Below are 72089 nucleotides of genomic sequence, written 5' to 3' on the forward strand. Positions count from 1 at the left end.
GCTTAACTTGTCGATCCGGTTTGAATCACCGGTCTCGCGCTTCGGAAAAATATGTCTGCTGAACTGTTTTTCTTACGGGTTTTCTAGATGTATACATACCTATACATATACGAAACGGCACGGTGGCGCCGACAGCGACGGCAAAAGTTCCATGTAGTGTCCATATAATTGCTACCGCAGTAAAAAACAGGACGGATTAGTTTGACGTTATCCAGCTCCTGTTCAGCGGTAGCCTCCTCCGGACGGCTAGACTGCAGGACGGGAAGGCATCGCATAGGCAACTCGCACCGACGAGAACCTCTTATGCGTACTTATGCGTAGTGGTGGGGAACGGAGGACAATGCTCACTGCGGAAGCGGGCGATATATTATAAAAGTCCATTATGTACTGATGTGACAGCGGGCTGAAATATTAATGAGAAAGAAAGTTTGCCTTAGTTCTTGGTATGCCGGTGTGCTGCCGACAGTGACGGGGCTCAGAAGCGGAAATTGTTAACCTCCCCCCCCCCCGTCAAATTTTGACAGTCAGGATGGTGGGGGAGCAAGCACCTTAATGCGCCCTCCCCCCTCCTCTTATATACGCCTATGCCCTCTCCCCTAGGAGAACACCATGTGCTGCGCCAGCAAATGTTCCTTTCCTCGCTCTGTTTCGTGGAAAGCGCGCACGTAACGTGGCCTCGCGGCCAATGAGAACAGAGGCGCCATTTTGCGGTAGAAAACGCCATCTTTCTCGCTATATGAGCCATTGGAAGCTTTCGCTTCAAAAAATTGCCAGGCCTGCGCGGACCATGCAGCACAGTGAAAACGAAAGCTGGAAGAGCGGCTTTCATAGAGCCCGCTGTAGACTCTCTTGGGGCAACTTATACACGTGCACATGAACGGTCCCCACTACGCCATGAATCATGGTAATTTTATGAAGTAGGGAAGCACCCACTACGCCACTATTCGTCATTTTGCGGAGAAGCGAGGTACCCGCTACACGTCCGTAAGGCATTATGTCCACTTCGTTTATGCGGCGGCTGATGATTAAGAATGATGGCTGAGCCCTTTGTAAGGTGTTGCAAGCATTCGACGACCCACTAGTTGCGAAATTCGCATTGTGTGACGCCTGGTTGTTACTTTACTTTCTACCACGCTATATTACATATGTTAACGGGATTCTTTGCCCCAACATAACGCCTGTAGAGGGTCTTTTTGCGATGAAGTTCCAAGCACCGGTGTGACTCTTGGGGCAACCAATAAAAGTACACATGCAAGGTACGCCATAAATACTATATTAATGAGAATAACAGACAATAATGCCCGGAAAGTATAGGGGATGCTATTGTAGTAATTAGGATATAAATGTGAAGAAATTAAAGTGGACGAAAAGATAAATTGCCGCCGGCAGGGACCGAACCTGCGACCTTCGAATAACGCGTCCGGTGCTCTACCACTGAGCTACGGCGGCGGTCATCTTGCCGTCCACCTTATGGGGTATATATGTGAATTTAAACCTAGGAGTGGTAGTCAGCGACGATCGCAGCCATGGCAGCGAGTGTGGAACACTCTTTATCTGCCTGTTGGCGTCACGTAGCACGTGGTCTTTTTACGAGCTGGCGGCTGACCAATAATCCCTCGCATGCTACGTAAAGGCATGAAGTCTGCCAGAACGAGACCCTTGTTATGAATGAAAGAAAAAAGATGACTTTTAAGGGCTCGTTTTTATTTGTTAGACACAATATTAATGAGAACTAACAGATATTATTGCCTCCGGGGGATTGCGTGCAGTCTCCTGAAGTGTGCGGGAACGTACCGTGCTTGAGTTGTGGTGAAGCATACTTCACTATCTGCGCAATCTGCGTGCCAGAGCACCGAGTTGCCGTTGGTCGCTACGTGCGCCAAATTGCTCTTGTACCCGTCTGGCGGCTAAAATTCCAGGTTGGCGCCATGGCGACTTTGAGCTTCTATTTTGGAGCATTTATTAGCCATTATTCTTATTATTTGCGATAAAATTCCGAACTAGATTAACCACTACCTTTGTTTCCAAGCTTTTTTGACGTGTAAGCAGACGCATGCTCGGATAGGTGAGGCCATCTTGCGGCGCGAAGAAGAACCTGGCAACAACAGACACTGCCGGGATAGACGAGTTATATACCGGGTGTCCCAGCTATCTTAAGCCAAGGGTTAAAAAATACAATATTAGAGGCAGGCGAGTGAAATCAGTTACAAATTGCTGACAGCCACCTTGCGCACTACAGACAATTTTTGTTTTGTAATTAATTAATTTGATAATTAGGATTATTTAACTAAATTGCTAAATAAGACTTACACAAGAAGTGCGACTTGCAAAGTTCGAGAGCGTCTTCAGAACCCCCATTGCATTATTTGGAATAAGGAAAGTCTCACGTATATCACGTTTTCCAAGCTGCAAAGAAAGCCCTCGAAATACAAAAAAGAACCACGTGACTAGCGCATTCGCGGCAGCGAACGTGCTGCTCTCAGCCGTGGTTGGAGCGAAGGAAATTAGCTGCGGCCGCGACTCGCCGGCTCCGTTGCAGCGGCAGGCCGATAAGTTAACGGTGGTTTCTTGGCCCACATTCGCTACAACATGCACCGTCACGCGCGCCAACTGGCTGACACTGCCCAAGTGTCAGCCAGTTTTTTTACCCTTGGCTAAAGATAGTTGGGACACCCGGCAATGCTACCTTTAGGTAGCAGAGTTGCACATCTGTCTTCCAAACGCCGCTAGCAACCATGCGTTGCGGAGATGCTGACGCTCGGGCCAACTTTTGTATTTCTCGATGCGGACGCTGCAGCGAATAGGATTGACACTAGTGATTCACAGTAAAGTTAATCGCCGGTCTTCGACACGCTAAAGATGTCGATCCGTGACCGGCTCGGCATGTCGCCTGCAAAAACGGAGTGCGTCTTCGCCGCATCGCAATTCTGCTACAGTAACTCTAGGGTAGCGCGAGCGCGCCATCTAGCCCGTCCGTACCACAGAATTGTTATTGTAAAAAGCTAACGTATTCTACCTCTCTGCCGGTGTACATGCGCGGCAGCGGCTCAATTCCGAATGCGTTGCCTTGTTAAACTTTTTTTCGTCACGGACACTCGGCAAAAACAAAGAAACGTACGTATCTATCAGTGTTGGCGGCAACGCGTTACAAGTGACGTCGTTACCGGTAATGCGTTACTTTTTTTTGGTAATTCAGTAACGTACGCGTTACCATTTCGTCACTACAACGGGGCGCCCCGCCACGGTGGTCTCGTGGTTATGGCGCCCGACTGCTAACCCGAAGGTCGCGGGATCGAATCCCGGCCGCGGCGGCTGAATTTTCGATGGAGTCGGAAATGTTTGAGGCCCGTGTACTTAGATTTAGGTGCACGCTAAAGAACCCCAGGTGGTCAAAATTTCCGGAGCCCTCCACTACGGCGTCCCTCATAATCATATCGTGGTTTTGGGACGTTAAACCCCAGATATTATTATTAATAGTTACTGTGACGGGTAACGTACTTACGTTAACATTTTTCGGTAGCTTGACATGTCCCGTTTCTTTTTATTCCAATTATCTCGGAAGTCTTACACAACTCCTTCGTCTCGTAGGTGCCACATTACCAGAGCTATCCTTATGTCGCAGCGGCGCATTGCTATCGCTTGCCAGGCGTTGATAAAATAGCAATAGAACTAATCCGTCCATCGAGTGCCTATTGCCGTAGCTGCAGACGTAATCACTAAAAAGTGAAACATGCTGTCCCACGAGGAAAGCCATCACATGCAACTCTACAGTAAACATTAGGCCACCATAATATTGCTAAAGTCCGGCACACTTGCGCATAGCTTTCTAGTTATAACAGTAATTCACCTAAAATCGTTGTTTTGGTTAAAGGTTTTATGCGAAATATATATATGAGGTTTATTAAACTGTTATTCTGGTTGCTGCAGCCAGGGCGCACTGGTTCAAATTTCTGATCCTGCATGGAGTTACGACAGAAGTAACGTGCGTTACTTTTCGTCGGTAACGGTAAGGCGTTACCTTTTTTTTGGGGGGTAACGTAGGGCGGTAACGCGTTACTTTTTTGTTAGCGTAACGAGTAACGTAGTTAGTTACTTTTTTTTTGGTAATGTATACTACACTGGTATCTTTTTTTTTTATAAAAATTACCAGTGATTCTTACTGTCATAAGATTTTTAATAAAAATCCTATGACAGTAAGACTCCTGTAGTTTTCGCACACGAACTCCACGTCTGGGCGGAAATACTTTGCTGCAGTTAAATTGACACTGTTGCGACTAATTAACAAAAACTCATGAATTAACTTTTTAATTAGGGACTTCAGGGCAGGTGTTTATATTACAAAGTTGTAGTGCGTGCCAATTTATGGCATACCTACTTTTTGGAAATCGCAAATGTTGCACGTAGTTCGAGATATTCGTCATCGAATTTCAAGGGCGAAATCGAAACTGATCGCGCAAGAAGCGCGACCATTTTTCTCCGTCAGACCGGAACTATACGCGTCACAAGGCAGTGACGACATTTGGATGAAGACGCGCCGCGGCCGTATGTCTTCGTGAAAAGCCGCAAGTCATCTCACTGTGCCTGCGCATCGCCTTACTTTTGCGCGTAGTGCTTGGTGCTTATCCGTTTCTTTCGAACTGTGCACGAGAAAACCGCAATATCAACCTTTTCTTTGTCTGGCAAGCTTAAAACTCAGGGGCAGCCACTGCGGTGCTTTTTCTTGCAGACAGGCTAAATATTTTTTCTCGCCCCTTTATAGTTTAAGAAAGAAGCAGATAAGCACCACCCATCGCACGCAAACATTAAGCTGTCTACTCGTGTATTTCAGAATGCTAGCTTGCCAATTTTTCTGCCCATATTCTGCTTCGGCGCGCTTTTCATTCACAATTCGTCACTTCTCTGTCACGTGTCGTTCCGGTGTTCTGCCGCGCTTTGCGCGTGCCGTCAGTTTCGATTTCGCCCTTGAAATTCGATGCTGAATATCTCGAACTACGTGCAACTTTGTGATTTCCGAAAAATGGGTATGCCATGAATTATCGTGCACTACGAATTTCTAATATAAACAACTGCCTTCAAGCCAATAACTAAAAAGTTAATTAAGGAGTTTTTGCTAATTAGTCGCGTCAACGTCTTTTAGCTGCGGGAAAGTATTTCCGCCTCGACATAGAGTTCTTGTGCGAAAACGACAGGAGCCTGACTGTCATAGACGTTTATAAAACGTCTGTATTGTCTAAAACAGAAACACCCTGTATATCATTGTGGTCCTCCAAAGCGTCACAAAAATGTCGATGTCATCGTCCGGTAACTAACTTTACCGGTAAACCGATATTCCGTAAGCCCCTTTGCGTATACCGGAATGCCGTGCACGTCGAAAATCTCTAATATAGCTAATTGAGTCATACCCACGCGCGCCTCCCGAGGCACATTCGCGTCGCCGTTTGTAACAGCGTCCATTTCTGATTCGCTGTGTTGCGAAGGGTTGGAGGGGAAATTTTCGCGACGTCATGAATTCCCAGTGCCAGAATGTTGTCTTCATCATTTGTCGACACTGTTGACGGCGATGCTGACGACAACGACATGACTGCACGCGTGCGCCTAGCAGACGAAATATCAGCTGAACATCACGTTACTTCTTTCTGTGGCCACGTGATGAGCTGGGACGCGGCCTGGAGGTGACCGCGAGGTAGCGCTGAAATCGCTGGGATCTAAAGCCCCTCTACCTTTGGAGTAGAGGGGCTTCATGGGATCCGTCGGCCGCACTCCCAGCAGCGAGAGCGAAGCCTCACGAGAGAGAGAGAGCATGGACAAAGCTAAGTGGGTGAGAGGGAAGCCTAGTGTAGAGAGTTGTGTCCTCGCTCGTCCTGTGTATTTGTTACGTCTTTTAGCCGTGCTTCAAGGATGTGTTGAGCCTGGTGGTGAAAGGTAGCGACGTGGAGAGGGCGAAGCTGGGTAGAGAGGGTGGAGAGCAAAGCCGAAGCAATGGACGGAGCGGAGCAGTGGTGTGTGGAGAGGAGGTGACAGCAGGAACGCGATTCGCTGTGCCGATGAAAGGAGTCGACCAATGGTAGCGAGAGTTGGAGCACAGGTTGTGCAGGTGAGAGAGGAAAGGGCGCGCCGAGGGTTGGTTAAAGCGGAGTAAAGGCGCGCTGATGTCACCAGCTGCACTGTTTAATCACCCTTGAAGCTGGTAAAATATGTTGTCCATTTATTTTAAGTGCCTCGCGCATATCGTAGAGATTTATTCACAGCTAATAGGCCTGCGCACGTACAGTCGTTGTTATGAGACTCGGGTTTCCGGTGCCGGCAAATTCCCTGGTACGATTCGTGGCACTGTCACACTGCTCGATTTTTAAAAGTAGGAACTATTTCCATTTTCCGACAGGTCATGTTAACAACGATTTTTTATGCAGGTATATGAAATGTTTGGAAACAAACTTGGATAGAAAGTATAAGTGTTGGGATTTTACGTCCAAAAACCACGACATGATCATATCGTGGTTTCGGCACGTAAAACCCCAGTAGATATGATTACTCTACTTGTCTTTTTATATCTGCTTTCGCACAGAAATTGCCAGCAGGCATGATCTGCTCACTCGTGCTAGGAGGAATACATATGGCGCCGATACCATGCGTGATCATTTTTCAGGCGAAGCATTTTCCTGTTTTTTGTTTTTGTTTTTTTTTTTCGGATAACGGCATAAAAAGCGTGCTCGTGGGACGTCATATATAGCCCCATTGTCATGCAGAGTAGTTCGCATTCCATCCACATCTTGATAAGAAAGCACATCGCTCAGTAGAGTCAGGTGATTTCCACCGTGTCTTACGCGTGCATTTTAGCGAAGGCAAAGGTCGACCGTCCGACGTGCGTCGAAGCTCTACTCTTTAAAAACCTTCGTCTGCGAATGAATTATTTGGCTGGATCAGCAGGGTCGGCCCGGCTGTTTCTATGTCCACGACACACCTGCGCGGACGGGGTATCAGACGCCGGAGCGGCGGCAGCGATCAACGGAGCCGCGACCAAGATATTATACCCTTGTCGCCAATGGGAGTCATGCCAGGGCCAGATTCACCGCCACCTTCATACAGGGAGTCAGTGCTCCGCCAACCTCCAGGTTTCCTTCACTGCCAACAACGCGGCGCCTGCTGCGAGAAACGTTGGTGACATCTGCCACATGGAGCAGACCTGTCCCCCGAACGTCAAGACAGGCAGGTGGAGGATAGCGACGAACAGGATTCCTGTGAGCACATCGACTTGGACAAATGGTCTCGGTGGCCCTTCGAACGGTGGGGCCAATGGTACATGTACGGCTTATGGTATCATCGGTGTGTGTATTGGCATCATTCTGTATGGGACGCTGGTGCACTTTTTTCCCAGCTTGGCGCGCACTGAATATTGGAAGATTTTGGGCTGGGCCATCTGTGGTGCTTCCTAAAGTGTGTACACATGCTGGAATGCATGACGCGGTGTACTTTCTAATGCACAAGAGACAGACGGTTCTCGCCATAAGCGATGTAGTTTTCCGTGGCAAAATGAGACGTGAACCAAAACGATCATGGCACCCAGTATGCAAGTTCTTGTTGCTATATTGCTGCGTCATATGCGTGTGTGAATGCTAGTAATTCTCTATAAATGGGGCACCTCATGCGAGGCCCCTAGCTTTAAGTTGCATTTCACGTGTTCGCGCTTCATTGAGGCGCAGAGCCACTGTCCGAGACTATGACCTTTCTCTCACTTTAACAAGTACTAAAGCTGTGATGCCTTTAACTCACGTTCTCTCCAGAGCACCATCCTTTTTTTTTCCGGAGTTTCATTGCACTCCGTCTATGCCTTTGCGTCGCATTAACGTGTTTTTCACAGCTGCGGTTTGCCTACCGCGCATGCTTTCCTGATTTTTTAACGTGAATTTATATCGTCACAGTCGTTTGAGACGGGTCTCTGAACGTCGCACAAAACGCAAATAAACTGTGCTAAAGTTTTTATCATGTCTCATGCCATTGCTTCACTGGCCCAGCCACACCCACCATACCTAGGCTGGAGCTCTAGGTATGGCAGCAAGCGTCACCATCACCACTTTTAAAATATCCGACCCTATATCGACGGTTGCTGGAACTGCTTGCTTATCACGCTCCGCTTCGGCTTAACTGCAAAGCCTGGAATGGTCAATAGTCTTCAGCGGCTTCACTTTCTTGACTTATGGGGCACGCAAACCATATTCCATAGCTCCCGGAACTGGATGGCTGCTAGAATTTCGGGTTTTCACTATTTTCAGGAAGACATCAGCTCATCGAACCACAGAGAACGGAAATTACCAAGAGGGGACACAACAGAGCAATGAGCAGCACGAACCCTACCCTCGACTCTCCGTTCATTATGCCGACAAGTGCGCGAGCATGCAATTCCAGACCAAATGCACCTGATTACACCATGGTGTTGTAGACGTCGGAAGCAACAACAAAAGAAAAAAAGGTGGACAATGTAAAAGTGAAGTATCTTTGGTGTTAATTCTGTTTCGTTAGATGCAAAGGCAATTTCTTACAAGATAAGTGTAAAATTCGTGCAATTGCACAAGAAGACAATACGACTAAATTTGTTCAGTCGTCTTGTCTTTTTGTGTCCCGCCTTTTTGCGCTCAAATCTATTCCAGTAATGGAAGGAAGGCTGTTCGCAAGCGTGTGTCGGAGGGCATCTCTTGTTCATTCCTAGACAGTGGTGTGGTTTTGAGCAATTTTTTTAGTGTCACAGTGGCACTCTCAAACACTGCACCGTGGTGCCGCCTGCTGAAGCGGACGACGGCCCCTACCTTTGTGCCTCTTGGCGAGTTGCGTATTAAGGTTGTTTCCCGCGCTGCTGTGTAGTAGGCTTAGGACACGATGACTACTATATAGCTTCGCCATAGCCAGCAATTAGGCGCGTCTACAAAAACTTATGAAACGTTCTTGACGCTTTAAACGGCCCCCAGCAACGTACTTGTTTTGACATCCCGCGTACCAGTTGGCAGTAGTACGGCGAGAACAAATGGACAAGCATGTCGAAAACGCAACGAGCGTTTCATGCGACCGAGTGGCAATTCGATCGTTTTAAAAGCGCACGTCGCTCGCGTTTTCAAACCGCCTGGCGAAGCATAACTTGCGGAAATGCGAAAACAAGTACCCTGTCCTTTGAAAATCCCACTCTTGCACGCGGAGCATTTTTTTTTTTTTTCTAGCCGTGCATTTATTTAGTGCACTCGCAGAAAGTTTTCATCTGCCATAGGTTGCCACATGTGGCAGCAGAGTTCGATCGCGGATGCCGGAGCTAATTGTCCATGATTGTGGGTTTCAAGGGGCAGAGAATAAGCTATACCTTATATCATGACAGTATAGATGGTACCATATGCTCACAGCGCGTCGTTCGCAAATGACAATTGCGCTTGTTTGTAATCCGGCCCGTTAAACGATTATGCCCCTGCATATTTCCTCGTAGCCTTGCTATACGATTCAAATGTCACTGTGACACATGCTTACAGTTCTCAGCTGACGCCGACTGGTGGAGCTTCGCACGGCAACAACAACCTTGGCGCACTACAATACAAGAGGCCAGCTTGCATTCGTAAAATATTGACTGTGTGGCTTTGTTCTTGCTTCTTTCACCGTGAAAAATAATAGTTCTTCAGTTCACAAGGTGTCTTCCATCTATTTTCCGGATCACTACGTTGCTCAGAAAGCAGCTGCTATCAGAGCTTGATCACGTTCACGCATTCAGTTACGCCGTCTCCAGTTTTCTTTTTTTGTCTATTTATGGGCATGCGGTGGTTAAATGAGGACGCGAGTCGGCCCACTTTTCCCCATGAGAACGCATGGGTTACGGGTAAACAGCTGCTACATCGAACTTTTTGACGTCGTGGTACACCTGACGTACGTAGGGGACTATAGTTCGGCCTTAAATCTGTTTTTTGGGCTATGGTGTGGCTGTTAGTCCGGAGTCCTTTACCTTTTTCAGGAGAGTCTTCGAGGAAGCTTCCAAGATCGAGCACAGATATGCTGATGCAATCAGGTTTGACAATTGTTTATGAAAAGTGACCTGCATCACCTGGATTTCGCGAGCGCGGATTCCAGGCATATGGTGGCTATTCCTCTCTACACCGGCTCTGAATGCGCCGAATTTTATGGATTCATGCGGGAATAAGACCATCAAGCGTGGCATTTATGAAAATATATTAAAGTGTCTTAAACTGTATTGAACCATGGTATGGCACTTTATGTGCAAAGAGCCTGTCCTTCCCATGTTTCCGGAAGGCGAGTAATATGTGTTCTGTAGAACGTTTAAAACAAAATACACAGTTCTTCTTTAAAGTAATTAAAATATCATAAACATATCTGGAACCTTTCAGAAAAGTTATTTCGTCATACAGAGAGAATTAATCGTCAGCAGAAGATGGAAATTGTCACAGGGCACGAGGGCAACGCATGACCCGACACAAATACTTTTGCTTTGCAAATAAAGCAATTGCGAAAATGGAGTGAGAGAGGGAAGGACTAACTACAGGGAGGTTAACCACACGAAGTGCCCAGTCTACTACCCTGTACTTTGGAAAGGGAAAGGGGGTGTGAAAGAATGAAATATATGACAGTAGCACTGTGCAAAATCAACATAGTGGACTGTCACAGCGTGTCGTTTAAGTCCATTCTAGTACGCATCATCTGCTCATGCGCGTTAGGAATCGCAGATGTCGTAGATATCTTACGTGAATACCTTAACGCAAATCTGCATTTGTCCTTTTCGGATAACGGAATAGAAAGCATTCGCCCAGGAAGATATAATAAATCACCGTTTCCGTCGGTTATGATTCGCATTATTTCGAGGCTTGATAACAGCAATCATTACACAGTACTTTCAGGTGCCTCATTTTCCGCCGCGTCAACTTCGTTGGCATCTGCTTGCGTTATTTTATTCGAAAGTATAATGTTGGCCTAGCGGCGTAATGAGGACCTTCTACTCTTTTAAAAACGACTTCCGGGCTGAGCTCAGCCAGGCAGTTCGTAGGTTATCGACAAGCTTCCTGCTCGGACGCAGTGCGAGACGCTCGAGTGCCGGCACCGATCAACAGAGCCTTGACCGAGATACCGGAGGCGTCAGGGGTAACCCCGTGGCAACAATGAACTTCTTTCGGCGGCGACCTTCTCCGCTGCCACAGTTCGCACCAATGAACACCATTCCACGGCCACGTTCTGCACCGCCGCCATACCAGGAGTCACAGGTCGACGTCAACACCGAGCCATCTTTCAGCGACGACGATGTGGAACGTGCTGCGAGACAGCTCCGTCACATGCGCCGGTCACATCTGAACCAGATCCCCGAGCTTCAAGGCAGACAAACTGAGGACACAGAGGAGCCGACGTCACGTCCGACCAACACATCGGAGAGTCGGAACAGGTGTTTCAGGAAGTTAAAGCGCAGGCGCCTCTACTTGTGGCTGTTTCTCTTTGGTTTTGCCGCTACTGCGATTGTGTATCCCTTCGTGTTGAAAGTTTATCCCAGATGGTGCCCGTAGTGCGTCTGACTTGCCTTGACAAGACGCAATCCTTAACATTCAAGACTTTCTGCAAGCCATGTATGTGTCCGTATTAACGTGCATACTAGCAGAGAATATCATAGCGTGCTGTACATTATAGTGTACGACAGGGGGTCGTTCTGCCGTATATGACGAGATGCTATCGATCTGGAATGAAACCAAGAACAGGAAGGAGCGAAGTATGACACCTAATACGCAAGTTTCTCTGAACTGTCACTGCGTAACGGTTGCTACAAATTGCCAATAAGTCTCCACAAACGTACAACACAGCCCTGGGTTTCTCACACAGAAGGTGATGGCTTCGAGTGCTTTGCACACGTTTGCGCTTTAGTTAGGCGCAACGGTACGTTATGAGACCATTACCTTCGTGTCCTTATTTATCTTGGTAAATAATTGGTGATAACGTGCAATTCGTAACTATTCAGGTGGTCAACATGCCGCGTATAAAAAAATAAAAAGCAGCTTTTTCGCATCATCTAACGCGTTGCACTTCAGTTAACACAATTCGGCCAGAATGCGACATAAAAGCATTTTTTTTAATTATAAGACCGCCTCTTCAGATCCAATCTCCAGAATGCAGCCTGTACTATTTACATTTTCAGCGTTTTTGGCTGCCTGTATGCCATTTTTTTCTTAACAGCCCACGTTTTATGTACCATATAGTTTATTGATTCGTTAACAGGAATTCATTATTCTCAAGCTGATTTTATACGGGTCTGTCAGCGCCGCACAGAAGAATAAACTGTACCAAGCATTTTTGTCGCGCCTGTTTTCCATGGTATTGCATTATTCCCTTTTCGAAGTGCTTGTTTTTTGTTTTTTTTTTTAACCTACCAGCTGTTCCTAAACTAACCACTAAGTCAGCCACATGCAGTGGCTAGCAGCAAGCCTCACCATCGCCATTTTCGAGATACCCGAACCGACATCGACGGCTACTGGAATTACCGCTCGTTACGCTCCAGTTCAGCCCAACGCCTCAAGCACTCGCTACAGTTGTCCATAATTGCAGCCGTTTTATCTTCGCGACGTAGCTGGCACGCAAGCCATAGTATACCGTAGCTTCTGGAATTAATAATAATAATTGTTGGGGTTTAACGTCCCGAAACCACGACATGATTATGAGAGACGACGCGTGGTGGAGTGCTCCGGTAATTTTGACAATCTGGTGTCCTTTAACGTGAACCTAAATCTAAGTACACGGGCCTCAACAGCTTCTGGAACTTGAAGGTGACTTCAATTTGAGCTTTCACCATTTCTGTCGAAAGCTTGGTACTCCAGGTAGAAGTGACACCTCAACCTTTACAGACTTACCGCCGTATTCTGGAACGTTCCTTCACTCAACGCTCCACCTCGATTTGAGAAAGTCGATGGGAGTGCCGTGTCTAGGCAGAATAAGTAACTACATATCAGCGATTATGGCCTCCGAGATTACATGCCGGCGAACCCGCTGGCTCGCAATCTCGGAGGCCATGCAGCGATAATTTAATAATTCTTGAGAAGCGCGACGTTATTTTCAGTCGAGTAGCGGCGCTGTTACGAACTCGATCAAGTGAAGGTCGAACTTCGAGTCAAAGTTTGTTTGAGAATACGGGGTTTAGTGACGACGTGCGACGGCCCGCCGTACTGCCTTGTCGGCTGTGGCATTGTACTGCTATGCGCGAGTTTGATTCCAAGGCTACAGCGGCTCCGTTCTTGATGGGGGCAAAATGCATAAACGCCTGTGCACTTATATTTAGGTTTGCAGTAAAGAGCATCGGGCAGTAAAAATGAAGCCGTAGTCTCCCACTGCACTGTGCCGATTATCCTATTGTGGTTTTCACACGTCTTCAATGGTGCAACCACGAGGAAAGTTCCCCATAGAACCAGTTGTGTTGCCTTTATTGGATTTCTTTCGTCGTCAGCCAAAGAGAGCGTAGACACTCTTTTCGTTTTTTTGTGTTTTTTTATTAGTATTCACTCGTCCCATTATCATGGATGCAGATAAGCAATAGACACGGAGAAATTAAGTGTTAAAATTTGATGGCTGTGGTAAAGATCAAACAACACAACATGATCGAGTGTTTGAGTATACCCTGTACTGCAGCACTTTCTGAAACGGAAGCGCATATCGGAATAATGAAATTCAGTCGAAACGAAGTTGCCGACAAACTTCGTTGTGGAAGCTTATACCCTACTACAGTCGAACGGGAAGCTATAAAGTGTTTTAATGTATAGCGTCGTTGGGTGAGTCGGTCGTAAATTTCGTGCATCAGGGGCCAAAACAATGGCAATCAATCCAAGAGATCGTGGAATATCAGATCGGAATCCACGGTGGAGGTAATGCAAGCTTTCTACGTAAAGTGGGCTTGACGACGGAGACAGTGTAATACAGCGCACGCCCACGGCTCGGTGTTCACTTTTTTTTTTTTGCAATACACGTGTAGAATGCACAGATGAAGCCCACTTTGGGCGAGCTTGACAGCGCCCGTAAAGTGTGGCGAGATAACAAAGGATAATCACACCATACTTTAGCACCCATAAGCCATGGAGTACTCAAGTGTATTTGCTACGTATGTACAGTGCCGCTCACTGCTGTTTTTAGTGCGCGAGCTGCACACGCTTCGCTCCACGGTGCGATGTTACGGTGATTGCCGAGTACGAGATACTGCGCGTACACGTCCTAACGAACGTGCGAAACCGCGCAAATTGCTTTAATGTGGTCATGCTGGTAACCAGCTTTCTTCGGGCAGCTATGAGCGTGATCTGACTGCGCTGCTTTACCGCGCGATAGGCGAACCTACGAACCCTCCCTCCGCAGCGCGCTGCCTTAGAAAATCACACCATGCGTCATTCGTTCTCCAGGATACTAACGACAGAATACAAACGCACGGGACGCCACACGTGGTGAAATTCAAATTATGCGAGCCGCGGGCCATCATGCATCGATGCATCATCGATGCATCGATGCATCATGCAGCGCTGCGTTTCCTTCGTACCACTGGCGACCCACGCTAGTTTTCCATTCTGGGGTTGTAGCGCGGCGCCACTCGTGGCCAGTCAGCCAGGGAAAAAGAACAGCGTCCCGTGGTGGTGCCTGCTAGTGGGAACGCTTTGGCTCTTGTAGGCTAATGCCACAGGAGGGAAGGAAAGGGACGGCTGAACCAGAATATCTTACCCTGTGACCGGAATCCTGAGGCTAAAATTACAGCGCAGACGCCCAAGACACCCACGAAAAAAAGAACCGCACGACACAAGCGCTCACAACAACTGCTTTATTCTTTCATACCCCACTGCATACACAAGCCCAAGGCGACCTTACCGCACACAACAATAGCTCAACAAGCATGATAATGTATTAGATACGTGAAGGCATGAAATCATATTCAGATTGGTGCAGGGACAAAGAAGTAGGAAGGACGAAAAAGTGCGTCTGCGCTGTAAGTTTAGCCTCAGGAATATGTACCAACTAGACCCAAATGAAGTTTTATTTTAGTGACCAATTTCTTGCTATCGCATTCATTGCTTTGCTTTTGAGGTGAAACTGTGACGTTTTCTGTGATCAATGACACCTAAGGAGTCATTTTATTCCTGAGACAAATTATTGTAGCAGATGCAGAATTTAGCATTTGTACATCGCGCGTGCTGCATTAGCATATCCGCAGTCGTCGAACCCGACAACCTGATGCCAGGAGCGTTTCAACAGGTAAACTTAAGGGAACTCGATTTGTTTCACCGTCTTAACGGCAAGTTGCGCGGCCTATATTGTCGGCACCGTATTCGCCATCCCGGTGTGATCTCACTTTTCCCTTATCATTCAATAGCTTCCGACCACTGCCTACAAGTTTGCCGTCCTTGCACCAGCGGCGCTTGAGACATTATGGAAACCTAGTTGCGTAATTTGAGTTCTCGACGCGGAGACCAAGTACATCGAACCGCTGACGCTACGCAAATCCACGAGATAGCGTTATGAGACGCTGAGTGAGTGGAACTGTATTTATGAGACTCGACTCGGGGCATTGCCACACTGGTAGACTTTTCAAAAGTATGAGCTGCCCCATTTGAGGAAAGGTCGTGTCAAAAACGGCTTTTCTGATGCGGGTACATAAGGAAATGCTTGGAATAGCGAGTTTGGAAGAACAAAGTTACATAAAACTAATATATGCTTTTTTAGTAATTCGTTAGTTATTTTCGCATATAGTAAACCACTTCATTTAGAATGAACCTACTGTGAGTGTTTACTTTTTTCTGCTCTTTATGTCTGCTCTCAGCAGAGAAATTGCTAGCAGGCATGATTTGCTCACGCGTAGTAGGCAGCACAGATTGCATGTGTATCATACGTGATCATTTTCACGCGCATCCGGCTTTTCTGCTCTTTAGTACGCATGACGACATAAAAATCGCGCGAACTGGACGTCACATATAGCGCCATTGTTGTCTATGATAGTTCGCATTACACCCAAGTCTTCATAACAGAGCAAATCACGATGTACAGTCAGGTGACTTCCACTGTGTCTACGGCACTGACATACGCGCGTATTTTTTTCGAAGGCGTCGGGTCGACCAGCCGACGTGCGTCCAAGCTCCGCTGTTTGAAAGTTTCGCCTGCTAATGGATTCTATGGCCTGGTCGACAGGGTTCGCCGGGGCAGCCTCTATGGCCACGACACACCTGCACGGACGTGGTAGGCGCTGGAGCGGCAGCAGCGATCAGCGGAGCCGCGACCAAGAGATACCCATGTTTACCACTCGCGCCATACCAGTACCCCAATCACCGCCACCCTCATACCGGGAGGCAATGCGCACCGCCAACCTCCAGGTTCTCGTCACTGATAACGACCTGACGCCTTGTGCGAGAAACGTTGGTGACTTCCACCAGTTGGAGCGGGACCTGTCCCCCGAGCGTCAAGACGGACAGGTGGAGAATAGCGACGAACAGGATGTCCGTGAGCGCACTGACTTGGACAAATTGTGCTCGTGGCACTTCAAAGGGTGCAGGCGGTGGTGTGTATACGTGATGATGTTTGTTCTTGGCGTGTGTGTTGGTATTACTCTGTATGCGACTCTGGTGCACAATGTTCCCGGCTTTTAATCGCCGCGGAAGGGCTTGCGCAGTGAGGCGCGCACCTGAAAGTATTCGAAATATTAGGTTGGGCCATGTGCGTATCATAGCGTATGCACACAAGCCAGAATTGCATGAGGCGGTGTACTTTCTAATGCCCAATAGAGACGGGCTATAGCCCTACATCGCCATATACGATGTAGTGCTATCGTGCCGAAGTAAAGCGCGAACAGGAAGGAACGAAGTACGGTACCGAGTGCATAAGTTGCTGCGCGCTACATTGCTGCATAATAACGGTTGCATGAGTACTAATAATGATCCATGTGTGTGTGTGTAGTATTGCGGTAGCTCGCACGGCGACCGTTGGCTTCGAGTTGCTTTGCACATGTCTGCGCTCTATTGAGGAGTAAAGGCGCCTTACAGGAGACGATGAGCTTAGTTCTGTTTTAGCAGGTACGGAAGTGTCGATAGCTTTCACACGCGTGTCTCCAGAAGCGTTTTCCACTTTGCAGCGCTTTATTGCATTCCGTCTATGCCCTTCCGTCGCATTGACATGTTTTGAAAACTAAGGTTTTACCCGCCACGCATGTTTTCCTGATTTTTTAACGTGAATTTTATATCGTCAAGGTCGCTTTACACGAATCTGTGAACGTCGCACAGAACGCAAATAAACTGCGCGAAGTGTTTTAGTATGTGTGATACCATGGTCTGTTTTGCACTGGTAGCTGTTCATACAGTCACCGATAGCCAAGCCACACCCAGTGGTTCGGCCGGAGCTGTAGTTATCGCAGCAAGCGTCACCACATACAGTTTTACAATATCCGACATCGACAGCAGCCAGAATGGCAGCTCATCACGCTCCATTGTGGCTCAACACAAGAGGCCAGAATGGTCCATAGTCTGCAGCGGCTTCACTTGCGTGACGTAAGAGGCATGCCAGCCATTTTGTCTAGTTACCGGAAGTGAATGTCACTTAGAATTTCGTGTTTTCATTATTTTGAACGACATTTCAGCTCTTCTAACAGCAGGCGGATCACTTTTTACCGTTTGAGTGACGGTGTTCATTGACAAGACGTGTTGGCTTCGCGGCTATGCATGTTACGCTGCGATGCACGAGAGTGTGCATGGGCTCTATTCTCGGCCATGTCGGTCGCGTACTGATGAGGGGCAACACGCATAAACGGCCATGCACTTAGATCTGGGCTCATATGAAGGTGCCTCTGGTTGACAGGATTCACTCGGAATCCCCCTACGGGGTGCTCATTATTATATCGTAGTTTTGACACGTCTCCAAAATGGCAACCGCGAGGAAGGTGTACTAATCATCAGAAGAGTGGCTTGTTGGACGAGTTGGTTCAGCATCTTAGTAGACTTTAGCGCAGAAAACGGGGATAAAAAAATTACCGCACGTGTGCGTGTGGCCCTTTCTTTGTCCCTGTGATGAACGATTTGAGATGTTTAAAATGCCGCCACGTTAGCTCTATCTCAGACACACCCCTAAAATATCTTTAGGTTATCCGTATTCGCGCCTTTCGCATGCGCAGATACATAGACAAGGAGTCCGCGTTTGTAGAATGAAGCGCTGATTAGAAGCTAACAAAAGGAACTCTGGGTGCCAAAATCGTCTGAAAAAATGCATATCTTTTGCATGCAAAGGCAAACATGGCGTGCTTACTCAGTGTCAGTATTCTTCGCAATAAAATAAGCTTCCACGGCTTCCCTTTGCAGGTCATGGCAGAAATTTTTTGCCTGCGCTAAAATCGCCTGTGCGTCACGCGACGTCTCACGTCCGCAAAGCTAACAGCATCGAAATGACGCATACGCACTAAGCAGTGCGTTGATTTGTGGAAAAATGCCTAATTTTTGGGCATACCTGACAGTCCTCGTTCTGAAAGCGATAGAAAATGGCTGCCCGCCGATCGCTTTGGTAGCGGCTAGTCGTAGCAGTGAGAGAGAATGGACTTATTTGTGTATAATAAATATTTCATTGGCATTATAGCACTCTCAAGCCGCTTGTGCGCGCATACGATATCGCCCTGCGAACTTTTCTTTACTGAGGAGCTTTCTTTTTTATGTCCCTTTTGCAAGCCGCCGTGTGATAGCAGCAAGGAGGAGCGAATTAATCTGAGACGCAGGCGAAGCTGCCCAGTTTTCAGGTTTTGGTCTGCGAGCTACGTACGACTTAGACACTGAACACTTCTGCTCGCTCATCGTCGCGCAGCAGCCGAGGAGATAGCGCGGGCGTATCCTCTATCGTTTTCCATGAAATACAAAATGATTTTAAGTAAACAGAACGAGCATTTGATTGGAATCATAATGTTGCTGGTTCCCCCGTAGTTGCGACGCTGATTATATAATTTGACTTCAGGCAGAACAGAAAAAAAGCCAGAGTTTCGCCGCAAGGACGAAGCAATGAATGCGATAGAAACAAATTGAAATGTCATACGAAGAAAGGCTAGCAGCTCGCTCCTTTAGCAAACACGGCCGCTGTAACGAGCAAAATCACCTTCGTGCGGGTTATGGCTTCCGCGAAAACTTTGCGATGAAAGCACAACACGTAGAATGCTATGAAGCATCTCTTGAACCCTCTTCAAGAAAAGCGCGCGAGAACAGGCGATCGCGCCCTGTAGATCAAAGTACAGAGCCGAAGGCGCACAAACCGACGCCGGCGAAGAAGCGTGCGGCGACGTCCTTTAAAGCCCACCCTTTGGCCCTTTGCGCCATCTCGCGGGTGATGGTGAACAAGCCTCTGAAGCACCACACGCTGAAGCACCTCAGATACCTGCGTACTCCCAACGATAAATGGCGTACATAAATAGTTCGTCGTTAATATGCTGGCGGATGTATGCGTGTGTGGCCGAGTGGCTCAAAGCATAGCGCCGTGGAGTGAGGGGTCGCAGGCTCGAATCGCTGATCACGTGCTCCGGAAAAATTTTTGGCTGAACTATTTTCTTTATTGGTTTTCTATATGTACAGGTGTTTCAAGAAATATGTCCGAAAATCCTCAAAAATAAGGAAGAAGAGATATTTTCACGCTACTTTCATAATTACCTTTTCTATGGCAGCAAGCATCTTGAGATGAGTACAAGGATCAATTACGGCAGTAATTGAAAGGTTAAGTTAGTTAACTTTTTAATCAGTGGAGACAGCGGTCGGGCGAAATGGGAAAATGGTAGCCCTTCCTGCGTAGCCCTTCCATCCTCACTGTCATGGGAGGGGGCACATCTTAATGCGTCTCTCCGCCCCCCCCCTCCTCTGTATATATGCCTATGCCCTTTACCCTCAGAGAACACCGTGTGCTGCGCCAGCAAATGTTCCCTTCCCCGCTCTTTTTCTTGGAAGCGTGCACGTAACGTGGCCTCGTAGCCGATGAGAACAGAGGCGCATTTTGCGGCGGAAAACGCCACCTTTCTCGCTATAGGCTCCCCAAGGATCGCTTAGTGGCGCTGCTGCTCTTCACGGGCAGCGCCATCTCTGGCATAAAGATAGAAACTGGGGCAAACGATGCGCGTTTTCCCTTCTCTCCAACGCGCTGCCGCTCACTTTCGTGCACGTTGTTGGCCAGGGCATCCACGATCAAGGAAAGGGTCAACACCTGCGTGGTGTTGTGCCAGGACTTCCCCGATCAAAGAAAGGTCAACACCTGCGCTTCGGTCAGCACCTGCCTGGAGAGGACACGTCACAATGGACTGATACCTGATTTAAGGCCGTGCCGGTCCGTTCTTAGGAAGTAGCCTCAGCCGACTTGATCGTGCTGGCAGGCTCTGTACTGCTAACCTGCTATAAACGTTGTTACTGTTTTGTAAACGTTTGCCTCCTTGATCTGATCCTAAGCTAAATTCCGATCTTCGGCTAAATCGGCTCGCCAGCCTCCCGGCTTTCAGCGATACGCAACCCCCATTCGTAAACATGCAGAGCTCTCGCGGTGCACTTGCGGCGCCTCACAATGTACCGCCTGCAGTGCGGCTTCAAAAGATCTTCAAGCTGGAGAGGCACTTCCGAAAACAAACTTGATAAAGAGGAAAGGCTCGTCAATCACGTTACGGTGAAGAGCAGACGATCGACGGCAACGACGCCCGACTCAAAGCGAAATGCATTTCCCAAGTCGCGATTACCCCGCGTAGGACCTATACCTCGAAGTAAGTCTCATTCTGTCATTAAAGACGCATATTTCCATATGCATTTCGAATGAAGCCGTGCACGCTATCGATGTCCTGCGTTGTGGACTATGATCATATGATTGTTATTTTGATATGGCGCTTGCAGTAGCAGCCGTGTACTTTCGTGTACAAACGTTTGCGGCGTGCGAAAAAAAGAAATACTGTCATGGTACTTTTTCCTGAGAAGTTAGAGTCAAGTCCTCACGTGCCGCTGGAGCATCACCCGCCGATTAAGATGTGAGCAGCTAGGGGGTGTCGGAGATCTGTTCGTTCCGCTTGTTCGTTCTCCGGGAGAACAAGCGCGCTGATTGGCTGAAGCGGGAGATGCCACTCAAGGCCGGGGGTGTTGCCATTTCTTTTTTTTGCGTGATCTTTTCTTTTTTGGTGACGTCATATCGTGGGGTGAACGGAGATCTCTGTTCTGCGCCGTTCGTTCTGTACCCATTCTGGCGGCGTACGCGATAGGCCGAAGCCGGAAAAAACCACGTCTCCGAGGGGCGTAGCCATGTTCTTTTTGTTTGAATTTTATTTTTTGGTGACGTCATACCGCGTCATAACGAGCATGTCGTCTGCTACAAACGAACGGAGCGCGAGACCGTTCGCACGCGTTCTCTCGAGCGAACAAACGGCTTCGCACGGCATGATGCGGCGGTTACGGCTGCCGCAACAGCTGATTTTGAGAAAATGGCGCTTGCGACGTGTGCTTCTCTTGCGGTTGGAGGTGCGAGATGCGTTTGAAGACATGAGCGAGCGCAGCGTCGCTTTCTGTTCTCGAAACGAACAGTGCGAACAAAATGAACGGGCCTGCCACTGGGCTGTGGTCTACGCGCAGGGGCTTCTTAGTTCAAAAGCGCTACCAGCTACTGCCACGTGTCGTCCCGGTCCTCACTCGTGAACGACGGCCCCAGTGGGCACGACGGCCCCAGTGTGCACGACGGCGTAGGTATCTGTGGGTGCTCTTTATAAAAGCCCGCAGAAGCTCCTTTTGACGATTCGACATCCGGGAGCCAAGCCAGACATTCCGGTGGGACGACATCTTGAAAAACTGCGCCAACCGCTACTTTTCTCTTTTTTTTTTGCGTGCGTGACTTCCATAGCGAGCACGTTAGAAAAACTAACACCAATAAATATCAGGGCTCAAACCTATTGCTGTTTCAGAAACTGTTTGAGCTTGAAAAGAAAACAATATCTTTTCGTATAACAACTGTATTTATTAGAAGGCGAGAAACACTTCGTTTGGAAATATACGGTCCCCTTGCCGAGGACAAACGATGCGCGTCTACTTCCGGAAAGCTCGCCGCTCACCGCTTCACGATTGGCTGTCCTCTCCTCTCGGCGGAAGAGGGCTGCGGACCGCCCACTTTTGTGACATACACCGCCAGAACGAACGCGGAAGGAAGAGAGACAGGGCGTAGCCAAGGGGGGGTTGAGGGGTTCAACCCCCCCCCCCCCCCCCAGAAATATGTTTCAGTTTTGCTTGCGTATATAGGCATGCACACATACAAACGCACGCACGAACATACATAAAGTATGGTTGAACCCCCCACGAAAAAATTTCTGTCTACGCCCCTGAAAAAGATCTTCGATTCCCCCCCCCCCCCCTAGCCACTGTGAAGCAAGATGGACTGCTCACCCCCGTTTTTTCGGATGTCGCATCATGCTTGCACTCTCTTTTTATGAGGATATCGATTTTACAGGCGTATAAGACCTGCTGCGCGAAGGCGGCTAGAAAATCGCACAAAGTCAGAAGGTGACTGCAAGGTGGCAATTGCAAAGCATGTATTAAGTGCCAGTTATTTAGCGGCATAAATATATATCACCCTAATAAAGCGACAAAGAACGCAAACCAGCAGAACGATATCAAAGTTTGCTCAAAATGCTGTTATGCCAGGGCTCCCCAACCAAAACTTCCTTGCTTCGACAAGGCATTCAAGCTGGTAAAACGTCTGACGCAACCAGCGTCAACACCCTCTGATGCAAACGAGCGGGAGTCTTACGCATCCCCGGTAACTCCGGCGATGCGTCTGACGCAACCAGCATCAACACCAGCTGATGCAACGAGGCGGGAGCCTTACGCAATCCCCGGCAACTCCGGCGCTGCGTTCTGACGCAACCGAAGGAAATCTCTCTCCCCGCAACGTGCGGCAAGCCCTCTCATCCGCGGATCCGGTTCGAGCCAGCGCCAACGGCGGTTCCTGATTGGAGGCTTCGCGCTCCTGGCTGATGCAAGCGATCGCCCAGGGCTATAAAAGACCAAGCTGCGCGAGAAGAAAGAGACAACGAGACAGCGAACGAAGAAATCCCGGGTAGTCGTCGACCGCTGTGCGAGCCCGATAAGCTGTCGCCCCAGTGGCCCCAGCGCCGAATGTAACGCCTCTGTATTATTATAAATTTGCCTTCCTCACCGTCGCCTTGATCGCTCCGCTATCAGCTCTGCTCGAAAGCAGTCGCAAGCTGAGACACCTGTTTACCCAACAGTGATGGCAGCGGCGTGACGGCCGGCGTCAGCTACCTCGATGAGGCGAGTGCCCTGATGTTTTCCCTTCAGTTCACCAGACTTCTCTATCACAGGTTCGTAGTTTAGAGAAGGTTTTGTGTGAAGCATTGGAGTGAGCTTTGATTGTTTTCGAGCCAGTCGGAGCGCTTTGAAACCAAAGTTAATGCGGAAGGTGTAAACACGGCATGTTGAGAATTGCTTGCGTGTCTTTCTAGTAGCCTTTAGGGGTACGCAATTAGATTCTAACGAGGGCACAATAGCAAGAGGCTAGTGTAACGATGGAGAACCTTAAGTGAGGAACTCTCCGAAATTTGTGAAGAACTCGGCCTTACTCTGGGCCGTGCGAAACGAAAGCAAGCGATCCTTGAATCATGCAGAGGGAGGAGTAACGGCTGAGGAAGTCGATAGGCCTGGGCGGATATCAAGACGCCGCGAGGAAGGCCGAAAGACTAGAACTTCGTGAGCGTGAAGAGGCGGAACGGCGAGAACGCCGCGAGCGTGAGGAACGCGAAGAGCGCCTCGGATGAAAAGAATGGATTGGCACTTCGTCAGCGTTTCGCAAGCCCTAGCGTAGCTTCTGCGCACGGTTCAGGCTAGTGGACATTGAATTCGGGACCAACTGCCACCGTTCGTAGTGGGCGAGGAACATGGCGAGTTCTAGTAAAGTTCGAACACGTCTGCGATAGAAATGGCATCGAGCGGTCTCTTTGGGCACAGAACCTGTTAGCTCTGCTTCCCGGGAAGTATCCGACGTGATAACTCGTTTGTCGAGGGAGGCTTTGAGAGCTATGACGAGGTTAAGGAGGCCCTTGAGAAGATATAAATTGTCACCCGAGGCTTTCCGGCAAAGGTTCCGGTATGCAAAAAGGGGGAATGAGTCACACGTTGACTTCGCGTTTCGTCTTAAAGCCGATTTAATTGAATGGCTCAAGGGCGAAGATGTCTATGACGATCGCGATAAAGTGGTAGAGTGCATAGCATTGGAGCAATTCTACCGCTGTATCGAGATGATGTCAAGCTTTGGCTGCAGGATAAGCTTGGAGAAGTACAGCTAAACAAGGCAGCAGAGTTAGCTGAAGAGTACTACACTCGTAGAAACTTGCACAGTAGGGCCGTGCGTGTTGAAAAAGCTGAGAGAAAAGGGCTTTTCAAAAAAACCTGATGACCGAAACCTGCTCCGCACCGTAATTTCAGAAAAGACCCGTCTTTTACGAAGGAGACTGTGAGGGAAGGGCAAACGGAAGCGCAGAAGTCGAGTGAGCTTCCCAAAGAGCGCACTGATACTACACGGGCGTTTGAGTCACGGAAGCCGCTAATCTGTTACAATTGCAAAAAGAAGGGCACATCGCGGTAAATTGTAAACAAAAGGTTGCTTTCGCAACGATCCGTGAATCAGAAAAGAACATGCGGTTGTTAGAACCGTATATTCAGGAGATTAGCGTCAATGGGAAAACGTGTCGAGCACTTCGAGACTCAGCGGCAACTATGGACGTTGTCCATCCTTCATTAGTGTCTCCGAACGACTTGACAGGAGAATGCGCATGGATCAGGCAGGTCGCCGAGGAGCAGAGCACTTGCTTACCGATCGCTACGGTGATCATTGAAGGCTCTTTCGGTAAGCTTCACACCGAAGCGGCTGTGTCTGCTGCTCTCCCAGATTGTTTTCCTTATCTTTTTTCGAACAACTCGGAGCAGCTTCTCAAAGACAGGGTAAATCGTTCTTTCCCAGCGTTGCGTACATGGCCCTCACGCGATCGCAAGCGCGGAAGCTTTCACAGGAACTTGATCTCGTTCCATGTAGTACGCCACCACCGGCAAAAGCGGCCGAGCTGCGTGACCTTGGCAGCGAGTCGAGCGAGCCTCGGACAGAAAACTCTCGGGTGGGTTACTCGAGCCGCCTGCAGCTGAAGCGGGTAGCGTCGTCTCCGTCGGCGGAGAAACCGAAGTGGCGCCGTTGGGCGAGGCGGGCAATACGCTCAAGCCTGTAGCTGAAAGTTGGTGTGAGCTGTCGAGGGTTGATCGAGCGACGCTCATTCGAGAGCAGCGTGAAGACATCTCGATAAAAGCGCTAATGGAAAGCGTAAAATTGGGAGTAAAGAAAAAGAATGTTTCTTTTTATGAGAAATCTGGGCTATTGTATCGTAGCTACACAGATGTACAAGGTCGCAGGTATGAGCAACTCTTGATACCGCAAAAGTATCGTCGCCAGCTATTGGAACTTGCGCACGAAAACGCGTGGGCAGGGCATCTCGGCTTGAAGAAGACCAAGGCTAGGATTTCCCTTGAGTTTTACTGGCCGAAATGCTGGAAAGATACCGAAGACTTTGTGCGCTCTTGCGACACTTGTCAGAGGGTGGGGAAATCCACGGACAAGTGGAAGGCGCCCATGAAGCTTGTGCCAGTTATAACAGAACCTTTTCGGCGCCTAGTTATCGACATTGTTGGGCCATTGCCGCAGTCAAGGCAAGGTTGTCGATACATCCTGACTGCCCTCTGTGTGGCAACGAAATTTCCAGAAGCGGTACCTCTTAGGGAGCTCAATTCTCCTCACGTCGTGGACGCTCTGCTCTCGATATTCGCGCGTGTCGGATTTCCTTCTGAAATTCAATGCGACAATGGCAGCGTCTTCACCAGTTGCCTTACCTCTACCTTTTTGGATAAATGTGGAATCAAGGTGGTGCACAGTTCGATCCATCACCCACAATCTAATCCGGTAGAGCGTATGCATTCAGTTCTGAAACGTATACTGAGAGCTCTTTGTTATGAGCACAAATGCGACTGGGAAGCATGTATTCCTCCCGCTATGTTTGCTTTGAGGTCTGCTCCTCATGAGAGCACTGGCTTTAGTCCCGCAGAGCTTGTATATGGCCGGAGCTTAAGAACACCTTTGCGAATGCTACGCGAATCCTGGGAGGGATATGATGAGGACCCGAATGTAGTTGCTTATGTTCTCGACCTCCTTCAGAGGCTCGGAAAAACAAAAGATCTTGTGGAGAGCCACATGAAGGCAGCGCAAGTATTGTCGAAAGAATACTACGACAAATCAGCAAAAAAACGTACCTTCGAAGTGGGAAGTCAGGTAATGTTGCTGCGGCCTTCCAAGAAGAACAAGCTGAGGTTCATTGGGAGGGCCCGCTAAGTAATATCGAAGCTTTCCGATACCAACTACGAAGTGAAATTAGGAAAGCGGTCTAACAAAATTTATCACAGCAACTTGATGAAACCGTACGTTCAACGTCAGGCGGTCGTAAATCTGCTTTGAATGCTTCAGAGGAGGAAGGAGCAGAAATTCTGACTTCTAGCGATGTAAGCGAAAGGGGTTCAGAGGTGATGTTGGAACAGTTGAACCTGGAGCCAAGGTTAAGTCAAGTCCAGAAGGAGGACTTGAGAGGATTGTTTCTGAGTTTAAAGACGTGTTTTCCAGCCGTCCCGGAAAAACGACGGTTATTAAGCACGACATCGAGCTAATGTGAGGAACCAATCCGTAGTAAGCCATATCGATGTTCCCCTGTGCAGAAGATCATGAAAGATGAGATCGATAGAATGCTTGAGTTGGGAGTCATAGTACCGGGTGAGAGTGACTATACATCTCCTCTAATATTGGTTCAAGTGCCGAGAAAGGATCCTAGGCCATGCATCGATTATCGGCGCCTTAACGCCATAACTCGAGACCAGACCTATCCGATACCAAATCTAGAGGTGGAAACAGTGTCAAAGTCAAACTACATTTCCACGCTAGACCTCGTGCGAGGTTATTGGCAGGTCCCTCTTACCGAGCGTGCTAGCCGCTACGCCGCGTTCGTTTCTCCATTCGGAACGTATCGTCCCCTTATGCTGAGTTTTGGACTGAAAAATGCGCCTTATTGCTTTTCGGGTCTAATGGACCGCGTTCTTAATGGCCTGTCCGAGTTCGCACTGCCGTATCTCGACGATGTCGCCATCTTCTCGAACACTGGGAAGAACACGTCGAACATTTACGAGTCGTGCTGAACAAGTTGAAAGAAGCGGGTCTTACAGCGAAACCTGCTAAATGTCACCTAGGATGCGGCGAGGTGTCTTACCTGGGACACGTTGTGGGGCGTGGCCGGCGTCGACCTTCAGAGATCAAGGTAGCCGCCGTCGTGAACTATCCACGACCAACCACCAAGTCTGAGATAAGGGCTTTCTTAGGGCTAGCGGGATACTATCAGCATTATGTGCAAAACTACTCTACCATTGCCAGCCCTCTAACTGACGCACTTCGAAAGTCGGAGCCAGTTAAAGTGACATGGGACTCGGAGAAAGAGAATGCGTTTTGCAAGCTTAAACAAGCCTTAAGCGAAAAACCCGTTCTCATGGCACCCGACTTTTCCAAGGGCTTTATCATTCAGTGCGACGCGAGTGATCGCGGAATGGGAGCTATATTGTGCCAGGAAGATGACACTGGTCACGAAAGACCAGTTTTGTATTTAAGCCGAAAACTGAGCTGCAGGGAAGATATAGTACCTCTGAAAAGGAATGTGCCTGCCTCGTGTGGGCCGTTCAAAAGCTGGCCTGTTACGTCTCCGGTTCCAAGTTTGTGGTCGAAACGGACCACTGTCCTCTAACCTGGTTGAATAACATGTCGTCCAAAAGCGGCCGGTTATTAGGTGGAGCATGATACTCCAACAGCACAACTTGAACGTTCGTTACAAGAAAGGAAAGCTAAACGCGAACGCAGACGCACTGAGTCGCGCGTTCTAATCAGTGCCGTCTTCGGCTATCCTTTCGGTTTTCGCTGGCAAATTGGGGCAAAATTTTGTCCTCATTGCGGCCTCAGCTGAGCGCTTCCGTCCTGAGTGATCTCAAGGGGCCAACATTATTTTGAATTCTGTTTCATTGCGTTTGTTACACGTGTAATATTTTGAGTTCTGCTTTAAGAGTTTTGGTGTCTCACATGTGCCTCTTGATATAGAGGGAACAAATTTCGACAGAAACGTAGTTAGGAATATTTATTCTATTTAGGTCTGGTGTTCTGTCGGGTGACCGAGGGCACTTGCTTGTGTCGTGTGTTGTCTGTTGTCGGACCGTTCTTGACAAGTTGCAGAACGATCAACAAGTGCTGATACGAAAGATCGTCAGAAGAGACGAGCAAAGCAAGTCGACACATCTTTGCGACAAGCCACTGGAGCCGGGATCCGGCCTGGCGACTGGGATCTGTTCACGGAACGAAGCGTGGAGCCAAATGTCCCCATGGCCCTGGAGGTGAACCTGGATGGACCTGGCGAACGAGCGCGCCCGGCATCCGAGCCACGTGGAAGCAGCTCGTCTTTCCGGCGCATTGTCTGGCGGCGGGGGTGCTGTTATGCCAGGGCTCCCAACCAAAACTTCCTTGCTTCGACAAGGCATTCAAGCTGGTAAAACGTCTGATGCAACCAGCGTCAACACCCGCTGATGCAACGAGGCGGGAGTCTTTACGCAATCCCCGGTAACTCCGGCGATGGTCTGACGCAACCGCGTCAACACCAGCTGATGCAACGAGGCTATAAAAGAACCAAGCTGCGCGGAGAGAGAGAGACAACGAGACAGCGAACGAAGAAATCCCGGGTCGTCGTCGAACCGCTGTGCGAGCCCGATAAGCTGTCGGCCCCAGCGCCGAATATGTAACGCCTCTGTATATATGTATATAAATTTGCCTTCACTCACCGTCGCCTTGATCGCTCCGTCTATCAGCTCTGCGCAGAAGCAGTCGCAAGCTGAGACACCAGTTACCCAACAATGCACAGACGTCCGTTCCGGCGTGATAAAGCAGCCTTCCCGACGCGTAAATTGCAAGCACCGAACTTTTGACAATGTGCTGAGTTCAGTTGAATTCAACCAACCACGCAAAGTTAACCGAGGTATAACGCGAGTGTGAACGTTCGACAGCGACGGGTAGGTCTCACGAACACGGGGAATCAAAACACAAAGTTGTTTCAGCTACAACCTTAACTGGACATTCAGAATGCGAGAAGACAGCGAGCAATCATTATTGTAGTCGCTGCGTGCATGAGCCGCGTTACGTACTGATTCAGGTAGTCGAAACAAACGAAAGCGATCAACTGAGACAGCCAAAACAGAAGGCGAGACAGCGATGTCAGCTAGGACATACTTGAGTCTCCTTACTGCGGTGATCCACGCTTGTCGCCTTTATTTCTCGTGCGACATGCCCGGGAACCGATACAGTTTCACACGTGATTCGCGTGCCTTGGTGCTGTCTGCACTGTTGAGGCAGGCCACGGTACAGCAGTACTTCGAACCTCGCTTCCGCGGGGTCGCCTCTGCCAACGCGGAATGCAGCTTCGCACGCCAGCCTCTTGGTTCAGCGTGCCAAGCTGTCGGCACGGCGCCCCAGTTCCCCGCACCGACTGAGCAACGCGCACGCGCGCGCGTTCCCGCTGCCGACAAACAGGCTGAATCGGCTGCGCCTGCCCCCAGTTTCGCCAGAGCTTCTCTCCAGAGCCGCAGTGCGGTGCTGTCGTCGCGCCGTAAACTTGAGCTTAGGTTCCCCATATGAGCCATTCGAAGCTTTCGCTTTAAAAAATTGGCAGGCCTGCGCGGACCACGCAGCACAGTCAAAGCAAAAGCTGGAAGAGCGGCTTTTATAGAGCCCGTTGTAAGCGCTGGGCCCGTATTCTCAAAAGGCGAAAATCGCAAAAGTATCGCCTTTGGTGCGCGCTGATTGGCTATTGAGCAAACCGGAAAAGTTAGGGCGCGTCTGGTAATTCCGCCGACGTCAATTTTGCGTCATGGTGCTCGACGGTGCTCTCGACATATTTGCAATAAACGAAGGCACCGTTAACCGTCGGTTCGTGGTGAAGTATAGCATTTCAGTGACGTAGGCGGTAGCTAGTAGTATTCAATCGTCGGTGGATATACGCAGCATTTTTTACGCCGAAGCGTTCATCGAGCATTACCTTGGGGTGTTATCAGCACTCGTTCTTTGCCAGCGCGTGTTTTTTCGTGGTTTTGAACGTCCAGGAACATGAACCGTGCGTTGCTCGCGTGGCTTATCGCGAGCCGGCAACATGTTGAGATCTTGAGACGATGTCGCTGCGGCGGCACGCTACAGCTGAACTCTCCGAGTACGCCGTGTTAAACTCTCAACGAAAATACGTTTCACGCAAAGTTGCATTCTTTAATGTTATACTGTGCATTAAATATCGAACAAAAAGCCGTTGAAAGCACTTTCAACACGTCTTATATTTCAAGTAGCCACAGCCAAGCCGGCCAAGCCTGGCCACTGCGTAGAAGCAGCAGCAGACGCTCGAAACGCCGCACTCGGGTTGCTCTGCGCTCGTACGGTGCGCTCAGTCCTGTGTTGTGAGACATTCGTATTACCAACGGCCAGTTGCAACAATGACGTCACAGGCAAGTGTTTTTTTTTTACTTATTGAACGCATCAAATTCTACGTCATCAAACGCGATACTATCGCCTTTTGCGATCGTTCGAGAATACGGGCCCTGGACACATGGTGCGAATTTGGATGCGATTCGCCGTAGGGCTGTTCGCGCCAACAGCCGCATCCGACAGACGTCCTACAGGTTCCAACAGCATGCGGAGACGATTCGCACGTAGCGCGCGGGCATCCTGAATGTAGCCGCGCGGCTGCCGTACCGGTCTGGCGGCCGCAGCCAATGGCAGCGCGGGAGACGTGTGACGTCACGCCACTGGTGGCACCCATGCCGCTGGTTCATTCCTCACCGCTGCGATGGCCCCGATCGCCCTGGCGTTTGCGGATATCGCCGTTGGCGTTCATGAAAAAGATTGGATAAACTTTGTTTCTGATATGAAATAATTCATGATTGAATAAAATGATGCCTGAAATGTGCTATTTCTGCAAGGCGACGCCCGTTTCGGAACCACTAGCGAGATATCGAGCCGCGATGGAAGATCATTTCGCAGGTAAACAGCGGCATCGGGCGAACGGCCGTCTCGGCGAGCCGGCTCGCTTCTCTCCCACCTTTGCTATTCACATCGAGACCGTCGCCGCGCAGGGCATCACTGAAAGGGAGCTTGCTGAACTGCTTGCCGCCTCTTTCGCGCCTCCTTCCCCTCCTAGAGCGGGGAGCGCTGGCGGAGTCACTACAAACGCCGCACCCCCGCTCCCTCCCGTGGATCCCATCACCTCAGCTGACATTCGCTCTCTATGCAAGGAGGACTTCTCCCTCTACGAACTGGAACGGGTCCTCAGAAAGCGCAAGCGCAGCGCCCCTGGAGTGGACAAAATCACTCATCAGCTGTTGAGTAACCTGGATGCCTCCCAGCGCCCACTCTTGTTGGATGCATTCAACAGAGTTTTCTCCAGTGCTGTCCTCCCGGAAGAATGGCGTTCCGCGATTGTGATCCCTGTCCTCAAACAAGGCAAACCGCCGCGTTCGGTGACGTCATACAGGCCCATCTCCCTCACTTCTGTGGCGGGCAAAACTATGGAGGAGATGGTTCTTTGCCGGCTACAGTGGATCGCGGAGGTGCGCAACGCTTTCCCACCAGAGCAGTGTGGATTCCGGCCACATCGCGCGACCATCGACTGCATTGCTGCAGTCGTGAGCACCCTCGAGCAAGCCCTTCACGATGGAGAAATGGCCATCCTACTCCTCCTTGACATAAAGTCAGCGTTCGACTCGCTCCCTCACTCGTCTATCCTCAGTGCCGTGCGCGCGCTAGGTGTTGATGAGGGCAAACTCTTGAACTACGTTCAGGCGTTCCTCACTGACCGAACGTTTACTGTGCGCGTGGGCGGGGCGACAAGTGCGCCGCGATCTGTCAGCTGTGGCGTCCCACAGGGCAGCGTCCTCAGCCCGTTTTTGTTTAATCTGGTACTCGCGCCGCTCGTCAAGTGCCTACCAGAAACGGCTGTGTTCCCTGTTCGCGCAGTGGTGTACGCTGATGACGTCGCATTGTATGTGCGTGGACCGACCCGAAAGTGCTCGGTGGTGCGCGCTTGCATGCAGGAGGCCCTCCAATGTGTGGCCGCCTTCGTGAGAAACATCGGCCTCACGATCTCGGCGCCGAAAACCGAGGCCCTAGTCGTCCACCCCCGTGCTGAAGCCCGACGACGTCTTCCGTGCCTTCAGCTGGATGGTGCACCAATAGTTTGGAGTAGCACCGTCCGCTACCTCGGCCTGACGATAGACAATCGCCTCCGATGGTTCCCGGCGGTGCGACGTGTACGCCAGACGACGCGTCGCGTGGAATCGCCAGCTACTCGCAGGCGGCAACGGCTGCCCCGCTGCCTTCGCCTGCACCATCTACGAGGCGATGGCTCTGTCTCCCATCCACTACGCACTGCCGATCTGCAAACTCCAGGCGCCACAGTGGCGACTGATCGACCAGGACCACCGCCGAGTCATCCGCATGTGTCACGGAATGCCTCGTGGCTCTCGTGTGGCCGAGACCCCCGCGGAGGCTCGTGCGTGGCCTGCGTCGCTCACGGCGGACCTGCGCGCATTGTGCCACTTGCAGCGTCTCCACCGAGCGCCTGATGCAGGTCCACTCCTCTCGCGGTTACGTGCTGTGCCAAACTCACGTGTCGGCCAACTTATCGACGTGTACGACGGTGTTGTGGCTGGCGATCCCGAACGCCTTTCGCGCTGGCCACCTCCTCACCGTCGAGTGCCCCTTCGAGTGAACTTGCACCTGCCGGGCATTCGATCCAAACGCCACACCCCCCTCAGTGCCATTGCTCAGGAGGACGCAAGTGTTCACCGATGGGTCCGTCCTGCAGGATCGCTCAGCCGCGGCCGCCTGCATAGCGCCTCAGCTCAGCTCGGAACGACAGTGCCGCTTGCGATACTGTGCATCCTCAACAACAGCTGAGCTAGTCGGGCTCCTGCTGGCTGCAGACCTCCTGCGCAATTCGCCGGCCGTCTCTAGCGCAGCAATCTTCTGCGACTCGAAACCTGCCCTGCGCCAGCTCGCGAGGGAGGAACGAGGCCCCCTTCTTGCTCAGCGCGCCGCTCTCAGCCTGCTGGCCCTCCAGGAACGAGGCTGTGACGTGGTCCTTCAGTGGCTCCCTTCACACGTCGGCATCGCGGGCAAAGAGGCTGCAGACGAGCTCGCAAAACGAGCACACTCCGCCGAGACTTCGCTGACAGATTACGCCAGCTCGTTCGACTCAGCACGCAACAACCTTCGCCGAGAGCTGGTGCGCGAGCATCCGGACGCACGGGTCGCCGCCGGACACCCCCCTCCTGCCATCCCAGCCACTGGTTTCACTCGCCGCGAGCGCGCGCTTCTTCTTGCCCTGAGGACCGGTTCAGTGTGGCCCGCGGAACGCAGGCATCGTCTTCGCGGCGCCGCTGCACCGAACTGCACCGATTGCGGCGCGATCGAAACCCTGTGCCACCTATTGCTTGACTGCCCTTCTCTCAACACTGCGCGGAAGCGGCTCGTCATGAAGTACCGACTCGTCGGACTGCCGTGTGCGACCCTATAGGACTTGCTCCATCCCACCGGCCACGTGCACCGTCGCCGATCAGCCCTTGCGGCCCTACTCGCTTTTCTCGAGGATGCCGGCCTAGTCGAACGAATTTTCTAGCCGCCTACCACGGTGACTCGGACGCCCGTTCTCCTGCCCCCCCCCCCCACTTTTTTGTTTTGTTTTTTTTCCTTTTTTTGTTTTTAACTCATACCTTTCTTTTTCTTCTTTTACCATCTCTTTTCACTCTCACTGTCCCTTCAATCCCCAGTCCCCCGTGAGTGTATCGGTTGAGGTGTCCTCACTTGAGAGACAGTTATCGTGCACTCTACACCCAATTTTCATTTTCATTTCCTTCTTCCTTTTAAGAATAACCCCCCCCCCCCAATTGCGCATGTAAACACGTCATGAAAGAGTACACGTTTTTACCGTATTGACAAGAATAAGCCCTTGACGATGAGCCCGCGCTTGATTGCGAGCGGCGTCCGCCCAGCTAGCCCTACGCTCGGAGTCGTGAGTGAATATGGGCTGTTGCGATGTTTGTCGCTCGCGAAGACTTAGCTTTGTTGGAAATGTTCTTAGATGACAAAGCATGACTGTGTAAGGTTGTTTGTTTTGTACTTAAAGGGGTCATGAAGCACCCCTTGGGCTTGTTGAAAAAACGCATCCTGCGGAAATCTGACACGGCTATGAACTGCTCAGCCAAATATTGCAGTCGTGCGCGCCGCGTAAAGGCTACAAGCGGAACGCGAAGTTGCTGTTTTCTCAGGAGCCCTCTTTTCAAACAGAGGGCTCGTTGACGTCGTGTAGTGTTTCCTGTGTTGGCGCCGGATGCGGCCGGTGAACTCGAGATACAGCATACAGCCAATACATCCAGCGCCTCCCTGACCTTGCCAATCATATCTGATTTCGTGCGAAGCACGTGCGTTGGAAACGCAGCGGCCGTGCCGAGTTACGTCAGTCGCCTCATGCTGCCTCGTTCGCCTCGCACCGTTTTTGTTTAAAGTATACAAGTTCGTATTGTAGACGTGCCTTTGTTTCTGTTTACTCGTGAATACGCAAAACTGTCACGCAAACAACGCCCGCGACGTCTACAAACTCAACGTGCGAAGGAAGTTTTCACCTTTGATCGCGTTCTCTCCCTGCTCACGCTGCTGACTTATCCCCCCTACAGTTCTCTCTCCCATGCGCGTCGAGCGGTGTCCGTCTCTTTTGCGCCCGCTCCTTGCGTGGTCTCTGGTTTCGTTGAGAATTCGGTCCCGCGATCGTCTTGGCGTGCTTCAACGTTTCGGCAGTGCCGATCAGGCCGTGCTGCGTGGGATGTACACCTCGACCGACGTCAAAGGCATTCAGAGAGGACCGTGCAGTTATGATGGCACGTGTGAGTGCAAAGTGTGTCAGTGCGATGTGAGTGTGAGTGCATCAGATTGCTCGCGTACAGCCGCCAGCCAGGGGAACCAGGCGTGCCACATCAAGTTACCTGGTGCTCCTACTGCGGGCACTGCCCCGTGAACCATGCACGACTGCGTGAGTTTATTTCGATGCTCCCAATCTTGTGTTGTGCTGTTATAAACAAAGCACCGCTCCTAACGAGTCTCTATAGATCTGTGAAACGCGCATTGGAAGAGCCTCTTGCTCGGACCTTTTCTTCGAAATGCATGAAGGTCGCAAATTGTCAGAAAGCGAAACACTGTTGCTCACTATTATGTGGTTCGCGAATGACGAACGATATCAAGCAGCATCTGCAATTGTGCACCTGAAGCGGATCTATCTCTCATATATTGCTCAAAAACGGAATCAGTATTGTACTTGCATGACTATCGTAAAACGTTCGTAAACAACGTAACTATTTATCTGCGTTTAAGTACTGCAACAGATAAAACTTAGATATTTGTTTCTGATAAATTACAATTAAGTCTATAGCTAACTCATTCCATTGAAGAATTTTCTTTCGCACGATAATTTTGTCACAATTATGCAGCAATTTTCGGCGCAGCATATGAAAAAAAAAAGCTATTCTAGTCTCACCAGACAACAAATACATATGTTTGTCAAGACCACGTTTAAAGGAGATATTCAGGGTAATTTTACGCCCAATTATGCTGTATGCAAACACAAAATACTTTTGAATACAAGGAATGTTTTTCTGCAAAAGAGCTTTAATTTCAATGAAAGAAAGACAATATTCAATAAGCAGGTGGTTGCACCACTCTCAGACGTGTGCATTGACAGCCGAAATGACCTGCAAAGTTGTGATATTAGTCTATATACAACAGCACCATTCACTGCATGCATCTGTGTACACAAAGTGGGCCCTTTGAGTCTGCTAAAGTACCCTGACATTGACTTTTAATGTAATTTGTATCATTCACTCAACGAAAGATTATATGTCAAATTTCAGTATTAGAACATCCATGTAGATTGAAGTTTGCTTCCTTGGGGCTGCAAAGAATATTGATAATTAGCCTATGTGTAGCCACCTTACATGATGACTGGGAACTGCTGTGTATCCTAGTGTGGACATGGCCTTTAGTTTTTTCAATGTGGACTCTGTCGCTACGTCCACCTTTTTTGTAGCAGAGTTCCTTTTCTGCCATTGAATAGGGTCCAATCAATTCCTTTGTTTAAAATAGTTTAAGATAGTTCAAGTACATCTGTATGCACAAAGGCGTACACACATAAGCAATCATGTAAGTCAATGTAGGCAATCCATTCGGGCCTTTTTGATTGTCCTGTGGTTCTTCCATTTCCTAACAGAAACAGTTACCAGGTATTTCCAGGTTTTCCCTGTGAGCGTGACACTACAGCACTCAAGTTTAGTGCAAAAGGACATGCCCAAGAAACATGCCATCTGTCACCACCTATGATATGTCATCACTGAGAGGTGGCTTCAGCCTACTATTGAAGCAAGCCAAGGCTCTGCTTTCCATAACTTGCGGTCTCAGTACACTCATTTGGCTGCTGTTTTTACCCATTTTCATGGAACAGATATATGATATGAACATTGCGTGCGAGACACAAAGAAACGCTTGCTTATACACTTGTGAGATCTGACATTGTATCTGTGGCTGCCTTGAATGCATTAGCAAAATTTCAAGCAGTGGCACGTATAGCTGTCTATCGGGGTTGCTGAAACTGCTTTATTTTTTGTGGCATAAACCACGCCCATAAAAATCTCAATTTATGCGCGGTTTTGCATATAAAGCTTGTAATATTTTAGTGCTGGCATTCATCCATCCACTACATTTGAATTGTTAGCTTTTTGTATAAAGATGTGCTGTGCAGAACATAAAACATATATTAGTTTTTATTACTTTTTTCCAGTATCTTGCAGATGTCCATGGGTTGCCAGGGCCCATGATTGTTTGGAGCTCGGCAACAAAGCTTATTTTTTGTGCTGAGGACGAGCGTGTTACCCTGAAAGATGATTGCAGGCTTGAGAAGGCACTTTTCTGGTGTTTGACCGTACATAACATAAAGGATGTTACCTACCCGTCTGCTTTCGCCCAAACATTGGGACTAATTCAAAGTTTACTCCACAAGGAAGAGAGTTTTCCACGTTGCTGGGCAAGGAGTAATCTGCTGAAGATTCTCGACAAGCTCAACGACAACGCCTAACTTATGTTCTTTTTTGTGCAGTTTTATTTTGTTTGTGTGTTTTTTGTTACATTCTTAGGCTGGGTAGATAAGGCTGCTGACTAGCTGAATTTTCACAAACTTTAGAGACATTTAAGTTCGTTTTATGTCCATGCACTTTTCAATGCTCTTTCTTTTGAGAATACCTGAGTAGCAGGTACACTAGCATTGGAATCTGTGACAGACATCATGTGCAATAATAACTGTATGTGTGTGTGTGTATGTGTGTGTGTGTGTGTTCATATACCGGGTGTCCCAGCTATCTTTAGCCAAGGGTTAAAAAATACAATATTAGAGGCAGGCGAGTGAAATCAGTTGCAAATCGCTGACAGCCACCTTGCGCGCTACAGACAATTTTTTGTCTTGTAATTAACTAATTTGTTAATTAGGACGATTTAACTAAATTGCTAAATATGGACATTAGGCAAGAAATGCTGCTTGCAGTTCGAGAGCGCCTTCAGAAACCCCAACTGCATTATTTCCGATAAAGAAAGTCTCACGTATACCATTTTTTCCAAGCTTCAAAGAAAGCCCGCGAAATACAAAAAGAACCACGTGACTAGTGCGCTCGCGCGCCGCGAGAATGCTGCCCTCAGCCGAGGTTTGAAGGAACGAAATCACCTGCGGCCGGGACTCGCCGGCTCCGTTGCAGCGGTAGGCCTATAAGTGGGCGGTGGTTTCTTGGCCCGTTGCCAGCCAGCTGCGCGCGTGACGGTGCAAGTTGTAGCGAGCGCGGGCCAAGAAACCACCTTTAACTTATCGGCCTACCGCTGCAACGGAGACGCCGAGTCGCGGCCGCAGCTGATTTCGTTCGCTCAAACCACGGCTGAGGGCAGCATCCTCACGGCGCGCGAGCGTGCTAGTCACGTGGTTCTTTTTGTATTTCGCGGGCTTTCTTTGAAGCTTGGAAAAAATGGTATACGTGAGACTTTCTTTATCGGAAATAATGCAATTGGGGTTTCTGAAGGCGCTCTCGAACTTTGCAAGCAGCATTTCTTGCCTAATGTTCATATTTAGCAATTTAGTTAAATCGTCCTAATTAACAAATTAGTTAATTACAACACAAAAAATTGTCTGTAGTGCGCAAGGTGGCTGTCAGCAATTTGCAAGTCATTTCACTCGCCTGCCTCTAATATTCTATTTTTTAACACTTGGCTAAAGATAGCTGGGACACCCTGTATACATATTCATTGTTCATTTGGTAGTTTTCCTCGAAGTATAACATACACAGTCATCATATTATTTCTGATGCATGCACTATGAAAAGTCCTATTTATTAGGGCATTATATTAGCATATCACTTGTCGTTCATGCACAGCTGATACCTATCCTTTAAAATTTTATTAGCCACTACCTACAGAAAAGCTGCGTCCTCAAACTCCAGGCCTACTAATATAGAGGGTATCTAGTTTAGTCATACATTTGTGATAAATCATAGTACCTACGTGCACTACACAGCTCATGATATAGAATAGAATTTTTTTCACTGTGTATTGTACTCATATATTGCAAATTAAGTGCCAGAAACAGGCAAGAAGCACACCTCAAGCCCTTCGTCTGTTTCCAAGGCTACATATATGACATCGATCAAGGCCCACTTACTTTCAATACTTCTTTGTTACTCTAGTCAATTCTGTGTTATCTTATTGTGTTTAAAGGGGCCCTGCAACACTTTTCGAGCATGCTCAAAAAGCGCTGCCGATCGGTAGTCGAGGCTCCCGAGAACACGCGAGCCAAATATTACAGCGATGCGCACGGCCTGGAATTTACAATAAATTCTCAAAATCAGCTGAAAATCGCTCCCTCTTCTCTCGACAAATGATGTATTAGTCCGCAAAATATGACGCGATTGTCGGCAGTTCCACCATTGGCTGATGTTATAATTACGATAACACCCTCATTATTACTTTCGTTGTTAATTTTGAGTTCAATAAGTAGATAATATGTATGTTTATATTCTGTTATCGCGTTAAAAACACCGAACAAACATTAATATTAGCACTTCCGGTCTCACCGACAGCTCGTCTGCTCGTAGTTGCGTGGTTCCGTTTTCTTCGCCATGCGCAGTGCCGAAAACGTGAATATTTCTGTGCTTTTGACCATCGCCGGTTGCCGTTGAGAGTGGCAGCCGTTCGAGTGTTGCCTCGTCAGCTGAGAACTGCATCGTCGGCACGTTCTCACGACCGACCGAGGCACGGGCGCAGCGTGTCTCCGATAACAATGCTGGCGTCCGGTAATGGCGGCGCTTCGGGTTCGTCTGCCAGTGCCGTCTTACGAGGCGGTGTATCGGAGTATGGGCCGAAACCGATCTCAGCTGTCATTCGTTCCAAACGAGCGCGCAGGTTTGCTTCCATGGTTGGCAGAGCGATGAAAACACTACGGCGTTCGAGGTGCACACCCAACATTACCAAACCGACGCGCAGTTTTCAAGCACGCGCGATACACAGTGCGATCGACTCCGCTCGACGAGGACGACGCAAGCCGACCGGAAGTGGCGGCACAGACCACGTGGTTGCGCCCAGACGTCAGAGAGAAAAAAATGAAGAAAAAAACTCCGCCGGCGCTCTTGGGCGGAGCCTCGCTCCTCTGCGCTGCCTCCCTCAACTCGCTGCCTAGCTTTCCGCGCGCTCGCGGCGTTGAGTTGAGGGAGAAGGCTGCGGAACGTGATCTCTATAATTTGGTAACACCACTTAGACTTGACGGATTCGAAAAATTTTTGCGGCATACGACTCGTAAAGAGTCATACGTCAATAATGAGACTATTCCAATATAACTAAGAAAGGTGTTGCAGGGCCCCTTTAAGTAAAGTTATTATAATTGAAGGAATTTAGGTAGCTTCTGCCATTTATGTGGTGCAATTTTCTATCTATGTATTGGCCTGCACTCTGCAATAAAGTAGAGTTTTTTCTACGTATAGGCGTGCTGAAACTCAAGTTAGGTCATTATCAATTCTAGTCAGATGAGAAGGCCTGAAACCCCTAAAGCATAGAAAAACAACAATCGTTCTGTTCAATTATTTGATCACCTCTTTCGCAGTTGTTTTTTTTACCTTGTTTCTGTAAAAGTGTAAGATTCACTTATTAGTTTACAAATGCTCTATTGGTGCATACATTGTTGCTCAGTTTTGTTTGTAATTGAAAATAAAATATGTCACTTTACAAAAGTGTGCACTGTGTGTTCAGGATTACTGACTGTGCAAATAGAGGTAAGTCATGCTGTTTGGAAAAAAGACTAGTTAAGTTATGCAAAATATTTATAGCTATTACTGTCTAGAGAAGGACACAGGTGACTTGTGAGATCACAGGGCCAGTGATAAGATGCATGATTAAAGCATTGCAGAATGCATCAATCCATGCATGCAGATGATGGTACCGAGAGTCGCATAGCAATTGTGGCCATTACTGATGGAGAAACTGGTTAGGAATTTCACGTGAAGAGTTTTGAATGCATAAACTATATGTCAGATTGATACATCCATTACAATGCTGCATTACTGAACTTGTAAGGCTGTTCATAAAGAAAATTTTTACTGATAACCGATAGGCCACTGACTGCTTTTGGGACACAACTGCAAGGAAAGTGCACATGTTCAAGGCCAAATTGAATTGCTAGAAAATAACAAGTGGACTGCCCCCTTATTTGTTTTGAAAGGACAAGTTCATGAGATTCAGTTAGCTTAACCTAATCCAATAACAGCTTTGAAAACTACTTCAGAGAAACTACTGCCGAGATCCTTTAGGGGGCCATTATGTTCACAGGTGCTGAAGTGGAATACGTGGAGGTTGAGAATTGAGCAATAAGGAATATGGCATATATTTTAGGGTGATTTTATTATTACATTGATTATTTAGTTGACACAATGCCCTATTACTCCAACAATAGAGCATATAGGTGAAGAACCCTTACGATGCATCCTATTTTATATGTATTGACGCGTGTGCTCTGCAGGCGAGAAAGACAATGGGGACATCAGTGAACGTCAACATCTAGTGGGTCTTCGGGATTCTGCCGAAAACATCATGTTTGTCATTCATGGTGAATCGGCAGTGCAACCACACACGGACATAGAAAAGAAGGCACACAACAGAGTGCTGTGTTTCGTGTACCTTTCCTCTGTCCGTGTGTGCTTGTGCTGCTGGTTCATCATGAAGGACAACCAACTAGCCCAAGTTTCTGTCTTATTAGACATGTTTGTGCCTGCCATTTTTTGTGTCAACAAGCTGTCCTACTCTTGTAGAACTTTTCACTGTCTTGTGTTTGCGTTGTACCGTGACAATGTTCTCTATATTTTCTCTTATAGCTCTGCATCTCATTGTTCTGCTGAGTGTGCAGCTGCGCAGCAACATAACATGTTCTTTCATTCACTTAATGCACTAAATACTGGCACGGGTACTCGAAGAAATGGCACAAAATGTAACAACAATTAGCGTTGCCAGATGAAACACCTAAATGCCACAGTCCTACAGTAATGGGTGAAGGAAAGAGCTTGGAGCACAGAATGGAAATAAGGGACCCATGCATACATAATTAAGTGCCAGGCTGGCACAGTGATGGATTTGGACACAATGCCTAACTTACTACAAAGATATGTCTCAACACTGCAAGGGAACGGTCATGTTTTGAAATGATGCCAGATAAAGAACAAATACATTTCAGGTCTCAACATTTAGTGAAGGACAAGTCTAGTACTATATACAAATACGCTTCACGTGGCACGATGTCTGACAGATGGTGTGCCGCGGTAACTGCCATGGAAGGGGGCTGCATGTAAAGGATAATATCGAAGAATTGATCGCTGGGCAAGTTGGTAATTCATGACTACAAAGAACTGCGCGAAATAAACTGGCACAAGGAAGACGCTTGTCCGTGCGTCTCCTTGTGCCAGTTTATTTCGCGCAGTTCTTCGTAAAAAAGAATAATAGCTGCACATTTAGACGTGTATGTCTGCATGCTTATGTGAGCGCTATATGAGCTGCTAATTCTGAAAAAAAAGCTGCAACACTTGCGTTTGAACTACTACAGAATGTTATTGTGTATAGCTAGTGTTGGTACTGGCAATAAATCTTGAATTCTCAAGCACAGTTTGTATTAGCTGCTGTACCAGCCAAAGCTAAGGATGTTGCACGACAGCTTATATTTAAATAAAGGTGCACGTAAAGCTACATGGTATGGAACAGTGGCGTAGCCCTATTGAAAAAATCCATATGTAAGGAGTCCGCAGATACGGACTTATTGGAATATGGAATGCCATATCACCGTATCATACGGATATCCGTATCTTACGGATTTCCGTATGATACGGTGATATGGCATTCCATATTCCAATAAGTCCGTATCTGCGGACTCCGTACATATGGATTTTTTCAATAGGGGTAGCCAAGGGGGTGGGGGGTGGGGGCGTTCAACTCACCCCCCCCCCGAAAATTTTCAATTTTGCTTGCATATATATACACACAGACATGCAAACGCATGCACAAACATGCATAAAGCATGGATGACTCCCCACCCCCCCCCCCCCCGCCCTGAAAAAAATTTCTGGCTACGCCCCTGGTATCGAACATGAGGGAGGTTGACTGGGACACGTAAAGCTCAACATTTATGGGTGTGCTATTAGTGTGAAAGCGTGCTTTTTATCTGCAGCTGTTATTTGCAATTATGACTCCTACTGAGTATAACAATTGTTCCTCTATATCTACTATTTAGTATTATACGTTTGCATGTCGTGTCCCATGATCCGAATCAAGCAGGATGCTACTGACTGCACATTTTTAAGACAGGTGAACATTTATTCCTAGAAGTCAAGATTACTGCCCGAGTTCAGTCACTTCTAGCTTTTTGCTAGTTTATACGTTAAAGCGTCGTTAAGCTCAAAGCATACTTGACTGGATGACGTGGAGTGAAGTAATACTGGCCCTTGTCGCTCCGATCACATTTCGTAGCCAAGGAAAGAATCACTTTCACTCGTCGACAATGGGTGGAATACGAAAACAACCTTCAACCTGCCATGTTCCCCAACACAGGGCCTCCACCAGATCGCTCTTAGGCGCTGATATGCGGTCAACTGAGGCATGTTATAGAGCTTAACGTTCATGAACCTTCAAGGTGCAAAACAAGTGCATATTTAATTTGGAGTTGTTATTTAGCTTTAACAGCGCCTATTAAATATTAGAATGCTTCAAGTTAATCTTTGCATTATTCAGTATAAATGTTCACATGATCCTTCTGAATCCTTCAGGCCACTTCTGACTTTTGAAGAAATGGCATGGTTTTATCCTTGAAAGCTGGATAATATTGTGACTTCATTCGATTTCAAGCATCGCTAGCTTCTTTTGATGCGACGCTTGGCAGGAAACATATGTTCTAACGGGTGATGCAAGCGATTTCATGCGTGCTCTTTCCGCGCCAGTCATGCACTACGTTTCATCGTTTGTGGAAGCCAAAGGGAGCATCACTTCCAACTGTCAACAACGAACGAACCACGAGAACGAACAACCTCAGACCCGCCGTCCTCCCCAGCATGACAATTCCACGGCATCGCTCGTCGGCGCCGTCAGCCTCGAGCTCGGGAGACTGCATTCTTTTTCTGCGAAGGCTCGTTGTTCTTTCGACTCAACAACAACGTTTCTTCATCGTCTATGCTATACTCGGGAGAGAAATGAGCGCGCCCGTTCTGAAAGCTGGTCCGTCGCCTCGTACACGCTGCACTACACCAAACCCATCTGTTGCGCGAATAAGCGATTATGTGTTTTAATCCGATTCTCTGAGATGAACCTCTACATAATACTGTCCGCATAAACGCACGGACATCAACGTGATGCTCGCGAAGGACGTGGGAGACTGTACTTCCCCAAGTAGAGATGAGATCAGCTGACTTCCACCGCCTGTACTGCGTCAAACATCGCAGAAAACTTTTGTTTGGCGGCTGGTTGCACAACAGGGCACGTTTTGCTGCTGTATGATGCCGGCAAATGGAAATGCACTCGGAAACGCATCGTTCATTGTTCACCTCTGTTATAGCGTTGTAGCCGATCGCAAAATCGTCTAAGATAACGTGAAGTGCATATATAAAGCCGCGGAAGTCCACCCAGATCGTGTGGTGCGGTGGCGTAGTGGTTACAGTGTCTGCTTGTCACGCGGTTGGCCTGGGTTCAAATCCCCGTGGTGGAGTGTGTGTGTGTGTTGCTATGGTTTGTGACTCTCTGTGCAGTGTTATTGTGATGTGTAAATGCATATTCATGAGTTGGAAGGCTGAAAGGAACAAAAGAAAAAAAAAAGAGGAACACTGCACGATCAACTACAATATAGAAGAATTTCTTTTTTTTTTTCTAAAAATTTGCGAAAAGTACCGCATATATTTCGACCGCATATTGAGCCGTATATAAGCCGGACAGATTTGACCTGAAATACCGCTTAAATAAATCGACGGTATGCGTTACTTTAAGCGGTCACTTTTAAACGGCCTTCTGGCAACGAGATGGCCTCGCATATGGAATAGCCGCATAAACTTAGGCCGCATAAGAAAGAGCCGCTTAGCCAGAGGCCGTATAAAGAAGGGCCGCATGAAAGAGCCGTATAAGTAGGCCGCTTAGAGAGCCATTTATAAGCGTCGAAAATTTGACCTACTTCCGCCTTATATGCGTTGTTTTAAGCGGTCGTTGCTAAGAGTGTATGAATTTCCGCTATCCTGCGGCAAGACGTATTTCGGCCATACGGGAAGGTGCGTGAATGAGCGTGCGCGGGAACACAACCTTTCTCTAAATAGTAAAGATGGGGCACATTTGCCGACCCATTGCAGTTCACATAAGTGTGAGCCATGCATGAATAAGATTCGTGTCCTGGGTAAAAGCAGGCACACCTCGGCTCGAGAATTGTTGTAGGCATTCCATATAAAAGCATGATGTTCTTTTTGTATCAATGGCACTTCATTGTCTCTCTCCCAGGCAGAAAGAAAATTCCTAGGTAAGAAGTTGTGATTTGGTGGTATGCGCTAGAAGTTTGCTTAGCTTGCTGCGCATGTCTGTGCCTATATATTTCAATGCACAAAATGATGAATAAACAGTCAAAAGTTTGCTCTCCCCTTGAACACTTACCTCTTTATTTCTTTGCGCAAAAACAGCCATACTTCTCTGGCTTATCCATGAAGCGTGCAGTTAAGTGTGCTTCACGACGCGCACCTGAGATTTAGTAGAGAACACCGATTTCCGCCTCCAAGCCTCATAAACAATAGAGAGGGCACGATGATGAGCACCATACATCTGCGTACATGTGCGTATGTGAGCTTGCACGGCATATGCGTGTGCATGTTCATGCGTACATGTGTCTATGTGTGTACCTATGTGTGTTCCCGCGCACCGAGAAATTCTGGACATTGCCCCTTCAGTAATATGTCGTGCTTCACGGCAATACACCAGAGTGCGTAGGACTTCTGCGTACGCGCACAATGCGAAACGTGGCGTTATTACGTATGCAAGGCCGGCCTTCAAGCGGCTTGCGTACCCAAGCTCTTGCGTTCCTTCGTGCTCTCCTTGGGGGCGGCTGGCGAACACAAGAAATCGGAGAGAGCACAAAAGAACACAAGAACGCAGAGACCAAACGGCTAGGGGTACCTGGCACTAAAACTAAACACTTATACTTCCAAAAGAGCCCGCAATGCGAAGCGCCTACACAAACCTGCACGAGCAGACAAAATGTGCACGCACATAATCACTTCCTTAGCTTCTCTTCCAGTTCTCAAAATTTTGCGCGTACATACAAAACCAAAATGACGCGCGCTCTGCCATTACAATTCCAACGCTAACTCTTATAAATCGCTTCACATTTTGACTTTGCCACCATTCATTTCAATTTGCCAACTGCGGGGATAATATTGAACTATAACCTTCTGGAGTTTGACTTTACTGCTCGTACATAACAAATACATTGGTGTAACTCCGTGTCGCAATTGCGACCAAGCTCCGTTATCTTACACGTTCTTCGTAGACAGTACTCTCTCATCGTAGTTACTTGAAACTTCTAGAAACTCGGCGGATATTTTAAGATACAAATTTTCGAAAAGTCCACACATTCAGTTAGGATGGTGTATAGCTGTGAAGCTCCGAAAAATGCTGTAGGGCAAATGTTCGAAATTTCTAAACATATGCTGACGCTGTGCCGCCATATAATAACCGCCGCAATTTTCGTCTGCAAGTCACCTCTCTAGGCTGAGCAGCCTCGAAACATAAAGCTGAGTTAAAAATCAACATTGAATAGTAGCTGATACTTTTCCTCAGCATTAGATACGGCCCGAAACGATCGCTGATGTCTCCATTCATGTTCTACTGACATCGTGGTGCGCATGTAGCAAGCAGGAGCTCGGATCGAAGCAAGGGTTCCGACACATGACTACACGTAAACAAGCTTAATGAGGGCACCAGCAGTACTGGACATAATAATTAAAGCAGTACGACGTACATGCTAAGCAGTCCTACAGTGCCGTGTACCACCGTGCACCCATAGCACTAAAAATCAACCTATGACCTATAATAAGGAAAGACAGCCGCTGGTCAGTTAGAGCAATGAAATGGATATTAAGTGATGGGAAACGCAACCGAGGGCAGCATAGAATTAGATGGAGTGGCGGAATTATTTAGTTTTCAGGGGTAAATGGAATCAGCTAGCACGAGATACCTTAAATTGGAGAACAGTGGGAGACGCCTTCGCCATGCTTTGAATAAAGAATAGGCTGAGGTTGTTGTTGATGATGATGACGATACTTCAATGCATCACCCACCCAAACATCCAGCGACTGTGACGAAAATCATGATTATGTGGAGCGGGATGTATGCTGTATACTGTCTTAAAAGCCTTGATTATCTTTGAACTCTAACAACCGATATCAAAATGCAAAGAGTGCTCGTTGGCCGAGCTATCAAAAACGTCTGCTGCGCATGTGGGTCATCGCCAGGACGCAATTTCCTTTATTATCTGCTATCAGATAAACGCATAAATGTAGCCCGCCTCGGTCGGTATATATAACATACCGCTGGCTTATGTAATTCCCGTTGCATCGACAATTTTGTGGCGCAGTATTTCGCACTGTGCAGTGACCTGCTTCCACCGCTTTTCAGTTCAGGCCTCACTTTGGCGTTCGGTATTACGTGGCTTCCCGCGAAGCCGTGTTGCTGAGTCGGTTCCCGTCAAGCCAATTTCAGCTGAGCTGTCGAAGTGCCCTTTTCGTCCTTCAATGGCGGAGCAGCGCGTTGCGGTGGCGACGAGAGCATTGGAAGAAGACGGTGCTGAACCGCCGAGTTGCGGAGACGGTCAACATCCCGGTGACCAGGACAACAAGGTCGATGAAGGGACATCCTCGGATGAAATAAGCGATGTGGCATCGCTTGGAACGACATCGCTACCGTCATATACGACAACGCTACCGCGTGATACGCCACCACTACCGCCAGATACGCCACCGCCCCCGTACTGTGAGGAGGTGCTCACTGACAGCTCTGCCGCGCCGCGCACTGAACAGGAAGCGACCCATCACATCGGTGGAATTCGCCTGTTTCAGCGAGATTGGCCCACCGAGCTTCAAGGCGAACGTATACCCGATGTGGGCGCACAGTCGTCGAGGAGGCTGTGGCTCTCAAGAATTCGGGGCGGATGGTCTCAGCGGTGCTCTCTCTTCTGAAAGCAGCTGCGACGTGACTGCTCATGGCTGTGCGTTCTTATATGCGTGGTAATATTGGCGGTGACGTACTTGACGGTCTTGTTTTACCTCTTCGGAAACTTTAGACATCGAAGATGTGGCTGTATGCGACGCGCGGAGTTAGACTATATTTTTGCTGTTCGACTCGAGTGTAGCTTGTTTCGTAGGCAGGCGAGAGAACTGTGAAACGGCGGGACTTGTATTAAAAGTCAAATTGGACGTGACCGACCGGGGACAATTTTTGTCGCTCGTACCCAGACGGAGTACCTGCGATGACAGGCTTGTTCCATTTAACGCCCAGATGTAAAATTGTTTCGCAGGCGCCGAGTCTAGATCGTGGCAGTGGACGTCCTTGGCACCAACATACCAATCATACGTAGACGTTAATTTGCTTAGTCACATTTGTCGAAGCGCCCGCTGTCACGGGGCAAGTTTTTTTTTTCTACATGGGAGCCTTCTAGGCTCTGTTATTCGATATGTCGGAGTGGCTTTTCGTCTCGTTGTACCTCATTTTACCCTTGTGTGTGGAGAATGTCAAGAGAGCGGGAAGGGTAATAATCTTTAATGGAATTCCCAGAGATGTTAGCCTGGTTTATCGCCTGGCTTGCGGCACTAATAAACTGTACGAAACGCCATCATACGGTTGCTTCAATGCAATTGCTGCGCATGCTGTTGTGTGCTTTCTACAAGTGGGACTGTTTTTTTATTACGAGATTTGTGGCACACCCGCGTTTACAGCAAGCATTTGTGAGCTCGACCGCACATATGGCATGTTGGCGCGCGCATGTGGTAACCACGGGTTTTGTGATTTAATAGTGCATCGCTTGCAATGCGAACACTGATGCTGAGCATGTGATAAGAGCGTGTTCTCGTAGTTCACAGCAAAAGGTGAAACAGATAAGCTGCCATTATTCAGCGGCTCATACGTTAAATAAACAGTAAAGGAAGTGCTTCATTCGCGTTGCCACTATTTGGGCCTGTTCATCAGCGACAATCTGTAGCGCAAATAACAGCCACGAAAGATCTTTTGTGTGCGCGTTGTTTGCGCTACAAATTGTAGCTTCATCAGGAGCATACGTTAGGTGAGGATACGTATTTGCGGGGGACGCAATATTAGAACGGAAATTAAATCTTATCCGACTTAAAAAATGTTGACGTCATATTTGTTGTGAATGTATCGACATGTTTTTTTTGTTTGTTTGTTAAGGGGTTAGTTGGTGGGTGGGAGGGGCGGGGCAAGCAGACGCTATAGGCTTGTGATTAGTATACGATACTATTCAATATATATCCGCGTTTCGGCGCGACTATGCGATGGTCTAAGCATCGAAAATTTACAACTGCACATGATGGATGCAGCGAATGCCAGCCGTGCAGTTCTCAGTGTCGCCTTCTTGAACAAAATTAAGTTTCGAAATTGCGGGAAGAAGTGTTCATTGTTTGGGGTGGGACGCATCGCCCAAAGGACGTTGTGTCCGTCAGTCACCAGTTTCAGTCATTATGCTCCTCTTTTTCTTTCTGACGCACATTTTCAAGCGAAGCTTGTATTGAGTGACCTGTGTAGCTGGTGTATTAGTGAGAACTAACAGACAATACTGCCAAGGAAAGTATAGGGGGTGTTATTTCTAGTAATTAAGATATCAATGTGAATAAAGTAAAGTGGATGAAAAGATAACTTGCCGCCGGCAGGGACCGAACCTGCGACCTTCGAATAACGCGTCCGATGCTCTACCACTGAGCTACGGCGGCGGTCATCCTCTCGTCCACTTTATGGGGCACATATGTACATTAAGACCTAGAAGTGTTAGTCGGCGCCGATCGCAGCCACGGCGGCGAATGTGGAACACTATTTGTCTGCCTGTTGGCGTCACGTAGCACGCGATCTTTTTAAGAGCCGGCAGCTGGTCAAAATCCCTCGCATACTACCTGAAGGCACCAAGTCTGCTGTGTCTAACAAAAAAAAAACGAGCCCTTAAATGTCACCTTATTTCCTTCATTCATAGCGAGAGTCTCGTTCTGGCAGACTTGCTGCCTTCAGGTAGTATGCGAGGGATTATTGGCCAGCTGCCGGCTCGTAAAAAGATCACGTGCTACGTGACGCCAACAGGCAGACAAAGAGTGTTCCACACTCGCCGCCATGGCTGCGATCGGCGCTGACTAACACTCCTAGGTTTTAATGTACATATATACCCCATAAAGTGGACGAGAGGATGGCCGCCGCCGTAGCTCAGTGGTAGAGCATCGGACGCGTTGTCGTTCACGTTCGTTAAGAAATGAAAGACTGATGCGTCCGTTTGGGAACAAAAATAACTGTTTAATTAGAGCACGAAAAAACGCGGCGCGAATACACAATGAGTTGAATGCTTCTTCTCGGCACGGAGGGCGATTTGCGACTGGCCCGTCACCGCGTCGTCTTCGTCTTCCCTTCTCTCCCGGTGGTCACAGCGCTGTGCGGTGCCCTCGTTCTCTTCACCCGCAGCTGCCCGGCGGTGTCAGGTTACAGCCAGGGGGGCGCGTTCCGAGCTCGCCCGAGAGGCCGTAAAATGGACCTTTTTCTCCGGGCTGGGGACCGTATACAAACATTCTGCCCTCTTCTGCCTCTTCTCGGAATTTCGTTTTCAACACATCCCCCCCCCCCCTCCCGAAATGACGCCGTCATTTGCCTTTAGCTATACAGCTCAACCGGGTGCAGTAGTTGAACGGGTCGTCAAAGCACTGTTCCTCCGGGCATTCGTACATGGCACGACCTAATCTTGCCGTCGCGGCCAGGAAATGATGATTCAACGGCTCCCATTTCCACATCTGCCTTGGCAGCATCGCTTCACTCAGCAGTACCAAGTCGCCAGCTTTCAGCTCCCTTGACGTTTTTCCTTTTAGCTGATAGCTCCGTAGCTCTTTCAAGTATTCATTTGTCCATCTTTTCCAGAACTGGTTCAGCAGTTTACTTCGATTGGACAAAATCTCTTGAAGGTGGGAAGAGGAAAGGGTTGCGATCTCCTGGCGTTGTAGATTAAGCAGCGACGTCAGCCGTCTTCCCGTCAAAAATAGGGCTGGACAAAGCGGTTCTGGCTCGTTGGGTTCGGTATAGACGTGTGTGAGGGGGCGCGAATTTAACATGGCCTCCACTTCACTTAGCGTTGTGCTGAGCTCTTCAAATCCGAGACTGCTCGTTCCCAGCGTTTTCATCAGAGCCTGTTTAGTGAGTCCAACCAAGCGCTCATAAAATCCGCCCCACCACGGCGCGCGCTCCACAATGAACTTCCATTGTATGCGAGAGTTGGCGACGAAGTTCTTAACCTCTTCGTTTCTGATACCTGTCCAGAGTGTGGCCAGATCCCTACTTGTCTTCTTGAACGTGAGTGCGTTGTCACTATAAATGGTGCGCGGTAGTCCTCGTCGAGATATGAAGCAGCGGAAGGCAAGCAAAAATGAAGCAGCCGACATGTCACTCACCAACTCGAGGTGTATTGCCCGGGTGACACCACATGTGAAGAGAGCAATGTACGACTTCGTCGTCATTGCCCCCTTGACGAGAAGAGGGCCAGCAAAGTCGACACCGGTCACTTCGAAAGGAGAAGCCTGGGTGATGCGATCGCTTGGAAGAGGGGCGGTCACTTGGCTCGCTGGCCTTGAATGGAAACGTTGGCACGTTACGCGCGCCTTTAAGGCTCTCTTTACCAGCTGCCTCGCCCCGATCACCCAAAACCGCTCCCTCAGTTGCGTCAGTGTGTCCCGTATTCCTCCGTGCAACACCTGTCGGTGACACTGCAAGACGAGAAGCTCGGCCAGGGTGCTCTTCTTAGGTAATACAGCGGGATGCTTCTCGTTGTAGTCGAGTTGGCTACGCTGCAGCCTTCCGTCAACTCTTAAAATTCCATCACTGTCAATCATCAGTGAAACATTTCTCAAGGGTGAGTCAGGTGAATTCGCGTTCCGTTGGCGACACACGCAACTTTTCTTGGAAACCCCTCTCTCTGTTCACGAAGTATCCAATATTGTTCCGCTTTATTGAGCTCGTCCGATGTGAGGGATCCCGATTCTCGGCTTTGGCGTTTCGTTCTTGCGATGAACCGAAAAATCCACGCTGTCACTCTGATCAGCTTTGAGAGTATACCGTATTGTTTCAGGTCGATTATGGCCGAACCAGCAGGTGGCGATGTCGTAGCCGGCAATGCACTGGTTCCCTTTCGTAGCTCTAGCTCCACTTCGTTAAATGTCGCCTCTGGAATCAATCGAGGCCAGTCCATATCTCCCTGGCAAATCCATGGCGCTCCGTTCCACCAGAGCTCGTTTGTCGCCAGATTCGCAGCTGGTATTCCGCGTGTCAGTAGATCCGCAGGGTTTTCTTTTCCGGGGCAATGTCTCCATGCGAACCCGTCCGTGAGATGCTGAATTTCACTGACGCGGTTGCGCACGAACTGCTGCCAGCGGTCGGCATTTCCCAGGATCCAATGGAGCGCGATTGTTGAATCCGTCCACAGGCAGATGGGCTGCTCTTCAAGGGTATCCAAAATATAGCGACATAATCGAGCCGCAAGCAGGCATGCCATTAGTTCCAATCTCGCCAGGGTAATTTCCTTGACTGGCGCAACCCTTCATTTGCTCATCAGAATGGTCGAACTTGTCCCGTTGTCCCCCTTCAGAGTGAGGTAGGCGACCGCCCCGTATGCCACTGGACTTGTATCGGCAAAAATGTGAAGGCAGGTCGTCATCCCTCCGTTCGTTTGTGACCCGTAATACCGGGGTACTTGAACATCGTGCAGATGAAGGATTCCGTCTAGCCACTCTCTCCAGGCTGCCGCGATGTCGTCAGGTAGAGTGTCGTCCCAGTCGATATTTCTGCGCCACAGCTGTTGAAAGAGGACTTTGGCGCGTACGATAAAGGGAGACAGCCACCCCAGTGGGTCATATACCCGCGCCGTTGTTTGCAGCATAGACCTTTTTGTGGGGTTTTCGACATCCTGAATGCGATCCGTGCACGGAGAGAACGTTAAGCGGTCAGCACATGGATCCCACGTCAGTCCCAAAACCTTCAGCACTCCCGACAAATAGCCGAGATGTATGGAGCCACGGGAGTCTCTCTGGAATTGCTGGCGTAGCGTTTCGCTGTTAGATGACCATTTGTGCAGTTTCATTTGGGCGGCTTCAAATATTTCGGTTGCCTCGTTGTACAGCCTCAATGCTGCTTCTTCGCTTTCAGCTCCCGTTAGCAAGTCGTCCACGTAAAGACTGTTCTTGAGCCGACTTGCGGTTCGAGGGTATTGCTCTTGGCATTTCCTCAAGTGGTGTTGGAGCGTTGCGGAGAGCAGAAATGGGCTAGCCGTCGTTCCGAAAGGAACCCGAGTCATGCGCCTAGTTGCAATCGGCGGGAGTGGGTCGCCATGTTTAGTTGTTGCCTGAAACCACAAAAACCGCAATGCAGCTCGGTCCGCAGGTCTCACACCAACCTGCAAAAACGCTTGTTCGATGTCAGCAACCAGCGCCGCTCGGTGTCGGCGAAAGTTCAGGAGTAAACCGACTAAATCTGCTGTCAAGTTCGGTCCACTCTCCAAGTTGTCGTTGAGTGACTTTGCTGAGTTCCCGTGTGAAGAGGCATCGAAAACCACTCGAAGCTTGTGGGAGTCGCGTATCATCGCCTGGTGTGGCATATAATAGAGAGTGTCGGCTTCACTGATGCTGTCATCGACGAGTTCCGCTATCCCCAGTTGATCGTAGTGTCTGATCACTGAGTCGTAATCTTGACACAAGTCTGGATAGTTTTGAAGGCGCCTTGTCAAGTGATGTAGACGCTTCATGGGGATCTCCTTATTGTGGTGCAGCGATGTTACGGGCTTCCAAGGAAGGGCCACCTCGTAACGACCATCCACTCGCTTGATGGTTTCTTCGAAAAATTCCAGGGTAGGATTTGGTTCTTCCGTTTTCTCGATGTCATTTACTCCAATAGATTCCAGTGTCCAGAATTTGGTAAGTACGTCAGCCGCATTTCTTTCTATGACAGACGTTCGAAGCGCCACTGTTTGTGTGCACTGGGACGATTCGTTGCTCCCCTCCACAGGCCCCTGAATAGTCCAACCGACCACCGTTTCAACAGCCCTCAGTTTTCCTTCAAGCCTAGTGGTGCGGCCAGTTGTGAGCTACCAAAAGTGACCCGACCCGATGAGCAGCTCGATAGAGTTAGGGTCACCGTCGTTGTTGAAGTCGGCAACTTCGTAGCCGAGTGCAGCAAGGCGGTCGGTCCACATTTTCGGTGGTGAAGGGAGAATTCGGTCACAAATAATGTCTGTCTCCAGAACATCTATCTCGAATTCCCGTTGATCTCTCGTTTTTATTTTGACAGACACTCTGTTGAACAGCCTTTCTTTTTGATGACCTCCGAAGAATCCAACTGTCAGCCTTTCGCTGCCGATGAGTTTGCATCCTAATCTCTTTGACGTAGCCGATGTGATGTACGAGCGTTGGCTGCCGCCGTCGAACAATATTCGCACCCGAGCTCTGGAGGTCTCTCCGCAACACCAAGCTTTCGCAGTTTGCAGCAAAACTGTCTTCTTTGTGGCGGTTCCGCTGCCTGTGACGGTAGCCTCCAGAGTAATGTGCGCGTTTGCGACGGGGTCGTTCGGTTGTCGTGCGTTCGTTTTTGCATACGTTGGGTCACACATCGTGCTGGCGTGCCTTTTTTCGCACTTCGCGCATCGTATGTTAGATCGGCATTCTCGAGCCGGATGGCCTCTCTTCGTGCACCTGAAGCACCTCCCATTAGATTGTAAAAGTGTCTTCTTTTCTGCTATCGTTCTCTTTTCGCCACAGTTCTGTGTTGTGTGGCTGCTAGCGTCACAAAAGAAGCAATTTTCCTGAGTGGCATTTTGGTGCAGCATTGCAGCAGATGGAGCATGCTTTTCTTTTCTTGCTTGCAATGAGGGGCCTTCTTTGGGACTGTATTTCGGCGATTGCTTTACGTCCATGCTTTGTAGGGCAGCCAGGTTTTCACGGCTTTCAACTTCCACTCGGAGAAAGGACAAGAGCTTCGAGAAGGTGTTTACAGTACCTCTGTCTCCTTCCTCCGTCGTCAGCGATGAGCCGTCTGAGGTAGCCTGCTGATCGTCAGTTGGGCCGCCTGTCTCCACTACGCACTTACGGCTGAAGTCCAACAGGATCTCTTTCGGCATCGCTCGTTGCACGATGGGCAGCAGCATGGAGCTGAAGCTGTCGAGCTTCCGGCCGAGAGTCTCGAGTCCCCTGATACGCGCTGACACAGTGTCGTAGAGACGCCGAAGTCCGCGCACATCGTCCGAAGCGCGCACACGTGTAACGTCGATGAGCTTCTTCATGTGCTCCTGGATTAGAAGCTCTTCGTTTCCGAAGCGTTTTCTCAGAAGCTGCTTCGCGTCGTTGTAGCACCGGGACTTTGGGGGTAGGCCGGTAAGCACCGCAGCTGCATCACCTGTGAGAGATGCCCTCAGGTAGTGGAACTTATCCAGTGTGGAAAGTTGATCGTTGTTGTGCACCACCTGTTCGAACAACTCCCAGAAAGGCTGCCACTCATGCCGTCGCCCACTGAACTTGACCAGCTCAAGCCTTGGCAATTTCGCGTTCATTTTTTGTGACGTCGTTGTTTCGGTTGAGTCACCGTTAATCTGCTGAGCTGGTTGGCTCTGGGCAGCTAGAGCTGGAGAGATTTCATTTGAGCCGCCGTTCCTTCGCTGCTCCAGCCGTGCCAAGCATTGCACGATACGGTCGTTATATTCTATCACTTGCGTGAACTCTTCCTCCAGGTCGTCTTCGGAAACCAAGCCCTCAATCTCGTTGTTGACAGCGTCGAGCTCTGTCCGTATAGATGTCAGCCGGGCATGCAGCACTCCCGCTTCGTTCGGTGTGAGGCTAACTTGCCTGCCCTGCTCACATTCGTTGATGAGACGTGTGGCCTGTGCCCGGAGGGCCATGCGTTTTTTGCGCCCGCGTTCCATGTTCACAGAATAAACAGTTCGTTGGTAAGCTCACCGGAAGGACGGCATCAGGCGATCACATGGACGTTCCGGCGTGGAATCGTTGGAGTACACTGTAATGTCCACGGCAGGATGAGTCCCGGGTTTCGGCACCAGAAAGTTTGTCGTTCACATTCGTTAAGAAATGAAAGACTGATGCGTCCGTTTGGGAACAAAAATAACTGTTTAATTAGAGCACGAAAAAACGCGGCGCGAATACACAATGAGTTGAATGCTTCTTCTCGGCACGGAGGGCGATTTGCGACTGGCCCGTCACCGCGTCGTCTTCGTCTTCCCTTCTCTCCCGGTGGTCACAGCGCTGTCCGGTGCCCTCGTTCTCTTCACCCGCAGCTGCCCGGCGGTGTCAGGTTACAGCCAGGGGGGCGCGTTCCGAGCTCGCCCGAGAGGCCGTAAAATGGACCTTTTTCTCCGGACTCGGGACCGTATACAAACATTCTGCCCTCTTCTGCCTCTTCTCGGAATTTCGTTTTCAACACGCGTCATTCGAAGGTCGCAGGTTCGGTCCCTGCCTGCGGCAAGTTATCTTTTCGTCCACTTTACTTTCTTCACATTTATATCTTAATTACTAGAAATAACACCCCCTATTATTGTCTGTTAGTTCTCACCAAAATTATGACTAACATAGAAAAACGAGACCTTAAAAGTCACCTTCTGTGTAGCTGGTGGTGTTTCTAAAAAATCCTCGTCACCCACAGCTGGTACACTCTTAAAAAAAAGGTAGTGCTACTTACTAACTTTGAGGTAGTAAATTGTTGTCACAACATTCACTACCTAAGTAGTAACTGCAGGTAGTAAACGGCAAGGTAGTAAAGTTACTACCATGTCATTTACTACCTGCAGTTACTACATACCAGAAGGTAGTAACAGAAAGTTAGTAAATTTACTACCATGACGGTTACTAGTTCCTTTTACTACTTATTGGAAGGTAGTAAGCTAAGCTAGTAACATTATGTTAAATATTCTTTCGGAAGAGGAGCAAAGACGAAGAAGTGACAAGCGAACGTGGGCCCGAGCGCGCGCCCGCATTCCGTTTTTAGTTTTTAGTTTTTTACCCAGCGTCGAATAAACAAGACGTTCTGTACTTCGGCTCCGCTTCCTGGTTTTCAACAGTATGGTGCCGTGACCAGGATAGAAGAACAGTTGAAGACCCCTGACGATGAAGCGAGCTACCTGAAGAGGACGGCCGATCGACGCGATCAACGCGACGACGCTGGGAGAGAAACCAAGAACGATCCACGTCATCACGAGCCTTCGATTCCCGACGTGACGACATGGAAAGGCTACGACGGAAACGTGCTACCGTTCGAGCTTCGGTCACCAGGATCATCAACGACATGACGGCTCTTATGCGGACGGAACCAACGCCAACTGGTGAGCTAACTGATCATCTTAACCTATTGAAGATAAAGGAAACGATGCTCACGGAACTTGACAACCAAATAGAAGAGCATGTGACTGACGATAACCTTGAGGATGAGATTAACAGCGTCGGGCAATATCAAGATTCAATCGTCCTCGCAAAGTCCCATGCTGAACGCATTTTGTCCTCTCCTCAAGCTGTAGCTACGCACGCATCTCACGATGATTCTCATCAAGCACGTGCACAGATTAAACTACCTAAGCTCGATCTACCGAAGTTTAATGGAGACCCAATTAGATGGCCTGAGTTTTGGGATCAATTTGAGTCAACTATTGATCAGAACCGCCATCTCGCAGACGTGGACAAATTGAAATACCTCCGGAGCTACCTGTCGGGTAAAGCGGAAGGTGTCATCAGCGGCCTGGCCACAACTAACGAAAGTTATAGCACAGCTATAGATCTTCTCAAAGAAAGATTCGGCCATAAGTCGCTGATTGTTAACGACCACATGCGCCGGCTTCTTAACCTTCGTAAAGTCCGCTCATGCGAAGATTTTGAAGGGCTTCAAAGGCTGTATGAAGAGGTACAAACCCGCGTGAGATCCCTTCGTAACCTTGGAGTCGAAGAAAAAGAGTACGGAGTGTTACTGAAAACAGCAATAATTCAGAACCTTCCACAAGAAATGGTGCTCCGTTATACTCAGCGCACCTTGTCTTCGACAAACTCAAGCGGTACTAGTGACCAACTAGATGAATTGTCTATTCTTCTAGACTTCTTAAGCCTCGAAGTGAGAAGCCGGGAACAGGCTTTGCTGCTGACGGATGACCACAGAGAACGAGTCTTAACCGGAAAACCAAAATCCAACGACCATAACCGAGGTTCTGCGTCTATGTTAGCTGTAAAACTTGATCCAGAGAGTTGTGTGCTATGTGGTGGCAAAGATCACTCGGTGGATGACTGCCCATCTGAGATAACATTAGATGAGAAAAAAGAGAAACTGCGCAAGATGGGATGTTGCTTCCGATGCGCTAAACCATTTCACAGAGAGAAAGAATGCAGAAGCTGGAAGAGGTTAAGCTGCGCGAAATGCAAGGGACGACACATCACAACGATGTGCGACCCAAAATGGATACAGAAGAATAACGAAACGCAGACCACTGTATCCAGCTCTTCTACAGACTCGCTAAAGAGCACAGTACTTCTGCAGACTGCGCAAGTTTGGGCTGTGGGCACTCGAGACAAATGCCTTGTAAGAATGTTAATTGATGGTGGCAGTCAACGCAGCTTCATCACGGAAGAGTTGTCTAGGAAGCTGAAAGCCACCGTGGTAGCCGAAGAGCAGCTCACCATCTCTGGATTCGGAAACATTTCTGCACCTCGGAAATATTATCGGAGAGTACGCGTTACGCTGCATAGCCAGTACGACGCAAACTCGATTGAAATAGAGGCTATAGAAGTTCCAGAAATATGCAACAATTTGTCAATATTGACCGATACAAATGTGCAACAAAAGGTGAAAGACAAAGACTTATGTTTGGCTGACGCCACTGTATTTCACGTCTCGCCTGAGCCTGGAATATGCGTGCTTATAGGAGCAGACTATTACTGGCACGTTGTCAGCGGAAATATTCAGCGACTAGACGACTCCTTGACCGCCATCGAGACAATCATGGGATGGACACTACATGGAGATACAAGGAGTTTGTCTACGGTCAACAAGCCAGAAACCGTAAGGACCTTCAACATCTGCCCAATGGAAGCCAGCGTTTCCCAGCAACTGAGGTCTTTCTGGGAAGTGGAACATCTGAGACTGGCCAACGAAAACAGACTTTCGAAAGATGAAAAATACGTCGTCAAGAACTCCGTTGAATCGCCTCTTAGAAACAGTGAACGCTGTCAAATTGAACTGCCTGGGTACAGCGACTGTTCCGAGATTAAAGACAACAGGGGTGCAGCTTTCAAGAGACTGGAGTCTATACGGGGAAGGCTACGCCGAGAACCAAAATTTAAGAAGGAATACGCCACTGCGATGAGCAGCTACTACAGCAACGACATCGCTCAAAACGACACAGCGGACAGTACGAACGAACATATCACGTACAACGGGACAAACCAAGATGTATTGAGACGCCACGAAAATACGACGAAAGTTCCTGTGGTATTCGACGCCTCTTCCCGAGCAAGGCATCCGAAGCAGCGAGCAAGCAAAGCAACGAGCGAAGCATCCGGAGAGACAGACTCGTCACGTGAAATGCATCAGCGAAGATGGAAAGACAGTGAACGAGTACTAAGCGATCTCGGTAGCCGGTGGCGACGAGAGCACTTCCAAGAACTTCGCTCCATTCACGTCAACAAAAATAGAAGCGAAGAATCGACGAGGATTGGAGACATGAAACTAAAGGACTCGACAAGATAACTGCGGGAGATGGAAGAGTCGCAGAAGCATTTACGGACAGCGACGGCAAAGTTCGTTGATACACCGTGCGCGCTACTGCGGGCACGGTGCGGAGACCGGTACAGATGTTGCACCGCCTGGAACGTGCCGGGAAAGCTTCGACATCTGGTAGACAATCGACTCGAAAGAAGCAAAGCCGCGCGAATTGTTCGGCCGGGAGCTGTTAAATATTCTTTCGGGAGAGGAGCAAAGACGAAGAAGTGACAAGCGAACGTGGGCCCGAGCGCGCGCCCGCATTCCGTTTTTAGTTTTTAGTTTTTTACCCAGCGTCGAATAAACAAGACGTTCTGTACTTCGGCTCCGCTTCCTGGTTTTCAACACATTACTACCATGACGGTTACTAGTTCCTTTTACTACTTATTGGAAGGTAGTAAGCTAAGCTAGTAACATTACTACCATGACGGTTACTACTTAGTTACTGAATGCAGGAAAATAGTATTTGAAAGTTAGCAAGCTTCCACCGTGAATGTTAGCTATTTGCAGCAACTACTGATGAAAACTTGCTACACCGTGGCAACGTCAGTCAACTTCATGAACTAGAAAAATGCATCTTACTTAATACAAAGAGCATGCATCAGCTGATCTCACAGAAGTATATCCCTTATAAAAATATTTAATGTATTTCAATAAAGAGACTAATGTTTTTAGACATCAGAATCATTAGACTGTCTTGTGCCAGTCTAATGCGCTTTCTAATCCACACCTAATGAGGGTCTACAAGAAATTGGCTGCTGTTAGTGTGTACAATTTTGATGCATGAGTTTCAGCGTATTGCAGCCTTATGCCTGCAACAGCATGTTTGCTGTACACAGTTAATAAATCTTTTTGTGGTTAACAATACGAAAGTGTGTACGCTTTAGAGGTTCGTAACAAAAATATTAGCAGACCATTTCCAGCAATGACTATATCAACAGCGTTCTTTACATGTAAGAGTATTTTGAAGCCAATAAGCAATCTTGTAGGCCTATGATGCAGGCATTTGGAAACAAGCTCTACATTGTCAATTTATTCAGTTTTAATGGGACAATAAATGGGGCTAGTTCATTCAATTCCCATGAAAGTGCAGTTTTATAATCACAAACAAACAAATATGACAATACGAGAAGTTTCCAGGAGTAACCGCTTTTTTATTTAATTTCTCGACGCGGCACTGACGATAGGATCTCCTGTGCTGCACTGTTGTGGTGGTACAGTTGCTGTATTTGAAACCTGCAAGAGAGAATGTGAAAATGTAGTTTGGCACTGAAGCGAACAGCTTAGACAACACATCAACAGATGCTGCAATTTATGACTGATGACTTTGTTTCGAAATAGTGATATCATTTTTACCATTTTATTTGAATAATCCATGTGTATTCAATGTCCATCCCCATAGCCTTGGCTTCATGCTGCTTTGATCAAAAACATCAGAAAACAAACCGCTATACAGCACTTCTGCAGGCTGTGGTGTCATAGATAGGCCAGCTATCATATACAGACCGATTAGCTCGGTCAGCTTCTTTGATGTAGCTTTGCATAATAGCGTCCTTTCGCTACTCAAATGGTACTCCATGCACGACTCCTGGGTGCATCAGTAGGCCTATTCCACTCGATTGTTTTAAAGAAAACTATCACAGAGCAATTTGTAGCTCATGCTCAGCTTGTGCAAGGTGCAGTTGAGCAATAGGCACGTGGAATGTGGAGCTGCATCTTGGTGATACAGCAACACAAATACTAAATTCTAGTCAGAAGAATGATAAAATGGTGGTTTCTGTAACAACCCACAATACATTTTATCAATATGCATGTTGCAACAGGTTACGAATCATTTCTACAAAAATTTAGAAACGGAGCATTAGAGGAAGCAAGCCAAAGGTATATTCACCAGGTACCTTGAACAGGTCACAAAAGTTTCATGAAAATGGAAATACTTGTTCGTGGTTCCATGCTTAAGAGTACGCACTTACAATATCAGCTAGCAAATATTGTATAGTCATGAAACTGATCACCTATCTTTTACAAACAACAGAAGAATCTACAAGAGGATATAGGTGGGCTAGTCGGCTCATGAACATTGTGGCAAAGCAGCGCAGACAACAGGACAAAGAACATATAGGACACAGCGCTAACTATCAACTGATTTCTTTATTGGAAAGGCAGGGAATATATAGGCCGGCAAACAAAAATCAAAAAATGGCACAAACGCTATCGAGTGATTCAGCCGGCTGGCATTACTATCAATTTCATAAGGGTTTACAAGGTGTGACAAAAGCAGATTTCATTAAAACGTAAACACGAGCAAGAAATGGCAAAAAAGAACGATGACATGGCGGTCATACGAAACTGATTAAAACCGCTAAAATCGGACATCCATAAATCAACAAAAACCATGAACTGGGGACTAACAAAGAAAGGTTTGCAAGCAAGTGACAGCAAGGCTAGAAAACTGCAACCATGAACAATAAAACAGAAAACAAAACAAGAAAACAAAAGCATTGACAATAAGCTTAGTGATCACAATTGAGGCTCATGGCAGCTAATTTCTTCGTCAAAGAGTGCTAGTGATGGCGCACTAATGCAAGCTGCTCCCCTTTTGTGAATTATGTGCGCCTCACAAATTTCGTGTGCTCATTGATCCTGATACTTCAGAACTTGCACATTGTCAAGCAAAAGGGAGCAGCCACGATATACAATGCCAGGTTACTGCCTGTTGCTGCTTTTAAAGAATTGGCATGTTCACGCATTCTGTCATTCATGCACCGTCTAATTTGTCCTACATATGATTTCCGCATGATAATGGAATGTCATAAACGACGTTCTTCACGCATTCAATGAAACGATTTCTGTGCTTCTTGTCATAGCAAGAGGAGATTGTTTCATCCCCAACAGCCTGCATAAGGAGGCCAGATGGTTTGGGGCGGAAAACAAAACTCGTACGCCTACTCTGCCTGCAGTCTTATTCAACCTATGAGAGAAACCGTGAATGTAGGGAATGACAGCCAAGCGAGACCGAGTGTGCTCATTTGGCGTATTATTTCTCGTCGTTCTAAGAGTGACCAGCAGCTTTTCAGCTAGGGAGCTCAAAAGAGTGCTGGGGAACCCTGCGCTCCTCAAGCGTTTCACCTGAATCATAAAACTTGTTTCTGTTCGATGAGGGCATGATTAGACGAGGGCGCTTCTCATGGCGGAATAAGCTATTTCTCTTAGCTAGCTTAAAGTCCGCGAAAGAATACGGAAGCAAGTTCTTCTGAGACTGCGGAAAATAACTCCAGCAGATGTGGTCTTCATGGACTACGAGCAGCAAAACCAAGAACCTTAGCTCACTTTGTACCAATACTTCTTTAGTAGTTGGCAAATCTTGGAGGTTCTCGTCAAATGCGCAATGAATAACGTCAATGGTGGTGAATATTGAAGGAAACTTCTTCGTCCAGAAAAAGGCTGTGTGTACACGGTCATGCGTCGCGCCTGCGCTGAGTGATCTCTTGGTGATGCAGTACGATAGAGACCTTGAGGCAGTCTTCGAATGTATCAAATGTATTCAGGTACGTCGACGATTACCTTGTGATCCTGCGATCCTCAACAGTGGTACCAACCGAGGCCGTTGACGTTGTTCACCGCGCATCTGCTGAGAACCTCCAAGATTTGCAAACCACTAAAGAAGTACCCGTACAAGGTGAGCTGAGGTTCTTGGATTTGCTGCTCGTAGCCCATGAAGACCACAGCTGCTGGAGATATTTTCCTTGGTCTCAGAAGAATTCGCTTCCGTATCCTTCTGCGTACTCTAAGCTAGTTAAAAAAGGAATAGGCTATTCCACCATCAGAAACGCCCTCGTCCGATCATGCCCTCAGTGGACGGAAACAAGTTTTATGATTCAGGTGGAACGCTCGAGCAGCGCAGGGTTCCCTAGTGCTCTTTTGAGCTCCCCAGCTGAAAAGCTGCTGGTCACTCTTAGAACGACAAGAAATAACAGGCCAAACGAGCACACTCGCTCTCGCTTGGCTGTCGTTCCCTACATTCACAGTTTCTCTCATAGGTTGAAGAAGACTGCCGGCAGAGTAGGCGTAAGAGTTTTGTTCTCTGCCCCAAACCGTCTGGCCTCCCTATGCAGGGCAGTGAACAGGGATGAAACAATCTCCTCTTGCTGTGACAATAAGCACCAGAAATCGTTTCATTGAATGTGTGAAAAATGTCGTTTATGACATTCCATTATCATGCGGAAATCACATGTAGGACATACTGGACGGTGCATAAATGACAGAATGCGTGAGCATGAGAATTCTTTAAAAGCGACAACAGGCAGGTAACCTGGCATTGTACACCATGCGGCTGCTCCCCTTTGCTTGACAATGTGCAACTTCTCACGAAATATTGAGATCAATGTGCACACAAAATTTGAGGCGCACATAATACACAAAAGGGGAGCAGCTTGCTTTAGCGCGCCATCACTAGCACTCTTTGACAAAGAAATTAGCTACCTTGAGCCTCAATTGTGATCACTACGCTTGTTGCAGGCCCGTAGCCAGGAATTTTTTCGGAGGGGGGCCCACTTGTTGAAAGCCTTGACTATTTGAGAAAAACGCCTATTCTCATGATTTATTTTCGATAAAACACCATGTGTCCTCAAAATTTAGGAGGGGGGGGAGGGCGAGCCCCCCCCCCCCCTTCCCGCATGGCTACGGGCCTGGCTTGTTGTCACATGTTTTTGTTTTCTGTTTGATTGTTTGTAGCTGCAGTTTTCAAGCCTTGCTGTCACTTGCTTACAAACCTTTTTTTTAGACCCTGGTTCTTTGTTTTTGTTGATTTATGAGTCAGGTTTTAGCGGTTTTAATTGGTTTGGTACTGACCACCATGTCATTGTTATTTTTTGCCATTTTTTTGCTTGTCTTTAAGTTTTAATGAAATCTGCTTTTGCCGCATCTTGTAAACCCTATCCGAATTGATAGTAATGCCGGGCGGCCGAGTCACTTGATAGCGTATGTGCCATTTTTCGATTTTTGCTCGCCTGCCTACAGATTCTCTGTCTTCCCAATAAAGAAATCAGTAGATTGCCAGCGTTGTGCCCTGTATGTTCTTCGTCCCGTTGTCTGCGCTGTTTTGCCACAAAGAAGAATCCACATTCGAGTGTGTTGTGACGTACAGATTCATGGTACCTTTATAGATGTGGTGGGATCATGTTCCAAACAATGTGATGAAACATACGGGTATGCCCTGCCTTCTAATGAAGGCTCTCTCCGATACAGATTATCACTCTCAGGCTTATCGATTATTTGACAACAAGGCTTTGTTACAAGGAAATAAGTGCTTAAAGCTAGGTTGCGCCACAACCTATAAAAATACCATAAATCTGTTCATACATAGCAGTAAGGTCAGAAGAGGGAATATTAAGGCCCACCACATAGAGAAATAGAGCATCGGAATGCACTGCGAAAGTGTGTCCTCGAGCTTTGCACGAGTCAGTTTTGTATCACTTGATAATATAGTGGCAGAATATATATGTTTTATTGCCTTTTGCTGTTTGTAAATGCCTGCAGATGATGTCATCAATGCAAGAACACATGGGTACGCATAATATTGAAACCATTATGTTTATCGCAGAGACTAGTGAGGACAGGACAAGAAGGGACACAGATAGGCACTAACTTTTAAGTGTTTTTTGGACTCACATCACACATATTTATAATTTAAAAAGAAAAACTTCAACATGCGCAGGCACAGCTGCATCCAGGAAAAATAGTTCTTTCTTTGACAAATAGTGTAATGACACACTAACGCAATCTCGAGAATATGAATACTTGCTGATTCAATGATCAATGCAGTATAGTTTCTTTACTGTTTGGCAAACCGGCAATCCCTGCCTTTCTTTACATTGTTGCAATGTTCCCTGAATCTTTCCTTGAGATGCTGCCCCATTTGCCCTCCATAATACTTACCTCATGATAGGGGTATCTGATAAACGGTACCTTCCTTGCAGGGCATGTAACGTGTCCTGTGTTTCTTATTGCAGCCAATCCTCTCCTCTGAGTATCTGGGTTGCTGCTTTTCCATAGTTTGGCATGCTTATTTGAGGCCATGAACACTATGCTGATGGTCCCGAGCACCAACTGTTTTTATATTGTTGAATATCTCATGCAGATATGACATAGTGGCAAACATTTTTTGGCCATCAAGATTTGCCTTTTTTTTTTTGGCTTGGCAACTGGAAGGTGGTTTTCTGGGTAGAGTATATGCAACCGATACAGCAAGGTGAACAGGATATCCTGCTTGTGTCAGGGGAGTTCCTTGGAAATTAAAGCTTGTCCACAAGAAACAGGAACAGAAATTTTTACCGTGTTAGCGAGCCACACAGGCATAGGCAGAAATTCATTTCGGGGAGGAGGACGGATGGGGGCTTGGGCTCGGTCTGCTACCCCCTCGCTACGCCACTGTCGAGGCAGTCAGACAATGCACCTTTTTACCATTATTGAGTGGGAGAAACTAAAAGGCAGCAATGGCTTTTTTCCCATCAGTTTGTATCCTGCTCCCCTTGCTGTATTGGCCCTGCAGAAGCCCTACTCAAAAAAACACCTTCCAGTTGCCAGGCCAAAGAAACGGCTAATCGTGATGGCCAAAATATGTTTGCCACTATGTCATACCCTGCACAGGATATCTAACAATTTAAAAACAGTTGGTGCTCGGGCAATCTTCAGCATAGTGTTCACGGCCTCAAATAAGCGTGCTAAATTATGGAAAAGTTGCAACCCAGACACTCACTTGGCTGCAATAGGAATCACAGGACACGTTATGCGCTCTGTAAAGAAGGCATCGTTTATCAGATCATGGGATAAGCATTATGTGGGGCAAATGGGGGAGTGTGTCAAAGAAGGGCTCAGGGAACACTGAAACATAAAGAAAGGCAGTGATGACTTGTTACCTGAACACTGGAGCATGTGTGGTTGCGTCTCACTTTTTGATGAGTTGTATTGTGCGTAAGCACAGCGACGAAACTACTACATTAAAATTGAGTCGGCAACTATTAATAATCTTGGCTGAGATTGCGTTAGTGTGCCTTCACTATCTTTAACAAAGAAATAAGTATTTTTCTTCGATGCAGCTGTGCCTGCGCATGCCTGAGTCTTTTGTTTCATGGCAGCACAAACAACACAGATGTTCGATGGAAGATGGAGGAGGCTTGAAGAGACGAAGAAATCCTCAAACAGGGTATGTCGCTGCAGCCAACTCTTGAACGAGTAGACTTGCCTTCATCAAGATAGCAACATCAAGAATTAACAGTTGCTCCCTTCATGAAGACAACTGCAAGTTTCAAAACGTTGGCTCTGACGACATCCCATGTTCAAAAATTACGAACTAAACAATACAAACTATTCCACGTTCCATGTTCAAGGAATGCAAACTAAATAATATGCATTGCACTGAAGTGCAGAAGATAGGTTTCCCACCCCTAAGCTAAAGGCCAGTATATGCTGTATCTCAATAGGTGCTACGTGTCCAGACTGTCCCAATCTAGTGATGAAAAGAAATGCCTACCACTCATTATGGCTTGCCCGGGCTTGCAGGAAGTATGCTCCTATCTTGTACTGCAACCTGTCCTCTGTGTCGGTGCCATGAACAGCTCTCTCTCATCGCTGATACATGCATAACAGATACCACAAAGAAATGTTGATTTTCATGCAAAACAAACCCAACCACATACAGATAGTGAGTACCAAACATGTCTCCAGGCAAGTCTATATTCATATATTAAAGAGATCGATCCTTCAATGAAGGGATCAGGGTGCAATAAGAACAGCTGTATTAGTGAACTAGCCACTTGCAGACTATTGAAAGAGTGTCACTGCGTGCTCAACATTCACACATGTACACAGTAAGCACTTCCCAGAATATGCACATAGCCATATGGGTGATTCACATGACAAAAACGATATACACACTTTTATCGAAATATAAAAAAAATTAAGAGTGCGTGGTCCATGTGCTTGGTGTAAGGTGGGAACGAGCCATACACATTGTATTACATCATGAATGTAAGCCATTCAGGAAGCAAACTTTTGGTTCTCCACAGCAAATTCACATGTAGTGTGTCTTGTATAGTTGAGCTGTCAATTTGATTTCATTTTCAGTTATGTAAGCCCTTCACAAAACCGAGAATATTTGCCAACTTTCTGTGAACTTCTGGAAACATATATGAGAATTGAGATCTTTTTATTTTAATTTATGACCTTACAAAACTAAATAAACACTAAATCACTGCATACTAAACCTTGGTTATGCATTTAAGTAAGAGAGCAATATTGGTACCATGTTGAGTAAAAAAAAAAAGCGTGAAAATACAATAACTTAAAGCACCACACAATAAAGCAACGTTCTTATTACATGAGCATAATCTAAGTTATTTGTGATAGAGAACCTCGTGTGCTTCAAGATGCTAAGAAAAAATATGACAGAACACGAGCTCACGTAGATGCTAAGAAAAAATATATAATGGCAGACAAGAGCTCACGCATATTTTATCAAACACACAATATTGCAACAAAGAGTAGCATGTGTTAGCTTAATTAACCTAAGTGAATTGACATATTCATCTAATAACACTATTTGATATAAACATGTGTTTCTTCAAATTAAGTACGCATTTTCTGGAGTGTGCACTTAGTACCAGTACGTAACGTAATTCACTCAAATACATTTACTTCAAGTGAGCTCCTTTAAAACATTATGAGGCAGCTAGGCTGAAATCCTAACCACAAAACAACTACATGAATTTCTGGCGAAAACCTCGGGGACGCAACCACGAAAACATATCCATCATCGTGTGCGCGTGTCAGGGCTGTGTGTTTTTCTATCACGTCCCCAGTCTTGTGATGTCCCCAGTTTTGTGATATTTTTGCGCGTTATTACCGAGTTTGGTGAACTCTCGCAGCAACACCGTGAAAACATTATGGGACAACCCATGTGTTTAAAAAGCAAACACTTTCTAACGGCGACAAGGGATTCTAGAAACACTCTAAAGCGATGATCTCGTACAGTAAACAGTCAAGGAATAACAGCACAACGACCCGAGGCTTGCATGATCGAAGCATAAGATCGCGTAACACAACGCGCATCCTTCAAACATGTAATTTATGGTGGTGTATATAAGTGCACTCAAAGCACAAAACATACCTGCCTATCGGGTATCTGGTTGATCATCCTCGCTATGCCAACACGCCGGTTCCTGTATAGGAGTCATCATGCAATGAAGTAACAAAGTTATGTAGTTCAGCGACCTTCAACTTACCCAAGTTTGGCATTGGCTGTGCACTCTTCATAGTCGCTCGTCAAAAGGCTCACGCTTCCCCTCCTGTGGAACCGCGGTCGCCGCTTGTCCAAACACTAGGACGCGGATTGTCTTCGGAAGTACACTCGATATTGAATCACTCGATGAACGTGAGTAATCGATGAACAAAGCAAGAAAGCACTTTTGAGCGCGGACACAAAGCTGCGCGTCCCATGAGGCTGTGTTGAGCGGCAACGAACGACGACTATCATCCGCCACTGGATTAAAGCAGGAGAACGCCTCAACACACGGAAAATGCCCAGTCGACGAATGTCGAGTACGATAAGCACACAATAAACGCACACAATATCCATCAACACGGTAAACATGCAAGCGCGAGGCACATGTGTTCACGGGAAGCGGGTTGCTGCAGTACAACGAGACCTGTTGCAACTGTTCGCTTACAGACTAAACCAAAAAGAATGTAGGTGGCAGTAATGTCGTGCTATGCTACAGGTCATATTTTTTTTAGAAATAAAACGTATTTGTGGCTTTTCACACAAGTTTAGGTGCAACTGAATTATTTGGTCGTTATTTATATTTAGTTTTGCAGCTATACCTATTGTGTTTGGCATATTAGAGCAAATTTCAAAGCTCACACCTGAATCAATGGTCATCTCTGAGTCTTTGTAAAGCAACGCTGCAAAGTACAGATCTCAGAGGCAATGCTTTTGTGCACTACAGGTGCCGAACACAATTTTTTTCAGAGTTAGAGGCTTTGCCGGTGCGTAGTGAAGCATGAATAACATGCATTCTCTCAAAATAAGAGAGGAAGGGTGTACCTGACCAGGTGCCCATTCTTCTACTTTCTCTGCGTAGCAGCTGCTGTTGTTACAGCAAGCAGAAGCGTCAGCTGCAGGAGGGGAGTCATGGGGGGAGAGTATTTCGGCCGCGCGTTAAAAAAGTGCGGCCGGTGCGGCCCTCTGGCGGGGGTCTGGCCGTTGCCAGGCGAGCGAGACCGGCGAGACGGAGACGCGCAGACGCGGTGGCTCCGGCCATCGTATCGATAGTATGCGCTCCCCTTCTGCGGTAGTGTTATGTTATTTCGGCAGAGTAAAAAGCTGGGCTTGGTGTTCCCTGACTACTGTGCGATGGAGTTAGGAGAGGCCAGGATAGACGCACATCATTATCTTTGTTTATTGCTAGCGTGCATGCTTGTTGACATCCGTCAGTTCGTACGTGTTGCATATCGTGCTTTAATTGTGGTGTTAATTCTAATGCGGCCGGACTGCTCGCACTGAGCTTACAAGAGTGCCCCCTACCTCTAGGCCGCACACCTTGATTTAACAGCACTAACATTGTTTCATTTCGTTGTTGCTGCAAGTATAAATTCTGAGTGAACAAAGCAGTACAAAAGCGTGCACTGTCGGCGCAGAGCATTACGACGTTCGGCGACGAGTATGGCGAGTACGAACAAGGTTCTGTCTTCGGGAGAAGAAGCGGCGCGGCGGGAAATATGATGGGAATTCGCTAGAGCATATGGGCCCAACGATGACGGGCCGACCCCGAGTTTCGAGTGAGAGAGGCGTGTCGCCGCAACTGCACGACAAAACTCGTCGGGAAGAGAGACGTCGGCCGCCCAGCAACGAAGGGAATCCGATCCTGACTTGCGAGTGGCCAAAGCAGGAGCTCACGGACCGTTTAGCGGCGTCATATTATCATCGCTGTATCTACAGCTAAAATAGTACTTAGTAAAAAACGCACCCCAAAGCCAAGGAAAAGGCACCAGCTCCGCAGTTTCATCAGTCTTCGCGACGCCAAGTCAGTGAAGCTGTGCTAAATTTTACCCTTGAATGTTGCATTTGTGCGCTGTGACGTGCAGCTCATGCAGTCACTGCTTCATCGCAATGCCCGCTGAATACTTTGTAATACCAAAGGAAACATGGCACTGCCACAGAACCCAACGACGGTCCGGAGTGCCGCCGCGGCCGCGTCTTCGTCGTCTAGGCAACCGCGACCGCCGCGCGCGGAGCAGCTCTGTGTACCACGTGACTTTTTTAACGCGCGGCCGAAATACTCTCCCAGTCATGGGTGCGCCAGGTGCGCAACTCCCGCCTCCCTCACCTCCGCTCGCCTGAATTTAAGGGGTATTCAGACGGGGGAGAAATGCTCGGGGGGTAAAGGCGGAGCCTAGTGACGTCAACTCGCGAGGAGAAGTCGCCACAAATGCCCCCCACTCACACGGACGGGGCGAACGGAGGGGGAGACCAGTGTTACCAGACTACTCCTGTGGCTTGTACCGCCCGTTTCACCAGCTGCTGACGACGATGACCCCAGCTACAGATGACCCCAACTGCAGACTGGACACCCACTGCCGCTCTCTGCAGGAGCAAGTGCAACAATGTGGCCAAAGAAGAGCCAGAAATTCCGCCACATCCCCCACCGCCGGGGGATTGTTTGTCCTTTCGGGGAAAACGTCCCCGTCTCCTCCGAGGAGGCGCGGGGGGGTCACGCCCACTCGCTAATCCGTGACGTCGCGGTCACGTGATCCGCAACCCCCCCGTCTCCCCCGAGCATTCCTCCCCCGTCTGAATACCCCTTTACCGACGAGGGAGGGGTGGGTACTTACCGACGAGGAAGGGAGGGTAAGGGGGGGGGGGTATGCGGGTGCGCCATGGGGTGCGCTTACGTTGCCAGCCACTGTTCCCAGCCGTATTTTTGTTGTAAGTGCACTTTCAAATTCTGACAACGATATGACAGGTTTATCTCGTGTGCTTTCCTCAATGTTCACTGTTCAGCTAATCCAATCCCCCAAACTCCGGGCAAATGGAAAACTGACGCTTTTTTTTAACTGTTCGGGGTATCGCTTCACCGCATGCGATCGACACTATTCTTGTTAGTCAATTAGTGAGCGCTTCGTTATATCCGGTGGATAACCTTCAATCTATATTGAGTTTTAGAACCTTGTCGTACAACACTTGGTGCATGATTATTTTGTTGCTTTCGGTTCTGGTGCACAAACATTCCTGGGTGGCTTTCCCTGCAAATTTGTATTTAGAC

The 72089-nt window shown here is 48.1% G+C and overlaps 1 protein-coding gene and 1 long non-coding RNA gene across 3 annotated transcripts; both read right to left on the reverse strand.

Moving 5' to 3' along the window:
• Window positions 1-45779: 45779 nt before the first annotated feature.
• On the reverse strand, window positions 45780-55573 carry LOC119379345 (uncharacterized). Its single transcript, XM_037648638.2, has 2 exons — window positions 55024-55573; window positions 45780-45835 (listed from the first exon to the last, which is right to left on the reverse strand). The coding sequence occupies exons 1-2, from the start codon at window positions 55571-55573 to the stop codon at window positions 45780-45782; spliced, it is 606 nt and encodes a 201-aa protein (XP_037504566.2).
• Window positions 55574-60789: 5216 nt separating this feature from the next.
• On the reverse strand, window positions 60790-69452 carry LOC125758914 (uncharacterized). 2 transcript variants are annotated; one of them, XR_007416459.1, is made up of 4 exons: window positions 69051-69452; window positions 68936-68987; window positions 67301-67398; window positions 60790-61005 (listed from the first exon to the last, which is right to left on the reverse strand). It is a non-coding gene; the product is annotated as an uncharacterized LOC125758914 (long non-coding RNA). The 2 variants fall into 2 exon arrangements; XR_007416460.1 differs by lacking the exon at window positions 68936-68987.
• Window positions 69453-72089: the final 2637 nt, after the last annotated feature.

The sequence above is a fragment of the Rhipicephalus sanguineus genome, chromosome 1, assembly GCF_013339695.2.
Source record: "Rhipicephalus sanguineus isolate Rsan-2018 chromosome 1, BIME_Rsan_1.4, whole genome shotgun sequence".
NCBI classification, from domain to species: Eukaryota; Metazoa; Arthropoda; class Arachnida; order Ixodida; family Ixodidae; genus Rhipicephalus; species Rhipicephalus sanguineus.

Bases quoted from the DNA above. Each gene is read 5' to 3' on its own strand.
- LOC119379345 (XM_037648638.2), bottom strand. From the start codon at position 55,573: ATGAACGCGAAATTGCCAAGGCTTGAGCTGGTCAAGTTCAGTGGGCGA. The intron at 45,836-55,023 runs GTACTGTAAACA...TGTGTTCGCCAG, and splicing joins GACGGAGGAAGGAGACAGAG to CCGCCCCCAAGGAGAGCACG.